This window comes from Crocuta crocuta, unplaced genomic scaffold (assembly GCF_008692635.1).
Source record: "Crocuta crocuta isolate KB4526 unplaced genomic scaffold, BGI_CrCroc_1.0 scaffold92, whole genome shotgun sequence".
In the NCBI taxonomy this organism is placed as follows: domain Eukaryota; kingdom Metazoa; phylum Chordata; class Mammalia; order Carnivora; family Hyaenidae; genus Crocuta; species Crocuta crocuta.
Genome location: NW_027528804.1, coordinates 2,869,045 through 2,941,133, shown reverse-complemented (window position 1 = coordinate 2,941,133; position 72,089 = coordinate 2,869,045). Strand labels below are relative to the sequence as shown.

General features: G+C 34.1%; 1 protein-coding gene and 1 long non-coding RNA gene across 3 annotated transcripts in view; both read left to right on the top strand.

Annotated features, from left to right (window-relative positions):
• The window catches only part of LOC144224669 (uncharacterized), a 20,064-nt gene extending 1,721 nt beyond the window's left edge, over window positions 1-18,343 (top strand). Inside the window, exons 2-4 of the long non-coding RNA XR_013333104.1 lie at window positions 6,508-6,601; window positions 7,568-7,696; window positions 18,292-18,343. This is a non-coding gene — a long non-coding RNA (uncharacterized LOC144224669). The remainder of the gene's footprint in view (window positions 1-6,507; window positions 6,602-7,567; window positions 7,697-18,291) is intronic.
• An 18,612-nt stretch (window positions 18,344-36,955) lies between these two features.
• SLC9B1 (solute carrier family 9 member B1) lies at window positions 36,956-71,680 on the top strand. 2 transcript variants are annotated; one of them, XM_077755757.1, is made up of 9 exons: window positions 36,956-37,093; window positions 38,292-38,434; window positions 40,053-40,180; window positions 59,261-59,436; window positions 64,027-64,133; window positions 64,985-65,134; window positions 69,012-69,120; window positions 69,885-70,021; window positions 71,450-71,680. In XM_077755757.1, exons 1-9 carry the CDS (start codon window positions 37,027-37,029, stop codon window positions 71,660-71,662), a joined length of 1,230 nt encoding a protein of 409 aa, XP_077611883.1. In that variant the 5' UTR covers window positions 36,956-37,026; the 3' UTR covers window positions 71,663-71,680. The 2 variants fall into 2 exon arrangements, with proteins under 2 accessions (XP_077611883.1, XP_077611882.1); XM_077755756.1 differs by having other exon boundaries at window positions 36,968-37,093; window positions 59,249-59,436.
• Window positions 71,681-72,089: the final 409 nt, after the last annotated feature.

Genomic DNA, 72,089 nt, shown 5'->3' with positions numbered 1-72,089 from the left:
GACCTTGAAGAGATAGATAGGGGCCAAAGCATACAGGGCTTTGAATAGGTCATGGGGATATGCCCTTGGAATAAGTTTGGAATTCATTTAAAGCGTGATGATAAACCAACGAAAGTTCTTCTGGAAGGGAGTAATATAATCTGATTTACATTGAAAAAAGATGTGTTCTGCCTGTTATGTGGTTAAAGGATCATAGAGTTGGGGGACAAGATTAGTAGCAGAAGACGATTGTGATCCAGGAAGAAATGACAATAGTTTGGGCTAAAGTATAGAAGTGGATGGATATGAGATATATTTGAGGCAGAACCTACAGATTTGGTGATGTTATGAATGTAGGGATGAGAAAAAAAGAATCTTCTAGGTTTTTGTCTTGAATCTGAGTGGATGGTTGTGCCATTTACCAAGTGAAAAAGACTAAAGAAGAAAATGTGTGTGTGTGTGTGTGTGTGTGTGTGTGTGTGTCTATGTGTGTTGGGAAGAGGTTGTTTTTATTTTGTTTACCTAAAGTTTGATCTATGCTTATTAGAAATCTAAAGTAAATCTGGAGTCTTGAGTTCTGTGTAAGAAACCAAAGATACAAAATTGAGAATCATCAGCACGTAGAAGAAACTACCTGCGTAAAGTGTATTCATAGAGAGGATTGCAATGATTAGAGGTAAAACAGAAAAGAAGCAAGCAAAGGAGACGGATAAGGGCTTGCCACTGAAGTAGGAAGAAAATCCAGAGTGCAGTGACTTAAAAGCCAAGACAACAAAGCATGGCCAGTGCTATTGTAACATGCTGAAAAGTCAAATAAAGTAGAGATCTGATCATTGGATTTTGGCAACATGTAGTAGTTATGTGCCTTGACAAGCACAATGAAGAGAAAATGTAATGTGAAGAAATAGATATAGCACTATAGACATCTCAAGATACTTGAGGAAGAAGAGCTGAGAAATGTAGATAATAGAGGAATATGTGGAGTCAAAGTAGAATTCTCAAAGATAGGGACACTTAAGTACGTTTCTAAGCTAATGGGAATTATCCAGTAGAGAAGAAAAAAATATATAGTATAAGAGAGAATGTGTATATTTTATGAGTGAAGTCTTTGAGAAAATAAGAAGGAATGGGATCCAGGGAATATGTAGAAGTGTTGGCTCAGGAACATGAACATAAAATTTATAATAATAGGAAGAAAGGCAGTGAGTATAGGTAGAAATGCAGATAGATTAATAGATCTACTGATCTCAGGAAAGAGTTTGCCTGATACTGATTCTCTTTTTCTCAATAAAGTAGAAAGTCTGAGGCAAGATCAGTAAGGAGAGAGAAGGAAGAATGTTTGGGTAGGAAGAGAGGGCATAAAATAGTCATTTTAGAGAATGGAAGGAAGTCATCCTTGTCTTAGTCTGCTATAACAAAATAGCATAGACTAGGTGGCTTATATAAACAGTTTTATTTCTCATAGTTCTAGAAGCTGGGCAGTCCGAGATCAAGGTACTGGCAGATTCAGTGTCTGGTGAGAGCCCTATTCCTGGTTCATAGAAAGCGAAAAGGGATTAGAGAGCTCTAAAGAACTCTTATTAAGAGCACTAATCCCATTCCTGAGGGTTCTGTCCTCATGACCTAATCATCTACCAAAGACCACCCCCCCACCTCCTAATGCCATTACATTGGGATATAGGATTTGAACAGATGAATTGTGAGGGGGCACAAATATTCAGTCTAAAGCAATACTAGAGAAGCATACTAGCGTAGCTGGACAGGATCAAGTGCCCATTTGAGATTTGTAGCCTTGTAAGTGGGTAGCTGAGATAGGGCGCAGGAAGATCATAGGAGCCACAGAGGTCAAGGAGCCATAGACCATAAGGGTTGGCTTACCTGGGTATTTGTGGTAAGTTAGTGGCTAAGTGAGATCTTGAACCCAGATATCCTGACTGCCCACTCAGTAGGTTACCATTTTACTGAGAAATAGCTCACAGCATTAACTTTTATGCCACCTACCCTTCCAGTTGACATAAAAAAATTTTTTTTAATTGTGACCTGATTTATTTTTTGATCCATATTTCCAGATTCTAGGTAGGCTGCTGCTTTTGTCTCTCTTGTCCCTTTAATATTTAATTCTTTTAGCTGTTTTTTTGTGAGGTTTTTTTTTTTTAACCACTTCCATCAATATGTGTTTATTAAATTGCAAAAGCCTACCTCTTAAATGGTAAAGATGAAGGATAAAATTTGGAAATCCTGCTGTCTGTAGAGCTGGGATGACCAGTAGTAGGGAAACCTGTCTGTATTCACTTATAATAATAATAATAATAATAATAATAATAATAATAATAAAACACAGCATTGGGGTAGCCTTTTACATATTCTCATATCTCACTTGATTTTATAACTACCTTTCCCAGATGAGAAAACTGAAGCTCAGAGAGGTTAAGGGTCTTGGCCAAGGCCATATACCTAGTAAGTGGCAGAATTATTAACCACAGTATTCTGACAATAAGCCTCATGGTTTGTTGTTGTTGTTGTTGTTGTTTTGTTTGTTTTTGGGTTTGTTTGTTTTTTTTACTGTGGTGGTTTGTTTCTTTGCTTTTTACACTCTATTACATCCAAAGTAGTATCAAAGAAAAACTCTCCTAGGTAGAAAGTAATGGCTGGCTAGAGGCTTTTTACAATTTAAAAACGTTTTGTATGTGTTTAAAATTCAGCAGTTAGCGAAATTAGATAATTACCTACCGTCTACTGTGTTAGGTAATTTAGAGAACTCAGAAATGATTACAAAATCAACACTGATTTAATCCAGTAGGGAAATGGATGGAAATGGAAGTCACTAAGTAGCATTTCTTGGGCCCTTTCCAACATACTATTTGTGCTTCCACAATACCCTGTATCAACTAAATTCTATATACAAAGGAGAATGAATAAAGTACCAGTTATATGGTGGGCTCTTGCTGAATATTTGTCAAATAAAAGAATGATAATAGTTAAACAAGTAATTATAATTGTGGGATACATGCTGTGATAAGGGATGGATGCTATGATAAGGATGCATCCTGAAGGGAACTTCTAAAGGAAGGACTTCTACACTGATAGTTGTGAAAAAAAAATAGTGGTCTATGATTAGAAGACAGCATTCAGAATGTATAGTCTCAGACGTATGAGCTTGGCACGTTTAAAGAACTAAAATAGTATGGCTGAAGTTTTAAAAAATGAGGAGATAGGCAGGGACAAGCTCTGTAAGATGAGTTTAAGAAGCTCGGACTATTTTCTTCTATGGGAAGCCATTGAGGAATATTAGGCAAGAAGTTGCCGTAATCATGCCACATTTTACTTTATGCTGCATTGTGGAGATTATAAGGTGAGGACCAAGACTGGATGCGGGAGGACAGTTGGAAGATCATTACAGAGTCTATGTGAAAAGGTGCTTGTGGCCTGGCCTGGCACAGTGGCAATTTATACGGAGAGAGGCTGGACAAAATTTTCAATTATTTAGGAGCTTATTATTAACATGATTTAGTAACTCACTGGGTGTCAGCAGGAAAAGAGAAGGAATGACTGAAGTTTCTGATTTCAGCAAGTAGGTAGATGATGGCTTCATTCTCTGAGATAGGAAATTCTCCGAAGAAGGAATAGATTTAGTGGGGAAGCTCTTTGGTTCTAGTTGTACCTATAGTGAGCTTAATAAGATGCTTATAAAGACAATGAAGTAGAGATATCCAATAAGTAGTTAAGTACACTTCTTAGAATCTCAACAGAGCTTCTCTATGCCAGACTCATCAGCATATTGGTCATAATTCGAGCCATGAGAGTAAAATAAGCTCCTTAAGAAATGTATATAGAGTGAGAAGAGGACATAGGGAAGAATGCCGAGGAACCCCAACTTTCAAAGGGTGGATAGAAGAAAAGAAGACCAGAGACACAGAAAGGACAACCAGAGAGATAGAATGAAGGCAGAACAAGTGACAAAGTGATGTGAGAATTCAGAAAGGGAAGAAGACTTCTAGTTTTGTGTTGTACCTTGCAGGAAGTTCTATTGGAATGACCTTTAAGCAATAGATATCATTTACAAAGAAGACATGCAGTGGGAAAGTATTCCAAGCAAAGAAATAAAAAATGCATGGGAAAACAATTAACAGTTTAATATGACTGAAATGTAGGGTCAAGAGAACTAGAGCGAAAGCCATGATGGTTTGATGCCATTTTGTGGAAAACCATGGATTCTGGGTAAGTTGTTGGTAACTTCATTATTTGGGGAGAAAAACCATCATGGTTAGACTAACAAAAAGTCAAAGATATAAATCATCCTCTGAACCCTGGAATATCTTACTATTTTATTGTGGAAACAAGATCTAGGCACCTGAATAGAATAAAAATTCAAGATAACTTCTGATTAATGAGAACACTAACTCTTATAGGAATTTTAACACTGGCAAAGTCGTTTGAATTGGAGTAATAGTTTAGCCCAGATTTTTATTGTCCTGATTAAATAATATGCCAGCTAGTCATTATCTTAAAAACAAAAACAAGCAAAAAACCCTGATCTCATTTGAGTGCTCTGTATAAAGAATATTCTCCTTGTGGATATAGTTTTCAGATTCATCTGTTCAAAAAGTTTATACTCTAGTTTTTTACTTAATGATCTTTGATGTACACTAAAAAGACTTCTTTGTATGAAAGACAACAGTAGTTCCAAAGATCCTAAAGCATATAAACAGATATTGATGCATATGCTTTACCTAACATTCATGTCATAAATATACGTTAAATGACCATTATGTGTCAGTAATGCATAGTGGGTCAGAGCATCAACTACACATTGAATCACACATGAATTCAGATCCCAGCTCTGCTTTCAATGGAAGGAAAAAAGTTGCAGTCTTACTTACAATAGTTTATACTTAATTTCGCAAATATTACGATTTTGAAAGAAATGTCAGTTATTATGTAGCCAATTGTTAATGCTACTATCAAACTTGATTGTTATTTCTTAAATCTGTAGTGGAGAGATATGAGAAATGATTTGAAAGTATTTAGCTAAACCACCAAGTGAGTTATCCATATTTAGAAAACTAAGAATTGGCCATAAATTTTATTGAATGGTATTAGAGTCACTAGATGTCGCCATTGCACAGCATTGCTTCAAAATGAATAAACCCAAAGTACAGTGTATAGTAACAAGAACACACACCAGAGAAAGACAAGTAGTTTCTGTTATGTGATACACACACATACATACATGATATTTATATAAGATGTGTAATTCCCAAGCAAGATGTGTTGGTATCCTTGCACATTGTTCTTAGTAGCTCCATAAGAGAATAGAAAGAAGCAAGAAAGAAAACTGATAAAGACCTTAGGTCATCTAACATCGTTCCTCTCTACCTCATTTTATAAATTTGAAATTGAGGTATGGGGGGGGTGGTGCCTGGGTGGTTAGGTGTCTGACTTCGGCTCAGGTCATGATCTCACAGTTTGTGGGTTCGAGCCCCACATCGGGCTCTGTGCTGGCAGCTAGCTCAGAGCCTGGAGACTGCTTCAGATTTTGTGTCTCCCTTGCTCTGACCCTCCCCTGCTCACACTGTTTCTCTCTCTCTCAAAAATAAATAAAACATTTAAAAAAAATTGAGGTACGGGTAGGTAAAGTGACAAGAAATTTACTCAATGCTATGTGGCAGATTAAAAGCAGAAAGCTTAGAATTCCCAATTCTATAATACCACACTGTGTCCATTATTAATATCTACAGTCAAACATTCTAATGAAACTAGAATCTCTAAATCCATCAAAATTTTCAACTACTTTATTTTTTTTTTAATTTGTGTGTTTTTTCACCTTATTTATTTACTTTGAGACAGAAAGAGAAAGAGCAAGTAAGTGGGAAGGGGCAGAAAGAGAAGGAGAGAGGGAATCCCAAGCAGGCTCTGCACTATCAGTGCAGAACCCAGTGCAGGGCTTGAACTCATAAACTGTGAGATCACAACCTGAGCCAAGATCAAGAGTCAGAACTTAACCAACTGAACAACCCAGGCACCCCAAATTTTCTACCACTTGAAAAGCAAAGTTTAGTAATATGACAGCAGTTACTATTTATAATAAAAAGTATTAATTGATTACCATAGCTTTTGCTATGAACTGTACAAGTATCTTACTTTATCCCCATAATAGCAAGATATGTAGCATGTATTTACTTATTTCTGTCTTATTCCAAATGAGATTTTTAACAGGCTTATTGAAACAAATATAGCCTAAAATTTTAGAAAGAAACTGAGGTGATCCATAAATATAAGATACTAAAATATAAACCAGTATGAAGTCGTCTTTTTGTGAGTATACAAAAAACATGCCCTGATGTCTAGTGAAATCAAATTTGGTTGGCTTGTCTCAAATTTTGTTCTGCTTTCTCTAACTGTAAGCACAAAGTAAGAAAAGTAGATAGTACTGTGCTCATTAAAAGATGACAATTTACTGTAATTTCCCAAGATCGTACAACTAATGTATTTCTGATTACAAAGCGCTCATTCTTTCCATTATGCCAGCTATCCAGATGTACAATGAGAGGACTCCTAACAGAATATAGTCACTGTAATCCTTAGACACCTGGATTACCACAATTGCTTCTGATTTATACAGGTAGGCTTTTGCTTATATCAAATTTATTTTAAATAATTGCACAGAGCAGTTGACAAGATTTTTTCTGTCAGGAAATTGACTCCTAAGAATGTTATTAAGAGAAAGATAAATTTTATGAGTTAATCTATATTTTAAATTATAAAATTTGTATTAAGGAAATAGACAGTTGAAAATGTGATTAATAGAGAAAGAGGTCTCCAGGGGAAGCAAGAAGTCCAAAGGAAAATAGAAGGAGACATCTAGAGCAAAGAGAAAAGCAGATAGGCACAGTATTAAAAAAGAGAGAAGGGGCAATAGGGAGAAAGCTAAGGCTCATACACCCTGCCTAGCCTGCTTCTGATCCCTACATTACTCAAGTATCTGGATTTTCTTCTTTACCTCCCTCCATTTTTGTATCAAACAATCTATCCTGGCCAGGGTCCTACCTAGTTCATCGAAACTTCCCCTCTAGTCTTTTTCTATAGGAACAGAACCTTTTATGAAGTTGTCCTGTTGATTTCTTGCCTGTCTTTGCAGCAAAATCATTAGGGATCTTAGTCATTCTATAATTTGCTTCCTTTTTCATAATGTATTTGTAAAGCCTGTTCTTGGTGTTGGACATCTTCCTCTTCTACAAAAGTGGCCTTTTTTTGTTAACATGCAGAAATGTTTTTGGTTTTGTTGCCGCTTTGAGTATCTGGCATTTTCACATTCTCAGTTCACTCAGTGTTTATGCCACACGTATGTATTGAGAGGCTGCCATGTGGTAGGCACTATGTAGATCAAGGGTAAAACCAGATATTATCCCTCTTGTGGAGCACACAGCCTTCCAATTCCATCTACTGCAACCTCTTTTTTCACTGCTCACAGTAAAAAACTCTGGACAAAAGGTGAAGACCAACTACCTGAGGATCGAAAAGTAAACAAAAGCAGGTGGGTTATAAAGGAGAGTCAGAACCACAGGGTGAATTTCTCTTGCTCTTGCAGTTTTGATCTGAAGACAGGCTCCAGTCATAAAACCACGCAAGGACAGCACAAGAGGCTAAAACTACAATAGGAAACCTATTTTTATAGCCTGAAGATCTGGGAAAATGGACTCTATCATTTAAAGAGAATGTGAGGAATCCTTGTTATTGTTGTTTTCCTTTTGTGGCTTTTCCCCAAGGGCAGGCCCTGTTTATGACAGTATGGGCAGCTAAAACTGAGAGGGGAAAAAAACCTCATCTTCTGACCAGAGAAACCAGAAAAAGAGACTTTGAGAGATATAGTGGGGTACAGATTTAGGAGAGGAAAAAGCCGGAGAATGAGGTTCCTTAGTTCTGTATATGAACCCAACAAATGCCTTGGGTCACCCACAGCTCTGCACACAGGAGACAGGCCTAAAGCAGCGTAGCAAGGGCTTTAAGCACTAAAGTAAGATAAAACATTTTTATTTAAAATAAATATGGGGGGAAAAAACACTGCCCAAGTCACAGACTAACCCCTGAGNGGACCAAAGACAACATAGCAAAGGCTTTGAAAACAACTGAGATTGGAACCAGTGCCCACAGAAAGTAAGAGAGAGTTTATGATCTGCACCTAAACAGGTTGATTGCCTACTGAGACAAACAAGTTTAAATATTTTTCAGAGGGTTTTAACAGGACCCCGAGTCTATACAGCAAAATGTCTAGGATATACTCCAAAAATACTTGACATATGAAGAACTAGGAAATGAATGTCTTATGAGAAAAGAAGATCAATAGATGCCAATCCAAAGTGACATAGATATCAGAATTATCAGACAGAGATTAAAGCAGCTATTATAACTGTTTGATGTAGGGTAAAGTATAATTGTAATGAATGGGAAGATACACAGTTACAGCAGAAAAATAGAAACTAAAGAAACAAGTAAAAAATTTCAAGCTAAAAAATAGAGCATCTGAAATAAAAATTCGCTGGATAGACTCAACAGCAGGATGGAGATGAATGAGGAAAGAATCAGTGAACCTGATAGATAAATAGAAATTATCTGATCTGAGGAACAGAATGGGTTAAAGAGATTGAAAAATAAAGTGAGCAGAGTCTCAAAAACCCATGGGACACTAGTCTGGAGTCTATAGCCTAATGAGGCTAACACATTAAACAATCACTCTAATGGATACATAATTAGAAACAGACAAATGTTCTGAAGAAAATGATCAGGATTCTGCAAGAGCATATAATAACTGGGCCTGACTTAGCTAGGGGCAGAGGTGATATCATAAATATTTCTCTAAGGAATGTTCCTTGAGCTGAGGGTTGAAAAGGGGTTAACCAAATGAAAGGGAGATTGGTGGTAGAGAGTGTTTCAAATTAGAGAGAAAAGCAAGTGTTAAGGCCCCACAGAAGGAACTTAGCAATTTCAGGGAACTGAAAGAACACCAGAGTGGCTAAGAGTAGGGGAAAAAATAGATGGGGAATGGTATGAATTAATTAGGCTAGAGAGGGAGCCAGGGACCACATTGTGCAGAATCCTATAGGTCATTGCAATGGACTGAATGTGTCCCTCCCCAAATTCATATATTGAAACTTTTTTTAAAGGTTATTTATTTTTGGAGAAAGAGCACATATGAGCAGGGGAGGGACAGGAAAAGAGGGAGAGTGAGAATCCCAAGCAGGTTCCTTGCTGTCAGCACAGAGCCCTATGTGGGGCTTGACCTTAGAGCCGTGAGATCATGACCTGGGCTAAAATCAAGAATTGGACGCTTAACTGACTGAGCCACCCAGGTGCCCCCATATATTGAAATCTTAACCCTCAGTGTGATAGTATTATGAGGTGGGACCTTTGGACGTTCCATGAGAGTAGATTCCTTATAAAGGGATTAATACCCTTATCAAAGCAAGCCCAGGGAGCTCTCTGCCTCTCGTTTTGCCATGTGAGGATACAACAGAAGTTGGCAGACTGTAACCCGGAAGAAGACTTTCCACCCTTCTTGCTGATTTTGGATAAACAACCTCCAGAATTGTGAGGAATAAATTTCTGTTACTTATACGCCACCCAGTCTGTGGTACTTTGTTGTGGTAATCTGAACGAAGACAATGATGTTAATATTTTTGTCTTTATCCTAAAGCCAGTGGGGATTATTAGGGCACTCAACCAGTGAACTAGTGGAGGACTGAGAGATAGAAACTTCTATCTTTTAACAATTGAGAAGGATGATCCTGTAAAGGAGACGGAGAAGGAGTCTGAGAGAGTGAGTGGTTTAATAAGAACCGAAAAACGTATGTTTCATGTCATATGATCACTTGGAGATTACTTATGATCCTTGCTAGACCTTTTTTTTTTTTTTTTGAGTGGGGAGTGAAAGAAGTAGAATCTTCAACTAGAGGACAATGAGGGGTAAATAGTTCATGGAGAAAAAAAGACTGAGAACTGCCAACTCTCCAAAAAGTTTGTTGGTAAAGGGACAGAGAGATAGGAAGCAACTAAACGGGCAGATGGGTTTCTGGGAAACTTTTATTAAGATGAACTCATTTAAAAGTTATTGCGAAGGATCTGGTTAAAAGGAAGTACGAGGGGAGAGAGAGTTGGTACAGGCAGAGAAGTATCGTTGATAGTATAAAATTCTTGAGAATATAGGAAGGAATATAATAAAATACACATGCTCTGACTGCCTTAGCTAGGAGGAACAACACTTCCTTTAAGACGAGAGGAAGCTAGGTTTGTGTATGGAAATTGGAGGTAAGGTTATCTACCGAGAACGAAGGGGAATACGTGGAGGATCTATGGTTTGAGAAGAGTGGAAAAGGTCTGGAATAGTCGTTGGGGAAAATGAGCTGACAGAGTGTATATGTTGGGTTTGGTACATTTTAAAGGCCCACTAGAGGCTGTTGGTTATGAATTTATAGTAATACCAGGTTACTCTAGGGTAGCTTTCAATGGTAGTATTCAGTTGCTCAGTTAAGTGAATCAAAATATGAGATAATAGGGTTGGTGCAGGATCAAGGTTTCTCTAGAAAGGCACAACAATAATCATATTTCAAGAGCAAAGGATATTGGTAATATTTTGGCGATGATAGATCACACATTGAACGCAAAAGGAAGTAATGAGGGAAAAAGCTAAAGTCTTGAACTAAAAGTATCATTGTACTATACATCCTGATGCAGTTGAAAAATAATTGATAGGAATGAAGCAAATGTAATTAAAGAAGCAAGCTGAAAGAAGATAAGATAATATTTTTAGAGGTAGATGTTTGAATTAGTGACTATTGATTATAGAACATTTCAGATGATGGAAGGGTCTATTATGGCCTTTCTTTATTGGAAAGGAAGTAAAGAACTGGGAACCAAGGTAGTAGCTGAATTATCCAAGTTTATGTTTAAGACTCACAAGCATTACAAATTTGGGGTCAGGTGCTCATGCTTTTGGTGAGTAATGGAAAGGGACCAAGATGAGGTCAGTAAATGACAGAGGTAAGAAGAGAAAGATGGTGGTATTGTCAAATTATACAAGCTTCAAAGCAGCAAATTTTTTAAAAGTAATGCTTAGAAATAGCATTAGGGAGTCAGAAGGAATGCTAGCGAATAAACAGGTATTATGTAAGAGAACTACAGGGGAAGAAGTGTCCTTAAAGGAAGGGCTTGGTTTCAGATAGAACACAGAAGATGAGAGAATGCTCTGAAAATAGATCGAAAATGTAAGAGGCTGAGAGTTTGATAATAGGCTAGCAGAAGTTCCAGCATACTCAGTGAAAGGACTTGGGAGGTGATGGGCATGTAGAGGGTAGGATCACAGGCAATGAAATGATGGCTAGGGATCTTAACACTTTTATAAATTGATTTCCTATGAGCTATTTCTAAATAATGGTAGCCTTCTATTACTTATTATTTTTTATTTTTTAAAATGTTTTAATATTTATTTTTGAGAGAGAGACAGAGACAAAACATGAGTGGGGGAAGGGGCAGAGGGAGGAAGACACAGAATCTGAAGCAGGCTCCAGGCTCTGATCTGTCAGCACAGAGCCCGACACGGGGCTTGAACCCAGAAACCGTGAGATCATAACCTGAGCCAAAGTTGGATGCTTAACCAGCTGAGCCACCCAGATGCCCCATATATATTTTTTTAAATATTTATTTACCTTGAGAGAAAGAGAGAGAATCCCAAGCACTGTCAGCACGGTGCCCCACACAGGATCCAATCTCATGAACTGTGAGATCATGACCTGAGCCAAAATCAAGAATCGGAAACTTAACTGACTGAGCCACCTAGGCGCCCCTGAAACATACTCATTATGCTCTATTTTGAAGTTTTTTCTAGGGCCCTTATTTTTCATATTTTCTTTTCTAAAATGTAAAGGCCAAATAGTTAGATATTTGATAGATTTTTTTCTCTCTTTTTGAAAATGGATTTATTGTAGCCACTTCCTAAACATTAGCATCTAAACCTTCGTGAAAACTTTTGTCTATGTCTGGCACAGTGTCTGGTATATTATAGGAACTTTAGTTTTAAGAGTGTAGGCTCTGGAACCGACTGCCTGATTCTGGCCCCACCCAACTCCTTTATTTATAGCTATGTTACAATAGAGAAGTTTATTCAGCTATTCTAGGATAGTAAAGCATGAACAAAAGGAGTAAACCAAGGAGGAATGTGGTAAGGTATCCTGATCTGTGGAAACTAAGTGAGGCTACCATAATTTGGGGAGTACATCATCTAAGGCAAAATTCTTAGAGAACTATTTCCCATAAATTAGGACAAATTGAAGTAAAAACTGAGAGTTGCAAAGCTGTCTCACTCAAGTTCAGTCTCTGATCTGCTTAGTGATTAACACTTCCCCCACTCCCCATATTTCCGTCTGGAGGAAGATATTATCTGGAGACTATAAATTTTTATACACGATGTCAAGCTTTCGATAAAAATTATTAGCCATGCTAGCTATTAGACAATACTATATGACTACCAGCCAAGATGGAAAATTGAAAATAGGAACAGACTCAAAGGTGACCCAGAATTTTTAGTTAGCAGTTAGCAGACGAAGATGTTGAAATGACTATGATTGTAAGAACTAGAACTATAAAATTCTTAAAAGAAAATATGGGGGTAAACTCCATGATATTGGATTTGGCAATGATTTCTTGCATAAGATAGCCAAAGCACAGACAATAAAAGAAAGAGAGAAATTGGACTACATCAAAATTTAAAACTTTTGTATATTGAAAAACACCATTAACAGAGAAAAGGCAACCCACAGTGACAAAATGTTTGCAAATAATATGTCAGATAAGTGATTAATACCCAGAATGTATAAAGAACCCTTAAAACTTGAAAACAAAAAATAAATAACCCAATTAAAAACTGGGCAAAGACTAGAATAGATATTTTCTAAAGAAGATATACAGATGGCCAATAAGCACATGAAAGATGCTAGGGGCGCCTGGGTGGCTTAGGGTTAAGTGTCCGACTTTCGCTTAGGTCATGGTCTGGCAGTTCGTGGATTCGAGCCCCGCGTCGGGCTCTGTGCTGACTGCCAGCTCAGAGCCTGGAGCCTATTTCGGTCTGTGTCTCCCTCTCTCTCTGACCCCTGCTCACGCTGTCTCTCTCTCTCCTAGAAATAAATAAAACATTTAAAAAAGAGAGAGAAAGATGCTCAATAATCATTAGGAAAATAGAAATGAAAACCACAATGAAATACTATTTCAAACCAACTAGAATAGCTGTTATCAAAAAACAAAATAACAGGTGCTGACAAGTATAGAAATTGGAACCCTTGTGCCTTATTAGGTATGAATATAAGATGATATAGCTATAGTCACTGTGGAAAACAGTATGGCAGTGCCTCGAAAAATGGAACAATTACCATATGATCTAGCAGCTTTCCTTATATATATATATAAACCTAAAATAATTGAAAGCAGAGACTTGAACAGATATTTATACACTCATGTTCTTGGCATTATTCACAATAGTCAAAGGGTGTAAAGAACCCAAATATCCATAAGTGAATGAATGGATAAACAAAATGTGGTGTGTACATCCAATGGGATGTTATTCATCTGTAAAGGGGAAGGAAATTCTGATACATGATACAACATGGATGAATTTTAAAGAATTTCACCTTATACTAAGTGAAATAAACCAAATGCAAAAGGAAAAATATTGTGAATCCACTTATCTGAGGTACTTAAGGTAGTCTAATTCATAGAGATGGAAAGTAGAATCTGGTTGCCAGGGGATTAGGAGGAAAGAGAATGGGGAGTTGTTTAATGGGGAATTGGATACAGGATTTCAGTTCAGGATGATGAAAAGTTCTGGAGATGCATCCTGGTGATGATTGCTTAATAATGTGAATGTATTTAATGCCAGTGAACTGTGTACTTTAAAATGGTAAAGGTTTGTTATTTTACCTTTGATTAATATCAGACAAAGATATATTATCATCAAAGGATACATAGTAAGAATGATAGTTAAATTCTCAACAGAAGTTATGGGAGCCAGAATACAGTAACACATCTTTAAAATTCTTAAAGAAAATAACTTCTAATATGGAATTCTGTATTCAGTGAGAATCCCTTTCAGAAGTGAAGGTGAAATACATTTAAGGCAAACAAATAATGAAGAGATTTATTACCAACAGTTATATTTTAAAACAAGTAGAGACAATACCAAGGCTAGCAAGGATATAAAACAACTGTAAAGACAGGTTGCAACCAATGCAATAAAGAAAGAAAAAAACAAAATATATAAAATTTAGGGAGCACCTGAGTGGCTCAGCTGGTTAAGCATCCGACTCTTGATTTTAGTTCAGGTAATGATCTCATGGCTCATGAGATCAAGCCCCGCATCAGCCCCAGTGCTGACAGTTCAGAGCCTGCTTAGAATTCTCTCTCTCCTTCTCTCTCTGTCCCTCCACTGCTCATGCTCTCTCTCTCTCTCATAATAAATAAACTTTTAAAAAATGTATAAAATTTAGAAAGGAAGAAATTAAAAAATATTTGCTGACTACATGCTTGTATAGTTAGAAAATCCAAGAGAATCTACAAACTATTAGAATGAATTTATTAAGGCCTAGTTCAAGAAAAATAAATAAAAATTATTTGTATTTCTATATACCAGCAAAAAAACAAGTAACAAAATTTTTTAATGGTACTGTTTTTGGTACATCCCAAAAAACATCATTACCTAGAAATAAGCCTATGTTGAAATAAGTCTAATGAAAGATGTGTAAGACCTCCACACTGAAAACTATAAACATTAAGATAAACTAAAGAAAATCTAAATATATGGAGAGATGTATACAATGTTTAAGGATTACAAGACTCAATATTGTTAAGATGTCAGTTCTCCCCAAATTGATCTACAGATTCAATGCAATTTCTGTCAAAATTCTACCAGATATAGAAAGAGAGAGGGAGAGAGAGTGTATAAGTATGAATGGACAACTTTATTCTAAAATTTATGTGGAGAGGCACCTAGGTGACTCAGTAGATTGAGCATCAAATTCTTGATTTCAGCTCAGGTCATGATCCCAAGGTGGTGGGCTCCCCACTGAGCATGCTTAAGTTTCTCTCTCTCTCTCTCTCTCTCTCTCTCTCTCTCCCTCCCTCCCTCTCCCCCCTCCCCACTCCTCTCCCACTCGTTCTCTCTCTCTCAGATACATACATAAATATATACATTAATTAGTTTTTTAAAAATTAAAATTTATGTGGAAATACAAAGAGACAAAGAGTCAATCCTACTCTGAAGGAGAACAAAGCTGGAGAGTTTACAACACCAGATAACAATTCCTATTATGCAAGTATTAGTGTGGTGTTGGCATAAGGATAGAGAAATAGACTGGTGGAAGAGAATCAAAAAGTAAATTCACATATATGTGGTCACCTGATTTACAACAAAGGTGACACTGGAATGCAATGGGTAAAGGATCTTTTTAATAAACAATGGTGAGTCAATTTGATATTGATATGGGAAAAATTGAATTTTTATCTCTTCTCACACCATACATAAAAATCAATTCCAGATGGATCATAGACCTAAATTGAAAAGCAAAACATTAATGCTCCTAGAAGAATATATATGTGAATACCTTTATGATTTCGGGGTTCGCAAAGATTTATAAAATAATAAAAGCTCTAATTATAAAGAAAATAAGATAAATTGGACTAAATTAAAATAAAAATTTCCAGAGGCACTTGGTGGCTCAGTGAGTTGAACATCAACTCTTGACTTTGGCTCAGGTAATGATCCCAGGGTCTTGGGATTGAGCCCCACGCTAGGCTCTGTGCTGAGCATGGAGCCTGCTTAAGGTTCTCCCTCTGCCCCTTTTCCCTGCTCACATATTCTGTTTGCAATAAATACATAAATAAATTTAAAACAATAATAATAAATAAAATAAAAACTTATGTTCATTCAAAGACATCATCAGCATGAAAAGGAAAGCCACAGAGTAGGAGACAAATATTGGCTATTTATATATCTAATAAAAGATTTGATTCTGTAATACATACTCAAAAAGTCAGTAAAAGAGAGCCCATACATTTTTTCCAATGGGCAAGAGATTTTAACAGATAATTTACTAAAGAAAATATTCAAACGACCAATAAATATGTGAAAATGTTAGTCACCATGAAAATACAACTTAAACCCACCATGCAACATCACTGGAAAAACTAAAAGGAAAGACGTGAGGTGTCTGGGTGGCTCAGTCAGTTAAGCATCCTACTTTTGATCTCAGCTCAGGTCATGATCTCAGGATCATGAGTTCAAGCCCTGAATTGGGCTCCATGCTAGGTGTAGAGCCTACTCAGATAGAGAGAGAGAGAGAGAGAGAGGAGAGAGAGAGAGAGGGAGAGAGGGAGAGAGTAAAAAGGCAATACTGAGGTTACCGAGGTTAACAAGGATTTGAATAGTATGAAAGAGTATTTGGTTCAAATTCCAGCTATGCCACTTGCTAGCTTTGTGAGTTTGGGAAAACTACTTAATCTTCCCGGGCTTCAGTTTCAACATCTATAAAATGAGAATAACGAATGTGGGAATCAAATGAAAGGATTCATGTTAATTACTTAACATAATCCAACTTATATCAGTTATTATTTAATCCTCACAATAACCAATACATTTAGCATATTATATCATTACTTTACAGATAAGGAAATTGAGGCCTAGGGAAATAAATCACTTCTCACAGTTATCTTTTAAGATAAAGGGAAGAGCGAAATACATTTCAATCTCAGCTCCAAAGTCCTTATTTTTAGTGACCATGCATACCACCTACCAATTGCTCTCTTGGCAGATATGTAATGGGAGTACGGAGTAGTTCACCAGGCAAATATTACTTGACACAGTATCAAACTTCTCTTACAGCTGCTAACATGTACATGTGTTCAGACTCCAGTTATCTAGGTTTTGATGCTCTAGTGCATGGTCTGCTTGCCTGGATTCCAAGTCCTGCTGCTCTAACCATAGCATAGCCGTAGATTTTAAAATATGCTCCCTGGTTTCTTATGTAATTCTTGGTGTTAGTTTGCGTGCTCCTGTCCATCTGCCTAGTCGTGACTCACAGCTTCTCATTAGTTAGATCACAGTTCAGATGTCACCTTGATCACTGTAACATCATCCAGGTTTATTTTCTCTGGTACTTAATCACGATCTGAAATATTTCTTATTGTCTTCCCCTTCCTCCCAACAAAAATATATACTCCATGAGAGCAGAAACCTACATGTTTTGTTTTGCTGCTTTATCTTCAAAGCCCATTCATGTCTACTCTATTGTTTTATAAATCTTTGTGAACCCCGAAATCATAAAGGTATTCACATATATATTCTTCTAGAAGCATTAATGTTTTGCTTTTCAATTTAGGTCTATGATCCATAGAGTAGACATGCAGTAATTATTGTGGGAGTGGACTTTGTGTCCTGACCTCACAACTCTTGTGCACATCAGCTCAAATTTTTTAACAGTACTGTCCCTCAGCCTACCCTTTCAGAACTTGACACAGCTTAGATGATTTCACCTGAGGTTGATTTCACCACCCTTATGTCCATAGGGCTTACTAACATTTATCTTCTGGTCTAACAGTTAATGACAGGTTGTTGTTTTAGTGACTGGGTAGTAATTTTTATCTTCCCTTTCATTAAAGTGGAATTTTACTTTAAAAGGACTTTTAAAAGTCCTTACTTTAAAGACTTTACTTTAAAGTAAAAGACTTTACTTTTAAAGATCTTACTTTAAAAGTAAGATCTGGGTTTTTTTCATCATATCTTAAAAATAAATGTTATTTTCTGTTTTAAAGTCATATTAGTTATGAACCCTTATAAGATTTTACACACTAATATTTTACTTCATTAAAATGAGGCAATATATGTAAAACACCTAGCATATGGTAGGTGCTCAAAGATTAATGATCCTTTTCATTAAAAATTTTCACTATTAAAATTGCTTGCCTTTTTAAATAAGTATAGATACTTGAAATATTTTGGAGTTTGGTCTTATCAAGTACCTAAATATTAAAATTTAAAGGGTTTAAACTCAACAGTAACTCAAGAATTGAAAGATATTTTTAAGAAAGATACTCTTCCTACACTCAGAGGCAGCAAAATCATCGAGATGGTATAAACAACAGGTATTTTAAAATAAGTTTCCAGACCTAATTCCTCTCTTGGTGTGGTCCTATTTCATTCTTCTTTTTTTTTTTTCTAAAAATAAATTCATTCTTATTAAAATAAAATTTATTTTATTTTAAATGTTGGACCTACAGGTCTTTCAAATGGGCCACATATAAAGACAGTATGTATCAGTAACTTCCAGATGTAAGTATTAATGTAGTTGATCGTATTTAATTTAAAAAATTTTTGAACTCTCTTCTGACAGGAATGTGACTGAAAATAAAGTAAATCAATGTTGGAAATTATTTCAGTACATAAAATAAAGAACTGAGTTTTCTGATGTATGTTTTAAGATATGACCCAACATTATGACCTACTGAGAAGTATTACATTTCTGTGTGATAATGGTTCTTAAAACTTACGCACATGATTTTGCTTAATAACTTTACAATGAATATTTGGAGCTGTCTTAACTATAAAGATATTTGACTTGACTATGATACAACTTTATGACAAAAAATCATTAAAAACACCTAGCCATGTTTGTTTCAGATGGCTTTATAATACTTTTTCCAAATTATTTTTCTTTCAAGTATTAGCATGTACACCACAGAATCACAAAATGAACATTTGGAGGATGAAAACACCCCATCATCTACAAATCCTCAGGTAAAAACCTAAATATACTTTGTAATATAAGACATAAAAATAAATCTGATCTTAAAATTTATTTTTAAAGTTCACTTATTAGGTTTCTGTTATATATCTGGTTAAAAAATGAGAAGTGGTCATTTAAAAATAACTTAATAAGTCCTAAGAAATGAGCAAAAGGAATGAAAAGATGGAAAGGGGTGACTAAAGATTATTTTGGAGCTAAAGAAGGCAGGTTTTAGGAATAATGGAAATATGGTTTATTATTTCTTGTCACATCTAGGAAAAAAATCAGTAATTTAGACTACAAGACGTAAAGACAAATCTAAATTAACTAAAACGTTGTACTGTATATTTGAAGAGAACCAAGTTTTTATTTTTTCAAGTGTATAGAGTAAGTCATAGACCTTTTGTTGGTCTAGTTTTACTACATAATAATTGCTCATAATTAGAATTATAAATTGTTTACTTTTAAAAATTGTTTACTTTTTAAAATAGAAAGAGGTTTCTATAGTTCTTAAAGGCTCAAAAATTCTTTTAAATATATAAAATATTTGTCGTTGATTCTAATTATTTTATTTATCTGTAAAGACTTCATTCTAGTCTATATCAATTTATTATACATTCTGAAATAATAAAACTTAATACGGTCTGACTCTGTATGAACTTTCACCCACATGAATCAAAATTCACCTTTGTGTCTCTAGTTGGCCCTTTTGTACAGTGACAGACTTTCCACAAAATGTCTATACCAAAACTCCAACAGATTAATTATGATTAGTTTTAAAGAACTTTGATTTTAAAGAGCTGCATAATTCATTTACATCAGCTGCCGTGGTGCATCTGTCTCCCTTGTCATTAAATGTTTCCTCTTCCCTACCTTAATTTGTCCATGCCTCTAGCCTTCGTTACCATTTCTTGTGACAATGCACTCTCTTCATTGAGAGAGAGAAAGGTCTCTCTCCACTGCACTCAAAGTATTATCAATACACTCACAGTGTTGGCCTGTGTGTCCACATGAGAATACATGCATACACACAGACACACACCATAACAATAGTAAGGCAGATTTGAAGATCTTTATTTTAGGGTTCGCCCTATTCTGTTTTGTTTTGTTTTGTTTACTTTGGGAGAAACCTCTCCATATTCTCACAAACGAAGATGTCCTTTTTTTTTTTTTCCTAAATCGGCAGTTTCATAATTAGACTAACTACCATTTAAAGCCTGGAAGATATAACTAAACTGATGAACTACCTAAGGATGTTACCTATAATTAGTAGTGGAAGCATGAGCCTTGAATTTCTGAAAGCATGACCTGTTTTTCTCATTTTTTTCCAGTTATATAACTTTTCAAATGAAATGAGTCCAAATAGAATTATGTTTCACTGTCATTCCAACTCAGTTGTATTTTCATTCTACAAAAGTTTTATGGAATAATCTTTGGATGTAAGACTGAAGGGGGGCACTTTTAATTATTCTGCTTACACTATAGGTTCACTTATTCAGTATGCATAAGCCACAAAGTGGTGAGGACTCAAGTCTGTAAAATATAAATCAAGGTGCTCAACAAAGTACATGCCTATGACATCCCCAAATACCTAATGATATAATGCATGAATTTTCTTTTATGTGTGTAACTGTCCATGGTAATAGTGATTGAACTTAATTATGAGATTTGGTGGTTTTGTACATTCATAAAATCGTATGGAAAGTGTATTTCTTAAAAGACTTCCTTGTTTTACTTCAGATCCTCAAAGATAGTAGTATTAGTAAGCATGAAGAAACTAAGGAAACTGTCTTGTCACAAACAGAGGAAACAAAACCACAGATGGAAAAGAAGAGTTCTTGTCCTCCACAAGGAAATTTGAATAAAGTTATTACAAACGGTATGTGAAATAAGAAATTTAAGTGGAAAGAAAATGAGAGGTATATTTGATAAATATTAAAACACAAACCAACAAAGCCACTGCTTAATCTATATAAACCAGATCAAATCAGCTGTATACTTCAGCTCTATTATAAGCAATGTGTGGACAAAGAGAAAATATTTCTTTAACTCTGTCAAAAAAAACNAAAACCACAGATGGAAAAGAAGAGTTCTTGTCCTCCACAAGGAAATTTGAATAAAGTTATTACAAACGGTATGTGAAATAAGAAATTTAAGTGGAAAGAAAATGAGAGGTATATTTGATAAATATTAAAACACAAACCAACAAAGCCACTGCTTAATCTATATAAACCAGATCAAATCAGCTGTATACTTCAGCTCTATTATAAGCAATGTGTGGACAAAGAAAAAATATTTCTTTAACACTGTCAAAAAAAAATAGTAATTGTTTAACAGATATAAATTTTAAATGTTTTTCNAGCCACTGACTTTTAAAGAAGTGTATAAAACTTTCTTTCCCTCCAAATTTTAAAGCATCTCATTATCATATAATTTTTATATGATATAAAAATTATTTAAATATTATATAACATAGCAATGTTGAGCATCTTTTCATATGTCTGTTAGTCATCTGGATGTCTAATTTAGAGAAGTGTCTATTCATATCTTCTGCCAATTTCTTAACTGGATTATTTGTTTTTCGGGTGTTGAGTTTAGTAAGTTCTTTATAAATTTTGGATACTAACCCTTTATCCAATGTAATTTGGAAGTGTCTTCTCCTGTTCCGTGGGCTCTTAGTTTTATTGATTTTTTTCCTTTGCTGTTCAAAAGCTTTTTATCGTGATGAGTCCCAATAGTTTATTGTTGCTTTTATACCCCTTGCCTTTGGAGACGTGTCAGGTAAGTTGCTGCACCTGAAGTCAAAGAGGTTGTTGCCTGTTTTCTCTTCTGGGATTTTGATGATTTCCTGTTTCATATTTAGATCTTTCATCCATTTTGAGTTTATTTTTGTGTATGGTGTAAGAAAGTGGTCCAGTTTCAGTTTTCTGCATGTTGCTGTCCAGTTCTCCCAGCACCATTTGCTAAAAAGACTGCCTTTATTCCATTGGCTATTCTTTCCAGCTTCGTCAAAGATTAGTTGTCCATACATCAGAGGGTTCAATTCTGGGTTGTCTCTTCTGTTTCATTGTGGTGTATGTGTCTGTTTTTGTGCCAATACCATACTGTCTTGATGATTACAGCTTTGTAGCACAAGTTAAATTTTGGAATTAACATCAATATTTTTAAGGTTCTGAATCTAAATTTGAACATCTGACAGTATAAGTGATTGGACTCCTATGTAAATATAATTTCTGTACATAGATCTTACATGCACATTCCCATGGCCTTATACATTATATAGTGAACAGTGTCTATACAGCGATTATTAGGAGTAGAGTCAGGGCCTATGAAGAGATGAAAATGTATTGGTCACCAAAGATTATCCATTGAAACTGAGGACTGCAGTTTGCTCAGGAATAATTTAGGAGTTTTATAAACACCAGTATTGAGACTACACACATACTTAGATCTATGACCAGTTTCCCCCTTTGTTTAATTTTTGAGTTTTCAAATTTAGATAAATTTATACGAAGAAAAGGATCTTCCTCCATGTTTCTATATTAGGGTATGTATATTCTTATATTCTCTTTTCCTGTCTCTCTCCATGTCTATCTGTCTGTGTCTTATGTCTGTCTGTCTCTTTCTCTCACACCCTACATTCACTAAAGAAACTCTTAAAACACATATTCTAGATAATATTTTAAGTAATAGCATATATTCTAGATAATAGAGATGGAGCTGCAGTTTCTCTATATAAATCATATTTAATTCACCAATTCCATAGTGTATATGTTAAATTAAATAAGAAATCTAAACTCTTAACCACATGCAAAAATCAGTCTCATCACTTTTAATCAAGTTTATGTCTTTTACTCAGGTGGTAGCTTGCCTAGTTCCAGAGAAATGGATATTGTAGGGAAATAGTTTAGGTTTTAGGTTATTACTCCATTTTTGTTTCTTTTAGGTTTACTTTCAGTAAAGATACTTTACTTTCAATAAAAGATACTTTATAACTATTTTTATGATGTTGTTTTTCCTTTAAATAAATGAAAGAAAAGCTTGATTATACATCCAGCTATGATTTTCAAGTAATCTTAGGACCAGAATTTTTCCATTAAAATCTTATCATCAGTTTTTTGAAGTAAGCAGTCTTGAAAATTTAGCACTCAAAAATAATACCCCAGACACTTCCAGTTTCTGGTCCAGCATCATCACTCTATCTTAATAGCATATAAAAAGTGATATAAAAAGTGAGACAAATTTAAAAATTGGCAACTCTCCTTCGTTCTACCAAAGAAGTAAGGTCACTTCTTGTTATTTAGGGGCAAATAACAGCCCCTAAAATTGGAGACAGGAATGTGGATACAGAGAATCATAACTTATCAGAGTAGAAACCTCTGCAGGAACCAGTACTAGGGTAGAATAACTTAAATTGTTATTGACAAATTGGCTAGAAATTTAGTATGGAGAATTCTGAGGGAGGCCAGCCATGGTGTGAGAGACACACTTTCATGAGTTTTTACCTCCAGGAACCATTTGGCAGAGGGAGGGGGAAAGTAATCATGTGAAGTATACCAGAGTTTTCTGTTCTTAACGGTATTGTCCCTCAAAAGAAACTGTTTTATCAGAACCTAACTTATGGGGGTGGGGAGGGTGCCTGAGTGGCTCAGTTGGTTAAACATCCGACTTTGGCTCAGGTCATGATCTCATGGTTCGTGGGTTCGAGCCCTGCTTCAGGCTCTGTGCTGACAGGTAGCTCAGAGCCGGAAGCCTGTTTCAGATTCCGTGTCTCCCTTTTTCTTTGACCCTCCCCTGCTCACGCTCGCTCTCTCTCTCTCGCTGTCTCTCTCGCTCTCTCTTTCAGAATAAGTAAAACATTTAAAAGAATTTTTTTGAAAAAAAGAACCTAACTTATGGGGATTTTATCAGAGCCAAGCTGACCTGAGAAAAGAGAAATAACCAACACCTGCCCCGTGTAATATAACCTCCACTAGGGGTAGGAATAAAAACCTGAGAGGCACTTGTGAGGTTCACAGCACAGAAGCAAAGGCTCACTAAAGACTGGTTAAGAATTCTATAGAACTCGGGGCGCCTGGGTGGCTTAGTCGGTTAAGTGTCCGACTTTCGCTTAGGTCATGATCTCGCAGTTCCTGGGTTCGAGCCCTGAATCGGGCTCTGTGCTGACTGCCAGCTCAGAGCCTGGAGCCTGTTTCAGTCTGTGACTCCCTCTCTCTCTCTCTCTCTCTCTCTCTCTCTCTCCCCTAGAAATAAATAAAAAATATTTTTTAAAAAAAGAATTTTATAGAACTCTTCTCCTCCCCTCACAACTTACCACTATATTACTAAAAGTCTTTTTACCTAGGAAATCATATTCACTTTTAAGCAAAAATGGACCAAAAAAACACACCTTAAAGAGACAAAACATCAGAACTAGACCCAGATATTATAGGTATGTTGGAATTATCAGACTATGATTTTAAAACAACTGTGACTAATATACTCAGGGCTCCAATGGAAAGGGAAACACTTAAGAATGGACAGGTAATGTAAACAGAGTGATAGAAGCTCTAAAAACCAAAAAGAAATGCTAGAAATTAAAAACTCTAATGGCAACAAATGGCTTTGATGGATTCATTACTAGACTGTACACAGCTGAAGAAAGAATCTCTGAGCTTGTGGATATATCAATAGGAATTTCAAAAACTGAAAAGTTAAGAGGATGAAAAGATTGAAAAAAAAATACAATAACTGTGGGACAACTACAAAAAGTAATGGAATAGCAGAAGAGAAGGAAGCAGCAGAAGAAATATTTGAAGCAATAGTGACTGAAAATTTCCCCCAAATTAATGTCAGATAGAAAACCACAAATCCAGAAAGCTCAGAGAATTCCAAGCAGAATCAATACCATACACACACACACACACACACACAGTACACCTACCTATTTCATATTCAAACTACAGAAAATCAAAGATTAAAAAAATCTTGAAAGAAGCCAAAGGGGAAGATAACACCTTACTTATTGAGGACCAAAAATAAAAATTATGTCTGACTTACCCTCAGAAGCAGTGCAAGCAAAGAGAGTGAAATGAAGTATTTAAAGTGTTGATACAAAAAGCAGTAGCAACACAACAGACTTGAATTCTGTATCCTACAAAATCATCATTAAAAAGTGAAGGAGAAATAAAGACTTTCTTAGACTAGCAAAAATTGAGTCAGTAAACCTCCTTGCAAAATGTTAAAAGAAATTCAGGGAGAAGAAAATGATATTGGTCAGAAACCCAGATCTACATAAAGAAAGAAGAGCATCAGAGAAGGAATAAGTGAAGGTAAAACAAAAATGTTTTTTAATATTCCTAAATAATTGAATAGATACCACTTCATAAAAATAGCAAAAATATATTCACTGATGATAGCTAATGTATAAATGAAATGAATGACAGCAATGATACAAGAAACAGGAGGAAAGAATTAGGAATATTTCGTTTTTATAAGGTACTTGCACTACCCATGATGTGGTACAATATTATTTGAAACTGCAGTTGGATTAGTTGCAAACTCTAGGGCAACCACTAAAAAGAAAATGTAAAAAAAAAAAAATAAGTATAACATATACTAAAAAAGTAGAGAAATGGAAGTATATAATAAAATGGTTAGTTAATGCCACAGAAGGCAAAAAAGTATGGAAGAAAAAATAGAAACAAAGAACAGGGCAATAAATAGCAAACAGTAACAAGCATGGTGGATATTAATCTAAGTATATTAATAATAGCTTTAAATGTCAGTGGTCTAAATACACCAGTAAAAGACCGATTGTCAGAGTGTATCAAAAGACCAAGATCTATAAGAAGCCACCTCTAAATATAAAGATACACATCGATTAGACATAAAGGGATGGAGAAAGATATACCATGTAAACACAAATCAAAATAAAGACGAAATAATAATTTCAGACAGCAGACTTAAGAGTAAGTAATATTACCAGAGATAAGGAGGGGTATTACATAATGATAAAGGGGTCAATTCCCAAGAAGACATGATAATCCTTAATATATATGTCTGACAACAGACGTGTTGCCATGTGTAATGGAGTTCACATGAAGCAAAAACTGAAAGAACTGCAAAAAGTATATGAATCCACAAATATGGTCAGAAACTTAAACAATCTCTCAGAAATGGACAGATCCAGCAGGCAGAAAATTAGTAAGGACATCAAATCAGTATCATCAATCAATAGGATATAATGAACAATTATAGACTACTTCACCTAACAATAGCATAACACACATTATTCTCAAGATCACATGGAGCATTCACTAAGGTAGACCACAATCTATCACACACATACAAAAATACTTCAATAAACCTACAAGAATAAAAATCACACAATGGATGCCCTCAGACCACAAATGATTTAAACTACAATTCAAAAGAAAGGCAGCTGAAAAATCCTAAAATACTTGGAGATTAAACAAGATACTTCTAAATAACACATGGGCCAAAGAAGGAACCTCAAGTAATATTTTTAAATATTTGGAACAAAATAAAAATGGAAATACAGATTATCAAAATTTGTGAGATGCAGTGAAAGTAGTGAGATTAGAGGATAATTTATAACATTGAATGAACATTTTAGAAAAGAATAAAGATCTTAAATCAATCTTCTAAGCTTCCACATTAGGAAACCTGAAAAAGGAGCAAATTAAACCCAAAGTAAGCAGAAGAAAAGAAATAACAAAAATCAGAACAGATATCACTGAAATTGAAAACAACAGAGAAAAATCAATGAAATCAAAAGTTGGTTCTTTGATAAGATCAGTAAAATCAATAAGCCTCTAGCTAGGCTAAGAAAAAAACAAAGACACAAATCAGAAATGAAAGAGGGTGAAACATCACTACAGATCCCATTATAAAGATAATAAAGGAATACTGTGAACAGGTTTTTGCCCACAAATTTGATAGCCAGGAAGAAATTCCTTGAAAAACACAATATGCCAAAATACAAGAAGAAACAGACAGTCTGAATCAGCATATTAAATAAACTGAGTCAATAAATAATAGCCTTCCAAAACAAAAAACACCAGACCTAGATGGCTTCACTGGTCTTATCAAACATTTAAGGAAGAAATTATACCAATTCTCTATAATTTCTTCCCAAAGACTGAAGCAAAGGGATAGTTCCCAACTCATTCTACGAGGTCAGCATTAGCCTCATACCAAAAACAAAGACATCACAAGGAAAGAAAACTACAGACCAATATCTCTGATAAACACAGAAGCAAAAATTCACAACAAAATATTAGTAAATCAAACTTAACAACGTGTAAAAAGAATTACACATCACAACCATGTGGGATTTATTCTAGATACGCAAATTTGACTTCTATTTGAAAATGAATTATTGTAATCCATAACATCAATGGGCTAAAGAAGAAATAATCGCACGATCATAACAATGATGTAGCAAAAACATTTGATAAAATCCAACATCCATCATAATAAAAACTCTCAGCAATTTACGAATTGAGGAAAACTTCCTCAACTTGACAAAGAACATCAACTAAAAATCTACAACTACCATCATACTAAATGGTGAGAAACAAAAAGCTTTCCCATGAAGATCAGGAATAAAACAAGAATGCCCTCTCTTACTATTCCTTTTCAATATTGTAGTGGAAGTCCTAGCTAATATGATAAGAAAGGCAAGTACAAAGTATACAGATTGGGAAGGAAGAAGTAAAACTGCCTTTGTTCACAGATTACATGATTATGTAGAGAATTCAAAGAATCAAGAAGAAACTCCAGGGACAACTAATAAGCAGTAGAACAAGATTGCAGGATAAAAGGTGAATATACAAAAGTCAATTATTTTCTTATGTACCAACAATGAACAAATGAAGTTTAAAATTAAAAATACATCGGGGCGCCTGGATGGCTTAGTCGGTTAAGCATCTGACTTTCGCTTAAGTCATGATCTCGTGGTTCGTGGGTTCGAGCCCCGCGTCAGGCTCTGTGCTGACTGCCAGCTCAGAGCCTGGAGCCTGTTTCGGAGTCTGTGTCTCCCTCTCTCTCTGACCCTCCCCTGCTCACGCTGTCTCTCTCTCTCTCTCCTAGAAATAAATAAAAATATTTAAAAAAATAAAATTAAATTAAAAATACATCATGATTTACATGAGTATCCCTAAAAATAAAATACCTAGATATAAATCTAACAAAATATATACAGTATCTATCTGAATAAAACTACAAAACTCTGGTGAAAGAAATCAAAAAAGAGCTAAATCGATGTACAGATTTTCCTTGTTCATGGAAGACTCAATAATGTCACCATGTCAGTTTTTCCAACTTGATCCATAGATTCAACACAACTCCAATCAAAATCCCGGCAAGTTACTTTGTGGATGCCAACAAACTCATTCTGAAGTTTATATAGAGAGGCATATAACCAACGTAGTATCAAAGGAGAAAAATTAAAAGTTGGAGTACTAATACTACCCAACTACAAGATTTACTATAAACCTACAATCAACAAGAGTGTGGTGTTGGGGCAAGACCAGACAAATATATTAATGGAACAGAATAGTGGGCCCAGAAATAGACCCACATAAATACAGTCAATTGATCTTTGATAAGGGAGAAAAGACCATACAAAGAAAGTCTGATTTTAAAATGGACAAAAGACTTTAACAGACACCTCACCAAAGAAGATGACAAATATATGAAAATATTCTCAACATCATATGTCTTTAGAAAATTGCAAATTAAGGCAGCGATAAGAATCCATTATGCACCTGTCAGAATGCCAAATTCCAAAATACTGACACCAAACACTGGTGAGGATGTAAAGCAACAGGAACTCTCATTTATTGCTAATAAGAATGCCAATGGTACAGCCACTTTGGAAAACCGTTCCATAGTTTCTAAACATACTGTTGCCATATGCTCCAGCAACCATGCTCTTTGGTACTGTTTACCAAAATGAGGTGAAAATTTATACCGACAAAAACATACACATAGGTGTTTATAGCAGTTTTGTTCATAATCGCCAATTTTTGTGTGTGTTAACCATTGCCCTGTTTTTTTCCAAAACTCTCCATCGTCTCACAAACTTTTTTTGTTATTGACAGTGCCTTATTGAATTATAATATAGTTAACATACCACAGAGACTTAAATGTGCAGCTCACTGAATTTTGACAAATGTATACAGCTCTGTAGCCATCACTCACATCAAGATAAAATAGAAGAGTCTTGCAGCAGTACGACTTTATTTATTCCTCCTCTGCCCTCTGTACTAGATTTATATATGTTTTTGCTTCTACATTCTTATTTTACATATATATATATGTAAACTTCTATATTTGCTTTTAAAAAACCCAAAAAGTCTTTTTGTTTTCATTAAGAAAACTCATATATATCCACATATTTACCTTCTCTGGTTCTCTCCATTTCTTTTTGGTAATCTGGGTTCCCATGTAGAATTCTTTCCCCTCTAAAAAACTTCTTGTAGTTTTTGTTGTTGTTTTGTTTTGTTTTTGTTGTAGTATAAGTCTTCTAGCATTCTTTTAGCTTTTATTTGTCTGAAATTTGCTTTTTAAAAAAATTTTAATTGAGGTATAATAGACATATGACCTTTTATTAGTTTCAGGTGCACAATATAATGATTCTATATTTGTGTATATTGCAAAATGATCAACACAATAAGTCTAGTAAACATCCATCATCATATATAAAAACCTTTTTTTTTCTTGTAATGAAAAATTTAAGTTCTACTTTCTTAGCAACTTTTAAACATATAACACAGTATCCTTAACTATAGTCACCATGCTGTACATTATATCCAATAACTTATTTATTTTATAACTGGGAGCTTGTAACTTTTGACCCCCTTTTCCCCTTTATGCCAGTCCCCCCTTCTGGCCACACCAGTTTGTTCTCTGTATCTGTAAGCTTGGATTTATGATTTGTTTGATTTTTAGATGCTGTATATAAGTGAGCATGTGGCGTTTGTCTTACTTTGTCTGACTTATTTCACTTAACATAATACCTTTAAAGTCCATCCACATCATCTCAAATGTCAAGAGTTTTTCTTTCTTATTTTAAGAGTTTATTTTTAAGTAATCTCTACAACCAACATGGGGCTCAGAGTCACAACCCCAAAATCAGGAGTCACATGCTTCACTGACTGAACCAGCTAGGCACCCTGAGTTTTTTCCTTTTTATGACTGAAAACTACTCCATTTTTATGTTATATTATATATGGCTATTGAAAATAATGCTACAGTAAACATGAGAATGCATGTATCATTTGAATTACTGTTTTCATTTTCTTTGGATCAATACTCAGAAGTGGAATTATTGGACCATATGGTATTTCTATTTTCCTTTCTTCTTGAATAAATTTTGGTAATTTGTATCTTTCTAGGAATTTGTCTATTTTATTTAGTTATCTAATTTTTTAGCTTGAAATTNAACTGGGAGCTTGTAACTTTTGACCCCCTTTTCCCCTTTATGCCAGTCCCCCCTTCTGGCCACCACCAGTTTGTTCTCTGTATCTGTAAGCTTGGTTTTATGATTTGTTTGATTTTTAGATGCTGTATATAAGTGAGCATGTGGCGTTTGTCTTACTTTGTCTGACTTATTTCACTTAACATAATACCTTTAAAGTCCATCCACATCATCTCAAATGTCAGGAGTTTTTCTTTCTTATTTTAAGAGTTTATTTTTAAGTAATCTCTACAACCAACATGGGGCTCAGAGTCACAACCCCAAAATCAGGAGTCACATGCTTCACTGACTGAACCAGCTAGGCACCCTGAGTTTTTTCCTTTTTATGACTGAAAACTACTCCATTTTTATGTTATATTATATATGGCTATTGAAAATAATGCTACAGTAAACATGAGAATGCATGTATCATTTGAATTACTGTTTTCATTTTCTTTGGATCAATACTCAGAAGTGGAATTATTGGACCATATGGTATTTCTATTTTCCTTTCTTCTTGAATAAATTTTGGTAATTTGTATCTTTCTAGGAATTTGTCTATTTTATTTAGTTATCTAATTTTTTAGCTTGAAATTATTTATAATATTTCCTTAGCATCATTTTAATTTTGTAAGGTCTAAAGTAATGTTTCCTCTTTAATTCCTGATTTTGGTAATTTGTATCTTCTCTGTTTTTCCTTTGTCAGTCCAGCTAAAGACACCTCTTTTATTGACCTTCTCAAATAATCAATTTTTTATTTCATTGATTTTCTCTAATGTTTTTCTCTTTTCTGTTTAATTGTTTTCCACTTACATATTTTTTATTTCATACATCTTACTTTTGGCTTGATTTATTTATCTTTTTTCCTAATTTGTTAAGGTGGAAGTTTTTATTGTCAATTTTAGATAATTCTCTCTAATATTTTTTAAAGCTGTACATTTCCATCTGTGCACATCACATCCCATTAATATTGATATACTTTGTTTTCATTTTTATTTACTTTAAGATATATTATATTTTCTCTTATTACTTCCTTGACTCATGATTACTATTTGCATGATATCTTTTTCATCTTTTTATATTCAGTTTATCTTTTTTATCCAAAGTATGTTTCTTACAGAAATGATATAGTTGGATCTTGCTTTTAAAAAAAAAAAACCAGTTTGACAATCTTTGCCTTTTCAATGTAAACCATTCAAGTTTAACATAAATATTGATATGGTTGTATTTATGTCTACTATTTTGTTCCTTGTGTTCTACAAGGATCGTGTCTTCTGTTTTTCTGTTCATTCTTTACTGCTTCTTTTGTGCTAACCAAGTATTGTTAGGGCACTATTTAAATTTCCCTGTTGACTTTTTAGCTACATTTTAGAGGTTTTAGTTTTAGTGGTTTCTCTGGGGATTCTAATAATCATCTTCAACTTTTCACAATCTACTTCAGTTTAATATTGACTAATTCCTGTGTTATAAAGCAGCTTTGAGCCAATAGACCTCTATATGATATAAATTCAATAATATTTTGTTACTCTTATTGCTCTTAATAATCTTAGGATTTTTAATGAAGAGTTGAAATGAGAATATATATTTAAAATCTTTTGTACTTAGGTATTTATTTACCATATCCAGTTCACTTTATGGCTTCTTATTGGTCCACATTACCATCTTGTGTCATTTCCTTTCAACTTAAAACATTGTCTTTAGTATTTCATTAATAAGGGGTGAATTTTTCTATTTTCCTTGTTTATTTTTAGAGAGGAGAGCACACACACACAAGCTGGAGGTGATGGGAATAGAGAGAGAGAGAGGGAGGGAGAAAGAGAGAGAGAAAGAGAGGATCTTAAGCAGGTTCCACACCCAATGCAGAGCCCAACACAGGGCTCAATCTCACAGCTATGAGATCATGACCTGAACTGAAATCAAGAGTTAGACACCCAACCAATTGAGACATGCAGGTGCCCCTGAAGAATTGTTTTACTAGATATTGAATTCTTAATTGATAGGTTTTTTCCTACATCTTTGAAATGTCACCTACTGTCTTTCGGCCTTTATTTTTTCTGATGAAAATGCTGCTGTTAATTGAATTATTGTTCCCCGGAGTCATTTTCTTGCTACTTCCAAGATTTTCCTTTTGTATTTTATTGTCAGAAATTTGATGATGATGATGTCTCTAGGTGTGGATCTCTTGTGCTTATTCTACTTGGAATTTGTTGGCTTCTTAATCTATAAGTTAATGTTTTTTAGTAACTTTGAGAGGTTTATAGACATTATATTTTCAAGTATTTTTCTGGCCCTTTCTATCTTTCTCTTCTACTCCTGGGACTTCCTTTATGCATATGTTAGTACTCTTGATGGTATCCTATAGGTGTCTGAGGCTCTATTCATTTTTCTTTTTTCCTTTTTTCCTTTTGTTTGTCAGATTGATTAATCTTTATTGACATATAGTCAAGTTCACTGATATTTTCTTTCACAAGATCAAATATGCTGTTGAGCCTCTCTAGTCAACTTTTCATTTCAATTCTTATACATTTCAATTCCAGATTTCCATTTTTAAATAAATTTTATCTCTTTATTGATATTCTCTTTTAATTGATATTGTCCCATTTTCATTATTTGAACATATTTATAATATCTGTTTTGAAAACTTGGGAAATCCAGCACCTGGACTTATTCACTCAGTATCTATTGACTGACTGTTTTTTCATCCTGAATGTGGGTTGTATTTTCCCATTTCTTTGCATATCTAGTAAGTTTGGGCTGAAAATTAAACATTTTACTTACACATATGGCAACTTTGAATTCAATTTATATTTTTAAGGTTTTCGTTGTTGTTTGTGTAATTTGCATGTAATTAAACTGTGAAATCATTCTGTGCCATGGTTTTACAGTAGCTGATGTCTTACTTTTTACTTATTTGTTTTTAGCCTATCTTCCTAGGGATTTCTCTTTTGTCTGCATAGCTTAATAGTTGCCTAATGATTTGAGGGAGACATTGTGTTCAAGCCAGTTAGGCTTCCACACTCTGCCAAGTGATCCTGTAGGTGGATTGAAGTCTCACATAATTTTTTACTTTTTGCCATACTCTCGGGAATCTTCTCTGTACTTGCATGCACATACATCCAATCAGCCATGCGTATGTGGAGAACTCACCTCAACCTTCTGTGATTCTGTCATATCCAAGATCTCCCAGTTAAATTTTTACTGTCTCTGCCACTCATCTAAACTTGAACTGCAACCTCAAACTAGCACCATGGCATATTTTCTCTGTCTATTATGAAACCAATCTGCAACTTCTACCCAGCAAAGTTATGGATTTTCTCCCTCCACTCCATATCAAATCTATCCCACCTCCTCTCACAACAAGGAGAGCTTGCTAGCGCTATGGTGGTAAAACTACAGTTTTTCCCAAATGAAGTAAGTTGGGGAAATGAGGGTAGGAATAATAGCAATCCCAGGCAGGAAAGTCTCAGACTTTAACCAGCCCTTCCCAAAATGCTAGCTTTTTTTTTTTTTTTTTTTAAAGAATAAATGCTTCTCAATTTGGTAACTGTCAGTGGTCAATTTTCAGGGTCCTAATATGATTGCTTTGTTGTTGTTGTTGTTGTTGTTGTTTACAGTTTTATATGGAGGGATATTTTTGTTGAGATAAATTGCCTATCTCTTCAGGTCATCATTATTGACAACCACCTCCCCACTTATTTTCATATACCCTGATTAGCCATTTTGATTAACAATGTGTTCAAAAAGTGGTTAGACTACCCTACATGTTTACAGATTTCTTTGTACATCTTTCTTTTTGTTCTTATGTCCTTATTCCTAAAACATATCTTTAATAGTTTTTGTTTTCAGTGAAAATGGAATATGTTCTTAGATATATTAACTTGACAATATCTTTAATTTGTTTTTTGCTTGAATGATAGCTGGCTGCAGAATTCAACATTGGATATTTTATCTCTGCACTTTGAAGACTTTATTGTCCACCTTCCATTGTTGCTATTGAGATTTGATAATCTGCTCCGGTGTTTATTTTTTTTTTATGATTATCTTTTTCTCTCTGGATTCTTTAAGACCTCATTTTTGTCTTTGGTGGTCTGTGGTTTCTCAACATTACGTCTAAGTATCTATTTTAATTTAGTCCTGAGTGAGAACTCATTTTGTTTCCTGTGTCCAAATCAATACAGAAATGGTTAAAAGCATAATTTTTAAGCATAAAATTTTAAGCCTATTATTTTCTTAAATATTCTCTCTTCTTTACTACTTCTCTTCTGTTTCTGGAACTAGAATTAGATGCATTTTATACCTTTTCCAAAATTGAAACATCTCATACTTTCCATCTCATTTTTTCTTTTTATGCAAAATTCTAAGTAATTTCCTCATATCTTCCAGTTTGCAAAATTTCTCTCTTCAGGGGTGCCTGGGTGGCTCAGTCGGTTAAGCGCCTGACTTCAGCTCAGGTCATGATCTTGCAGTTGGTGAGTTCAAGCCCCACACTGGGTTCTCTGCTGTCAGCCTATCAAGCACAGAGCCCACTTTGGATCCTCTGCCCCCCTCTCTCTACCCCTCTTCTGCTTGCACTTTCCCAAATATAAATTAAAAAATTTTTTAAAAGAACGAAAAGGAGGTACCTTGGTGGCTCAATCGGTTAGGCTTCTGACTTTGGCTCAGGTCATAATCTCAGGTTCGTGCATTTGGGCCCCAGATTGGAATCTGTGCTGACAGCTCAGAGCCTGGAGCCTGCTTCAGATTCTGTGTCTCCGTCTCTCTCTCTCTCTCTCTGCCCTTCCCCTGTGCACACTCTGTCTCTTTCTCAAAAAGAAAGAAATACTTTTTTAAAAAAATTTTAGAGGCGCCTGGGTGGCTCGGTTGGTTGGGCAGCTGACTTGGGCTCAGGTCATGATCTCGCGGTCCCTGGGTTCGAGCCCCGCGTCGGGCTCTGTGCTGTCGGCTCAGAGCCTGGAGCCTTCTTAGGATTCCGTGATTCCCTCTCTATCTGCCCTTCCCGTATTCAAGTTCTGTCTCTCTCTGTCTCAAAAATAAAATAAACATGAAAAAAAATGTTTTTAATTTTTTTCAAAGAAAGAAAAGAAAATGCATACTTTATAGGGTCTGTCTAATAGTTCTATTAGCTGAAGTTTTTAGGTACTTAATCCTATTCTTTGTTGTATCTTTCAACTTTCACTCATTGGAAATTACTTCTTACTTTATAAGTTTTTATCTTAAATTCAGATTCAGTGGGGTTTATACAGTTTGGAATCAGGAGTGTCTATTGGGGATATTTTGAACTAGAATCTATTAATTGCTCAAGGCATAGTTCCATGGGAAGATACTTTTTATGCTGTGTTTAGGATTTGGGGATTCCCAAACCAAACAAATCATATAAATTTGAGACCTAACCTTAAGTTAGTTGAGGCCTAATATTATATATGAATTCCCAGAGGTGATTTTGCCACCTAGAGACCAGCTAAGACAAACTGCCTAGTCTTTTCCCTTTGTCAGTAGAATAGTATCTTCTGGTCCATTTAGTAAGAGTGCAGTCCTTCAAGTGTTCCATTTTTGTGGGTAGCAATAGTCAGAGCAGAGGAACAAGAATCTTAGTTCTAACTTTTTGCCTTGAGTTTGTCAAAATCCTCCTCTTCTATCCTGCCAGTTATATGCAGCCAAAAAAGAATCACAGCTAAAAAATACACTTAAGCTATTCTGAGAACCTGAAAAAGAATTAGAAATTATGATTTATAGTAAAAGACAGTAGTTATTTAATTTGCAGATGGCAATTTACAGTGTAACCACTTGTCCTTTGCAGAAACGTATGGATTTCCTAGTGAGTAGGGCTTTCCTGAGTGTCTAGTTGCCAGTCAAAATATGTCTACTAACATATCCTTACTCACACTATCTACCTATACTTCCTACATATAACCTAAGATACTTTATATTCTCCCAACGACCACGTTCACTTTTTTCCTAGTAATTAACTCCCTCTAATAATTTATGCCAAATATCAACTGAATTATTCTTTCAGCACAAGGGTTTAGTCTGCTTCTGTTTTAAAAAGTTGGTACACTGCCACTGTCATCTACTATAAACTTGAGAATTCTTATCACAACCAATTATCTTTTTATTCATGATGCAAAGGCTACTCTAAAATATAAAATGAAGTAAAGTTCATCATATTGCCGTGGAATTTTTTAAATGTCATATATTATGAGAAATGTTTAGCACTGTAAAGGATTCACATATACTTCTATTTTTTTTTTAATTTTTATTTTTAGAGAGAGAGACTGAGCATGTATAAGCAGGAGAAGACCAGAGAAGGAGAGAGAGAGAGAGAGATTCTTAAAGCAAGCTCCATGTTCAGTGTTGAGCCTGATGCACGGCTTGATCCTATGACCCTGGGATAATGGCCTGAGCCAAAATCAAGAGTCAGAGTCAGATGCTCAGCCACCCAGGCAGCCCTTAAAATATTTTTAAAAATAGTAATTCTTTGTTAAAAACTTGTATCATAAATTGACAGGGACTTTGGAATATATGTTAAACAGATATTTCTTCAACCATACTAGCAAAGCAACATTAGTCTATGCTATATATCATTATATGGGACTGGCTATTAATATGATATTTGATAAAACAGAATCATCTTTTGTATGTATATATCTATATACATATATATCTATGTAGATATATAGATATATGNTAGCCTGGTCATTCTCAGCCACTGAAGTTCTCCCTGGTGGAAATTTATTTGGACTATTAATTATTTTTTATAGTGCCATGATTGGGGGGAAAGTTTTGCAACTCATTAAAATACCGTCAGTGCCTCAACTTCCACCTCTCCTTGGTAAGTGTACAGTTCGCTCTTATTTCTTTGTTATTGACTATATGCAAATAATGAACATACTCTAGTCAGAATACATGTAATTTAGAAATATTTTAATGTAATATGATCTTTATAACTTCTTTATATATTTACTATATATGTGTGGATATAGCTCATTTATAGAAGTATTTATTCTCTCTGTATACAAGCACACAGATTTTTTTTCTGAAATATTTTTGAAACAATTTAAGTATAGTATATATGATTCCTGTTGCTTTATTGCTTAATAGGACATTTTAAAATTAATTTAAATATATTATAGAAAATGAAACATTTGGAAAAGACTGAATTTTTCTGTAAATAACCTAACTCAAATACAATTACAAGATTTAAATACTATAATGACTAGGGCACCAGAAAGTTTATGGTTTCTGAGTAAGCTGTTTGGGCACTTCCACTATGTATATTCATGGCTGCATCATTTTCCAAACCATTTTTATATCCTCTTTCTTCATTACTATTGTTATATAACTCTTCATCTAGACAGAGGAAAATTAGTGGAAGAACTTCTATCAGTGGTGTCTCATATCTTCTAAGTATTCAATACACCCAAATATTCCGTACACTGTGAGTAGAGATAATTGCTCCATCCTATTGCTAATACCATTTCTATGTCCACAGCACCCTTTTAGCACCTGCTAAGTATTCATTGAATCTTTTTTTTTCTCTCCAAAACTTCTACTCTTACCCTAGCTTAGGCCATTTGTTTTCCAACTCTTCCATGGACTATGGCAGAGCCTTCTAATTGTTCTCTCCTCCAGTTTTATGTCTGTCTAACTCATCAAAATCATCACATAGAAAATACAAGACTCATTATATCCCTCCCTCCTAAAACTTTTGTGGTACATTACTCTGCAAAAGCAGTGGGAACGGAGGCTGCAGGGGGGTTAGCTTTATATTTTCTGGCCCCTCCTGCCCATTTTCCCACTCAATCCTTGCCCATTTTTGTTTAACAACACTGAATCACTTGTTTTAGCCCTTTGAGATATGTCATTTCTTATCTCCATTCCTTTACTTACGCTGCCTTCTCTACTTGTATATAATCTGCCCTTCACCAAAGTAATGATGTAGTGTGTTTGGAGAAGGGAAATTAAACATTTCTTTTTTTTATTTAGAAAAATGAACTGAATCAGACATGTTTTATTTTCTTTTTTTTAAGGGATGTTACTGGCAGGTTTTGCCATCAGGAATGTTCCATTCCTTGGTGATTACATCCATATTAGTAACACATGGTCTTCAACTTTAAGAAACACTGCCCTTACCATTATTCTAATACGAGCTGGGCTTGGACTCGATCCACAGGTAGGTTTTCAACTATATCTTAAGGATATTTTAAATATTAGAGGCTGGTAGAAAAGAAAAAGAGGCAGAATTTTTGTTATAGCTGTTCCAAGTGAAGTCTGTAAGCAAAAGTAAGATAAAGAACAAATATTTTGCAGAAATGTTGGCATCTTGTAATTTTTACTTCTGGTCATCATCATTACTGATATGAAGAGAAATAACTGTGATGTAAGATCTTTATTAGAAATCATCTTTAATTATTTGCATAGAGATAAATGTCCTTTGCACAGCATTGGTTTTGTTTGGGAGCTGTGGCTTTTCTATGGAGATCTATTTACTTTTCAGTTAATAGTAAACTGCGGTGCCTGGGTGGCTCAGTCAGTTAAGTGTCCGACTCTTGATTTCGGCTCAGGTCATGATCTTATGGTTCGTGAGATTCAGCCCCACATCAGCACAGAGCCTGCCTGGGAGTCTCTCTCTCTCTCTCTTCCTCTCTCCCTGCCCCTCCCGTGTTCTCTCTCAAAAATAAATAAATACACTTTAAAAAATAAATTAAGGGTAAGATCCATTCCTAAAACTTTTACTTTTGTTTTTCAATGAGATTAAGAATTTTGGTAATATTTNGAGTAAACTGTGGTGCCTGGGTGGCTCAGTCAGTTAAGTGTCCGACGCTTGATTTCGGCTCAGGTCATGATCTTATGGTTCGTGAGATTCAGCCCCACATCAGCACAGAGCCTGCCTGGGAGTCTCTCTCTCTCTCTCTCTCTCTCTCTCTCTCTCTTCCTCTCTCCCTGCCCCTACCGTGCTCTCTCTCAAAAATAAATAAACTTTAAAAAATAAATTAAGGGTAAGATCCATTCCTAAAAATTTTTACTTTTGTTTTTCAATGAGATTAAGAATTTTGGTAATATTTTTGTTTAATGACTGTTTTCCCCCCACAGATGTATGTTCCTGATTATCTTTACATTATTGTAGAAGCTAATCTTTTAAAATACTTCTTTAAAAAACACAATCTAGGAGAATCATAAATTTATTTGGGTTTTAAAAAGGTGACTATTCATGAATAAATATAACAGCTAATCAGACAGCAAATGTATGAGTTTAGTGGAAATATCTCAAGAGCATAAATGAAGACAGTGACAATTTTATTATATTCTCCAGTAGAAAATGTGAACCACTGAGAAAATTTTAAAGTTCTCCTTTTTAGTGAATTATGCTGTTTTTAAATGATCTTTCTCTTTTGGCACATTGATATTTTCTATTATAATTATTAAACTAATCAAATAGGTCATTTCTAAAGGTTAACTGATAGAAATAAACTATAGGTTATACTTTCATTATACTCTTTATAAGAAAGATTAAGGAAGGCAGAAATAGTTATTTAATTACAGAGAAATGGATGTTTTGAAATAATTTAGATACAACAGTGTTTTATAAAATATGAAATAGTTTGTAACCCAATCTGTGATGACATATAAAATGAGCTATATTCACATTTCAAACCCAATGAGACAATCTGGAAGATTTAGCTTAATAAAAGCTAATTACTTAAAAAAACACCTGTATCTCAAATTTTACTTAAATAATTTTCTTGTTCACCATTATAAGTTGTCTAAATGTGACTATTTTTATATTTCAGGCTTTGAAGCATTTGAAGACAGTTTGTTTAAGATTGGCTGTAGGTCCGTGCCTCATGGAGGCATGTTCAACTGCTGTTATTTCCCACTTCCTTATGAATTTTCCCTGGCAATGGGGATTTCTTTTGGGGTAACTTCTTCTAATTTTCTCTGTGAAATATTGAGTTAAGAATGCTTGGTTTAATTATCAAATTAATGCTTGCTTTGATTTAATTATCAAAATATTCAGAATATTATATAGATAAGCTTCTCATTAAAATTCTTTTCACAGTGGGGGCACCTGGGTAGCTCAGTCAGTTTAGCATCCAACTTTTGATTTTAGCTCAGGTCATGATCTCACGGTTTGTGAATTCAAGCCTCATGTTGGGCTCCTTGCTGACAGTGTAGTCTGCTTGGGATTCTCTCTCTCTGCTCTTTCTTACCTCACGTTCTCTCTCTCTCAAAATAAGTGAATAAATAAACTTTTTAAAAAAGCTATTTGGAGCACCTCAATGGCTCAGTTTGTTAAGTGTTTGACTCTTGATTTTGGCTCAGGTCATGATCTCATGGTTTGTAAGTTGGAGCCCCACATCAGGCTCTCTGCTATTAGTACAGAGCCCACTTGGGATCCTCTGCTACTCCCTCTTTGCCCCCCCAACTGCTCATGTGCTGTCTCTCTCAAATATTGATAAACATTAAAAAGAATTCTTTTCACACTGATAGAAAACCTTGGAAAGTTGTTGGTCAGAAGCAGAGCCATATCCTTAGCAAACATGCATAGTTCCTAAAGGTTTAGTGCAAGATGATTCACTTCATCAAGTCATTCCTTCTCTCTTATATGGTTATCCATTTCTATATTTTAACCCATCCAGAGGCCTCTTCCTTATAAATTGTATGTATATATTATAGACATATATATGAGATTTTGTATATAGATATTAACAAAAACACTCTTTCCCTATAGCCAATGTCCCATCTATTTTTACCCACTATCCATTTTCTCTTCATGTCCAAATTCCTCAAAACAATAGTCTATAATAACTCTCTCTAGATCCTGAACCCCTTTTCATTTTTCAATATATTAACCTTTTGCCTCCACAATACATTAACCTTTTGCCTCCACTTATCCACTTGAATGTATAGTAAAGTTCACCCATTGCATACTTACTGCCAAATCCAGTGGATTTTTTAAAATTAGTTTTTTATTATAAAATGCCTAAATGCATTTTACTTTTGAAAAATTAGAACTTTACAGATAAAAATAAGAAGTCTTTTAACCGTGCCTTCAAATCCTAGTCCCCATACCCTTACCTAAAGTAACAACTTTTATGAGTTTTATGTTATCATACTAGACCTTTAAAAATAACATTCCAGGCTTGTAAAGAATATATATATTCATATATATATATATATTCATGTATATATACATATTCATGTATATATATACATGGAAGAATATATATTCATTATATATATGAAAGATTGTATATTTTCATATATACATTTTAAAATACATAAAATAATACTCTGTTTTTCCACGGATTTATCTACTATATATGTATATAATATATAAATCATATCAAAGAGTGTATCATTTTGCTTGCAATTTTCTCTTTTCTACTCAACAGTATTCTTGAGATTTATACACTTAGAAAAATGTAGTTCATTTGTTTAATTGTTGTATACTGTTACATTGTATGATAATGCCAGATTTTATTTACAGTGTTCCAACAAATAGCATTTTATTTGTCTCATTTTGCATAAATGTGAGTTTTTCTAGGATAGTTACCTAAGTTCTATGCAGTTTCAGTTTTGATGAATACTATCAAAGTGCCTTCAACACATACCAATTTGCCCTATCATCAGCAGGGTATGAAAATAGCTGTTATTCTTTCAAATCTTTGCAAATTCTTGATATTATCAAACTTTATGATATCTTCCAATTTGGTGAACAAAAATTGATTATTTCTTGTTTTAATATGCATTTATGTGATTATTAGTGAGTTTGAGTATTTTTATACGAGGCTGTTCATACCTTTTTCTATTTTTTTGTTGAGTTATTCTTTTCTTTCTTATTGATTATATCAATGCTTTGGTACAAATATTGCAAATATCTTGTCCTAGCATATCGCTAGATATTTAACTTCAGTTATGTTGACTTTTTTTTTATCTAAAAAGGGTATTTTATTATTTCTAACACATAGAAGAGCAAATACATAAAACCATTCCTTGACCTTGAAAATCAAAAAGAAAAATGAGGGCATGGGGAGGCAGAGTATAGCTGCTTTTGGTATACCAGAGGGTTTTTTTTATGTAATTATCAAATTGATCAAAACTTCTGTTTCTGTTTAATGCCTTTCTATGTGTCATTCAAAAGGTCCTTTTTACCCTATGGTCATAAATATATTCTTCTATATATTATTCTTATTACTTTTAAGTGCATTTATAAAAATTCTTTTAAAACAGCCAGAGTTTATTGTGTGGGGATCTAGCTACATTCTTTTTCCACATCAATAGGTAGTTGCCTCAGCACCTTTTATGGAAAAGTTCTTTCTTTTCCCCATTGATTTGAAATACTGATTTTGTCATGTAACTAATCCCAAAGATTTGTTTCTTTTAATAATTTTTTAATGTTTATTTTTTGAGAGAGAGAGGACAAGAGTGTGAGCTGGGGAGGGGCAGAGAGAAAGACACAGAATCTGAGGCAGTCTCCAGGCTCTGAGTTGACAGCACAGAGCCTGATGTGGGTCTCGAACCCATAACTGTGAGATCATAACCTGAGCCATTGTCAGACACTTAACAGACTTAGCCACGCAGGCGCCCCAGAGATTTGTTTTTATGCTTGTGTTCTTGTTTTCTTCCAATCCATTTTGTCTATTTCTATGTCATTATTACATAGTTTTAACTATCTTGCCTTTACTAAAACAGTATCTTCATTTTTACATTGACTGTAAAATTTACATTGACTGTAAAAATGAAGATACTGTAATGTAAAAAAATTCATTTACATTTTTCATTCTAAGCTCATATTCTCCCAAATGAATTTTAGAATCAGCTAGTCAAGTTCAATTAAGAATCCGGAGAATATTTTAATTGGTATAGCAGCAAGTTAACAAATTAATTTGGAAGAGAGGTGACACCTTTATAATATTGAGAGCTTTTAATACATAAATATGAGACACCTCTCCAATTATTTAGGTGTCATGTTAAGTTCTACAATGTTTATAAGTTTTAGAGAGATCTAGACCTATCTTCATAGTTTTGTTCTTAGGTGTTTTATGTTTTTTATTGATATTATTAATAGATTTTTCATAACATTTTCTAATTAGTTTTTGCAGATGTATAAGAAGACTACTGATTTTATTGAGGTGTAGTTCACATATAATAGAATGAGCACTCATTTTTGGTGAACATCTCATTGAGTTTTGACAAATTTATATACCCATGTAACCACCAACACAACTGAGATGCCAAACACTTTCATTTACCCCTCCAAAAATTCTCTTGACCCCCCAGCCAATTTCACATGTGTCCCAGGCAACCCATAATCTATTTTCTGTCACAATAGATTAGATCCACATAATCTCCAATACTTTATAGTGTCTGTCTACTTAATTTTAACATTTTTTAGTGGATGTATAGTGATACAAAGTTGTGGTTTTAGGTAAGGGAAACAGAAGCAAAAATAAACTATTGGGACCTCATCAAGATAAAAAAGCCTCTGCACAGCAAAGGAAACAATCAAGAGAGCAAATGATATATCTGATAAAGAGTTAGTATCCAAAACATATAAAGAACATATAAAACTCAACACCCAAAAAACAAATAATCCAGTTAAAATATGTGCAGAAGACATGAATAGACATATTTCCAAAAATGACTAAAAGACACATGAAAAAAATGCTTAATATCACTCATCAGGGAAATACAAATCAAAACTACAGTGAGTTATCACCTCACACCCATCAGAATGGCTAAAATCAATAACACAAGAAACAATAGGTGTTGACAAGGATGCAGAGAAAAAGAACCCTTGTGCATTGTTGGTGGGAATGAAAACTGGTGCAGTTACTGTGGAAAACAGTATGGGGCTTCCTCATGAAGTTAAAAATAGAACTACTCTACAATCCAGCAATCTCACTACTGGATATTTACCCAAAGACTATATGAACACTAATTCAAAGAGATACTTGCACCCCAATGTTTATAGCAGCATTATCAACAATAGCCAAATTATGGAAAGAGCCCACGTGTTTATCGACTGATGAATGGATAAAGAAGATGTGGTATATATCTGTATGTACATATATATACATATATATGTACAATGGACTATCACTCAGCCATAAAAAAAAAAAGAATGAAATCTTCCCATTTGGAATGATGTGGATGGAGCTAGAGAGTATTAATGCTAAATGAAATAAGTCAGTCAGAGAACAACAAATATCATATGATTTCACTCATGTGGAATTTAAGAAACAAAACACATGAACATGTGGGTAAAAAAAAAGGGGGGGGAGACAAACCGTAAAATAGACTCTTAACTATAGAGAACAAACTGAGGATTGACGAAGGGGGAGTGGGCAAGGGGATGGGTTAAGGAGGGCACTGGTAGTGCTAAGCACAGAGTGCTCTATGTAAGTCATGAACCATTAAATTCTACACTTGAAACTAATATTCACTATATGTTAACCAACTGAAATTTTAATAAAAACTTGAGAAAAACAATAAAGTTGTGGTTCTATAGTTTTTCATCAAATTTAATATTTTTCAGCCATTATTTCTTAAATATTTTGCCCCTCTTTCTTATTCTAGAACTACAATTACACATGTGTTAGACTGCTTGATATTATTATGTAGGTCCCTGATACTCTATTAGCTTTTTTTAGTCATGTTACTCTCTGTACTTCATTTTGGGTCTTTTTCCTCAGAATACTACTTTATTAGCATTTTATTTATAGACCTAAGTATATTGGACTCTATAAAAATGTGAATTTCTTTATTCTTTACCTAGGCAGATGTGTAATTACATAAGGTAACAGTATCTGATTTTATACCCATTTTATATAAACAGAGCACTATTTGTTCAAGAGAAGTTGGCTTTTAATAGGTTACTTCTGTTAGGAAGTATATTTTGAGCATTCTATTTTGTGCCTAATGGGTTTTCAGTGAGATGATTTGCTTTTATATATATATAACTTTGGGTTTCAAATGCTGAAGCATCCAAAAGCATGAAAAATTACCATTATAAATCATCCTTCCACCACCACCACCCCAAAAAAATGAAGAGCATTACCTTGGACCTTCCTTACTCATGTTTTGCTCCGTGTCTATTGTTTCCATATTTGCCCTTTTTCTGTTTGTTTTTGTTGTTTTGTTTTCATCATGGTAAGTGTATTCTTTAATCCCTATCACCTATTTCACCCATCCCACCTTCCCACCTCCCCTCTGCTAATCATCAGTTTGTTTTCTTTAGACTCTGTTTCTTGGTTTGTCTTTCTCTCTTCTTTGCTCATTTTTTGTTTGTTTGTTTCTTAAATTCCACATATAAGTGAAGTCATATGGTATTGTCTTTCACTGACTGAGTTATTTTGCTTAGCACTATACTCTCTAGCTCTATCCATGTTGTTGCAAATGGCAAGATTTCATTCTTTTTTTATGGCTGAACAATATTCCATTGTGTGTGATATATATATATACATATTGTGATATATATATATACACATATTGTGATATATATATATACATATTGTGTGTGTATATATATATATATATATATATATATATATATATATCACATCTTTATCCATTCATCTACTGATGGACATTTGGACTACTTGTACTTCATTTTGTATATATTCTATTGCTATGTCTTCAAGTTCATTGATCTTTTCTTCTACAGTGTTTAAACTTCATCAATCCTAATCAATGAATTTTTTTATAATTCAGATACTGCATTTCTTTGGTCATAAGCCAACTTACATTTCTTTCCAGTTTTATTGAGAAAATGATTCACATATAACATTTTGTAAGTTTAAGGTGTACAATGTGTTGACTTGATACACTAGTATATTGCAAAACAACTACCAACATAGCATTAGTCAACACTTCCATCTTGTCACATACTTACTGTTTTTTGTGTGTGTGATGAGAACTTTTAAGATCATCTCCCGTAGCAACTTTCAAGTATATAATACAGTGTTATTAATTATAATCACCATGCTGTACATCAGATCCCCAAGACTTATTTATCTTATAATTGCAAGTATATATTCTGTTAACCAATATTTCTCCATTTCTCCCATGCACCAGACCCTAGTAACTACCATTTTACTCTATTTCTATGAATTCAGCTTTTTTAGATTCCACCGTGAGATCATGCAGGTTTTGTCTTTCTCTCTCTGACTTATTTCACTTAGTATAATGTCCTTAAGGTCCATCCATGTTGTAAATGGCAGGATTTCTTTCTTTCTCATGACTGAATAATAGTCCACTGCATATATATTGCACACATATATACATATCATATCTTTATCCATGCATCCATTGACAGAAACCTAGGTTGTTTCCATCTGATACTGCATTTTTATTTCCAAAAATTCCATTTGGTTCTTTATTCTGTCTGCCACTTTCCCCCCATTATGTTCATGTTTTCCTTTAAATTCTTAAGGAACATATTTATACATTCCATATGTAACATATTTATAACTACTGTGTTAATATATTAATCTACTATTTCCCTCATTGCTGTCATTTGTGGATCTATATGTATTAACTGATTTTTTTCCCCTGTTGTAGGTTACATTCCTTCCTCTTCATGTGTCTAGTGAACAGATTCTAGATTTTGTAGGTTTTACATTGCTGAAATCTGGGTTTTGTAATTTTTATTTGGAGTGTTAGATTTTGTCCCAGAAGGCAGCTAAAATTATTTATTCATTAGTTGATCCTTTCAAGTCTTGTTTTAAGATCTTTTAGGGGTTATCTAGAGTAGCCTTACTGTAGGGCTTCTAAGGTGTGCCCCTTCTGAATCTCTACTGAATGCCCTATGTGTTTGATGAGGTATCTCCACTCCAGTTGGTGGGAACCCAAAGGTTTTCCCAGTCTTCTGTGAGCTCTAGAAATTATTCATCTTACTGATCATTAGTAATCTTTCTTTATGAGCTGTACATGTCTAAATTTATGGGGTTTTACTCCATGTTTGCACTCACTAGTATTCAACCAAAGACACAGGGAGCCCTTCATGCCAATTTCTGGACATTTCTTTTTGTCTTTCCCTCCCTCAAGTACTCTGCTCTGAAAATTTTAGCTGCCTTGGCTTCCCTAGACTCTTTTCTCCTCAACTCAGCAAATTTGTTGGGCTTTGTTTGGTTTCTCTCCACCACAGCCTTGGAATTGCTCCCAAGCAGAAAACCTGGGCAATCGTGAAGTTTAATTCCTTTGTTTCCCTTTTCTCATTTGTAACAGGCCTGTACTGACTGTTGTCCAATGTCTGAAAATAGTTGTTTGTTATTTTTCGTCTGAGTTTCCAGGTGCTTTCAGTAGGATGGTAATTACAGAACCTATATTCTTTTACAGCAGTAAACAGATGTCTTACTTCTGATTTTTAAAGGTTGATTTTATATATGACTATCCTGATGAATGTTCATATCAGTACTTTTAGTTCTTATATGAACATCCTGTCTTTAAATAAACTTCTGTTATTTCCTTTACCAGTGTTTATACTGTTATCTCTATTTTATTGTGCTCAATTGAATATCCCATCAATGTGAATATTAGTAATGGAAAAAAAAGAGATGTTTCTATTTTTAATATAATTTTAATGAGAATTCTAATGCTTTGTCATTAATATGATGTTTACAGTAGGGTGATAGTAAATGCTTTTTATTAGGTTAAGGAAAGTTTCCTGAACCTTGTCAAAAGGTTGCCTCTTAATAAAAAAAGTAGTATCATTTTTTCCCTTCAATCTGATGTTATGAATTATACTGGCAGAGTTTCCTAATGCAGAGCCATCCATACACTTACCTACTTGGTCATTTTTATTTTCTTAATCAACTAATATATTCAGTTTGCTCCTATTTAGGATCATAAATGAAAGTGAACTGTGGTTTATTTTCTTATGCTATCTTTGCCTTATTTTTATTTTTTCTACTCCTAACCCCTTCCTATCTTTGCTCTATTTATGATCATGTTATTATTTTGCTAAGACTGCCTCAAACCCCTTCATGTCAATATCTAGCAATTTAATGCAAGTTAAATAGTCAATATAAATTTTCTTTCATCTTATTTTTTTCCTTTTTAAAATAAAGATAAGTATAGAAGTTACTAAGCTATTTGAATATCCTTAATTTGTATTTCTTTTGCAGCAACGTCTGGATTCATTTTTCCTCCCGTTTGAGTACTTTAACCAAAAGTATTGTTAACGTGGGTCTTTGTGTGACAAATCTTTTGAAACTTTGTATGCTTGTGAATATTTTCACAGTATTATAAAAACTTCATATTTGAATGGCTATTAGGCTGATTTTAAAATGTCCAAAATGGGGGCCCCTGGCTGGCTTAGTTGGTAGAGCATGCAACTCTTGATCTTGGTATCATGAGTTCAGGCACCATATTCAGCATAGAGATTACTTTAAAAAAAAGTCTTAAAAATAAATAAATAAATGAATAAATAAGTAAATATTCAAAATTATTTTCCTTGAACTTTTAAAAACTGTTCTGTTTTTTCCTTGTATCTAACCTTGCTATTGAAAAGTCTGGTGTCAATCTAATTCTTATTCTTTTGTAAATATACTTTCTCTCTGGAAGTTTTAAGAATATTCTGTTTTTTATTTTCTTAAATATTACCATAAATTATTTAGATATGGGCTATTCTGTTTCCTGTGAACCTTTTATTTAGATTTAAGGTCATTTACCTTTAATTAAGGGAAATTTATTTTCCTTATTATTTTGAGTATGCCATCTTCTCTAACTTCATATATTGATCATTTAGATAATGGTACATCTACTACTATTCTTTTTTTTTAAGATTTTATTTTTAAGTAATCTCTACACTCAACATATCCTTCTCACTAATTGTAATTCTTATCTATCTTGAATTCTAGTTTGTCAGATATTAATATTTCTCTTCCTGCTTTGTTGTGGGCACCCTATTTGAAATGAATTTCTCCATTCTTAAATTTTAAACTTTTTATTGAAGTCTAACTCACATACAGAAAAGTGTAAAGTACATGAATGTACAGTTCCTTGAATAATTAAAAAGTGAATATTCATGTAACCATCACGCAGGTAAAGAAGTATAGCACTGCGAATATGCCACAAGTGTCCTTATGCTCTCTGCTAATCACTTCTCTCCATCCTCTCCACAGATAACCACTATACTAACTTCTGACACTATAATTTAGTTTGCATGTACTTTATATAAATAACACCATATAGTATATATTCTTTTGTGTCTGCTCTTTAATTCAACATTATATTTGAGATTCGTCCATGTTATTGCATGTGAACATAGTTCACTTTCTTTTTTGTATAGTATATCATTGTATGAATATACTAGTATATTTGTGCATTCTATTTTCAGTGGGAATTTGCACTATTCCTAGTTGGGGTTGTTATTAGTAATGCTCTTACATTCTTGTAAATAACTCTTGGTACACAGTTTTCTAAAGGTACTTAACTATGAGTTGAATCATTGGGTCATGGAGTAACTACATGTTTAAAACTTTGGATTATGACAAAATATTTTTTCAGAATTCCTAATTTACATTTCTACCAGTAGTAAATAAGAGTTGCTGTTATTTCAAACGCTGCCAACACTTGGAATCATCAGTCTTTTTAATTTGAACTATTCATATGGGTGTGTTGTGATAGCTCATTGGGATTTTCTTTCTATTATCCTGNCCACAAACCGCGAGATCATGACCTAAGCGAAAGTCGGACGCTTAACCGACTAAGCCACCCAGGCGCCCCTATTATCCTGATTTCTAATAAGGCTGAAGAGTTCCTGTTAAGTTATTTCCGATATTTCTGATGGGTTTTTGATTGTTATTTTTTCTGATTTATTGGTAGGAGTTCTTAACATATTCTGATACTAGTCCTGTGTTAAGTATGTTACAAATACTTTTTTTCATTCACAAACTACCCTTTTCTCTCTCTTAATGGTAGAAATTCTTGATTTTAATGTAGCCCAATCTGTCATTCTTTTTCTTCATTCTTAGTATTTTTTGTTTAAGAAGTCATTCCATATTCAAAGTCATAAAGATATTCTCTATATTGTTTTCTAGTAATTTTACTATTTTACCTTTTACATATAAATCCATAATCTACCTTAATCTGATTTTATGTTTAGTAGGAGATAAGGTCAAGTTTCTTCTTTCTCCCCACTTCTCTGCAGTAGATTTAGGAATATACAAATGACCCTGCACTATTGATTTAAAAAAAACACTTCTTCCAGTCCCACTGCTTTATAGTGCAACCTTTGTCATAAATAATGTATCCAGATAAATATGGGTCTGTTTCTGGACTCTCTATTCTTAGCCAATGGTCTATTTGTCTATCTTCTGTGTTAATTACAACAGTTTTAGAATAAGTCTTTATATCTTGCAGAACAAAACTCTCACTTTTATGATGTCCAAAAGTGTCTTCACTATTCATAGTGAATTCATTGTATTTCCATACAAATTTATAACCAGTTTGGCAATTTTTACCAAAAAATTTTGATTGAAATTATATTGTTCTATCAAGAGATGACCGATACATTTATAATATTGAATTATTCAATCCACGCTCATGGTCTTCCCCTCCATTTATTTAGGTATTCTCTATTTTTTCTTAATCAGGTGTTTTTATTTCCTACATAGAGGTCCTATGTAGATTTATTAGATTAGATTTATTCCTAGGCATTGATAGTTTTTGATGAAATTATAAATAGTACTACTACATTTTTAATATTATTTGTTATTGGTAGTTAGAAATATTATTTATTTTACATATTGCTTTTGTCTCCAGCAACCTTGCTGTGCTCATCAATTCAAATTTATCGATAGGTTGCCTTGTTTTTTCTACATGTACAGCTATGTCATCTGTGGTAATGACAGTTGTACTTCTTTCTTTCCAATAAGTATACCGTTTATTTTTCTTTCTTTATGGTATTTATTAGGCTGTTCAATATAATGGTGATTATAAGAGGTGATAGTAGGTATCTTTGTCTTGATTCTATATTTGTCATAAGTTTTTTGTAACTACCCTTAATTACATTAATGAAGCTTCCCTCCATTCTTGGTTTCCTAAATTTTTATTGTAAATGGGTGTTAAATTTTATCAAATAAATTGTTTTGCTTCATTGAAATAATATGAATTGTTTCTTCCTTCTATACTGGTGAATTATGTTGATTAATTTTCTAATGTAAACCAAATTTTCATCTATGAAATGGAATTCAACTTATTCATCATACTTATAATTTTCAACTTTTATATACCATTTGTGTTAGGTGTATTTCTTACTAACAAATCAGAACTAAATTTTTAAAATTCATTCAAAAAGTGTATGTCTTAACAGGTCCATCCAACTAATTCCTTGTAGGTCAATTTTGCCTTAACCTTGCTTTTATTTCACTTTTAAAATATTACACATTCCTGTGAGTTTTATTCCTTTTATACTTTTCCTACTTTTTGTTGGATTACTAGTACTTTCTTTGTTACACTTTTGTATATTCCTTTAATATTTAGAAATTACAAACTCATTCTCCTAGTGATTACCTATAATTTTGGAAAAGTATACTTAAAACTATGGCATGTTTTCATTTTCTTCCACTTCCTCATATATTTCCTCACCAGTTGATAGAATCTAGAATTTTCATCTAAGGTTATTTTTAAGTTTTCTTTACAATAAATACTTCTATAGATTTAGCAATGAATTTCGATGCTCATTATTATTTCTCGAGATGATAATTATAGTAGTAGCAAACATTTATATAGTGCTTGTCATGTGTCAGGCACTTTGTGTAGTACTTAATAATTAATAATTTATTTAATCTTCACAAAGTCCTGTGAAATAGGTATTATTCTTATTCCCCCTTTTTTTTTTCATACAAACTGAGATGACTAAATAGATAGTTCTGGAACTTTGGCTATTCCTAGAGAATTTATTTTTTTAAGTGATTTCTCTAAATGTTTATTTGTATTTATTTTGAGAGACCACAAGCAGAGGAAGGGCAGAGAGAAAGAAGGGAGAGAGAGAATCTCAAGCAGGCTCCATACTACCAGGCCAGGCTATATCCCATGAACCATAAGATCATGACATGAGCCAAAATTAAGAGTCGGACATTCAACCGACTGAGCCACCTTAGGTGTACCCCCCTTTTTTACTGAGTCTTTTTTTTTTTTTGAGCCTTTATTCTTAATGTCTACACTATGCTGCTGCTACTCTTTTATTTTTTTTAATTCCTTTATTTTGTACACAATATTTTTCCTAATGAGTTGGTCTTCTAGTTCTTTTAAAAATGACCAGTGGATGATAAACTGAATCCTGGCATGTCTGAAAATAACTTCTGTATGACTCAATATTGAAATTTAGATTCAAAATTATTTTCCCTCAGTACTTTAAGGATATCAGTGTTATCTCTGTAATAATTTTGCCTGTGAGGAATTTCTTATCAAGCTAATTATTCCTTTTCTAGGTAATCTAATCCAATCTTTCTTTTTTTTTTTCCTTTGGAAGCCTGGTTTTCTGAATTTTTCCAATTAAAAACTTCTTGCCATACAAAGTACATTCCTTGGACAGCAACATTAGTATCACCTAAAAGCTTGTTAGAAATGCAGAATCCTGGGCCTCATCCCAGGCCTTTTGAAGTAGAATATGCATGTTCTTGAGATTCTCATGTTATTTGTTTTCATATTAAAATTTGAAAAGAACAGTCTCAGATAGATCTTTTTCTTTAGTGAATTTTTTCAAGCATGTACAAGAGTAGCAAACACCCAAATATCCTTAATTAAAACTTAACAGCCCCTAAGGAATCCTAAGGTAAATTACAGGCATGATGATATTTCACCCCTATATCCTATAGAATGCATTTCTAATAGTTAACAGCATTTTTCTAAGTAAATTAACAACAATTCCTTAATATAATCATATGAATCTTTTTAAAATGTTCAATATTTGATGTGATGTTTCAATCAGAGGATTTTATATCTATCAGGTCTTGATTATATCTTTTATCTTTTGTCAGTTCTTTTTTATTATATCCTTTTGTAACTCCCTCCTCTATACCTATTAAGTTTTCTTTATACTTTTTATGTACTTACCTTTTTGCAGTACACATGGGAAAATTTTTCTCTGCACGGTTCTCTAGCTTATTAAGTCACTCTTTAGCTATGTTTATAACATCTCTGTTTTTTTAATTTGGAGAATTTATTGTTAATTTCTAGGAACTATCATTAAAATTTTATGGATAGATTCAGTATACTTTCATGATTCAGAGGATATTTATAGTTATTCTGACATCATGTTTTCTTTGCTTCCTTGCTACAGGTATAAATTTTTTTCCACTTAATGAACATGGTTCCTCAATTCAAAGTGATAGATATCCCTAATATTTTGTAATACTTTAATGGGGGCTCATTTTTGTATTTTAAACTTCCTATTAGCTTATTATTGCTTTATCTTTATCTATGGTTTTTGCCTTCTTGCAGGGAATAGCCCAATCATGTTGCCAAGCAAGGTGTCTAGAAGCTCAGGCTGAGATTAAGACTCTTATATGGTAATGTATTAAGAGATGTCTCAGCTGAAAATTCTGAGTGAAGGAAGCCACATAGACTATGGGGTAAATCAGTGGTTTCCAAGCTTTGCTATACATTAAAATTTCCTTGGGAGATTTTGAAAATCCCAACAATCAGTAAGGTAATGTCAGCAAGATTGGCAGAATAGGAAGCCTCAGGCTGTCCTTCTCCCACAATACTGACTTAAAAACATAATAACCAAATTGTGTTTGTGAGAACTCCAGAAACCACTTGAGAGGTTACAGCATCCTATCCAAGTTCAAGGTCAAGAAGAGACACACTGGAGCAGTTAAGACATTTCCTTGTATTTACCCACCATACCTCATCCCCTCCCTGCTTAGCAAAGGCAATCAAGAAAACTCTCAACCCCTGGCTTATCTGTCAGGAAGGAAAGAAAAAAGCTGGAGCATGTGTCTCTGTTTTGGCATTTTGAGCCAAGGGACTGGTTTCTGTCTCATCCAACTCAGATTGCTGGCAGAAAAAAGAGTGGCACACTTTGGATACCTGAGGTACATTGAAAACAAAGGTGAGTCCTATAGTTTCTATAGCTCCAGAGATGTTGCAATGGTGCAGCAGACATTAGGGGTGCTCTGGAGTAGAAAAAGACAAAACTTTTCAGCTGGAAAAGTTACCCAACCCTGAGAAGGTGCATCCCAGAAATGTTTGAAAGACCTCCAGAATCTCTAGCTGAGCTGATTAGTGAAGAACTTTCTCTATTGAAAAACAGTTCATAAAGACAGGAAGAAGTGGCTGTTTTTTCAAATATCCAAATCGTGGCTCCATCAAAGGAATAAAATAGAACTACAGACATCAACCCTAAACAAATGGGAATGTATGAATTACCCACCAAATAATTCAAAATAACCATCATAAAGATGCTTAATGAGTTAAAAGAGAACACAGAAAATCTAAAATAAATCAGGTAAATAATGTATAAACAAAATGAGAATACCAACAAAGATGTAGAATCTGTACAAAGCAAAAAAATAAATTCTGGAGCTGTAGAATACAATAACTAAGTTGAAAATTTTACTAGAGAGGATCAAAATCATACTGTATCAAGCATAAGAAAGAACCTGTGAACTTAAAGACTGGTCACTTGAAATTATCAAGTCAGAGAAGCAAAAAAGCAAAGAGAAGTAAAGAGATCCTAAGAGACTTAAGGGATACGATTAAATCCCTTAATGGACTAATCTCCACATTATGAGACCTCCAGGAGAAGAGAGAGAGAAATGTTGAGAAAAACCTATTTAAAGAAATAACTGCCAAAACTTCCAAATTTGAGGAAGGAAATAGATATATAAATTCAAGAAGCTCAAAGAATTTCCACTAGAATAAGATTAAAGAAACCCACATTGAGACATATACTCAAGCTGTCAAAAAATACAGAAAGAGGGAGAAGAAAAGAGTATCTTAAAACATCAAGAGAAAAGCGAGATCACCCATAAAATAGGATTTCTCAGCAGAAACCTTTTATACCAGAAGAGAATGAGATGATATATTCAAAATGCTGAAAGAAAAAACCTGCCAACCAAGAACACTATATCCAACAAACCACATGTAAAACTTTTATGACCTTAAATTTGGCAATCATTTCTTGAATATGAAACTAAAAGCACAGGCAAAAAATATGAAAATAGATGAGGCAGGGTGAAACTTAAAAATTTCAGCACAGCAAAGAAAACAAAGTGTAAAGAGTACACAGAATGGGAGAAAATAATTGCAAACTATATGTGAAAAGATCAATATTCAGAATATATAAACAACTCCTACAACTCAACAATTTAAAAAAATGGACTTAATAATGGGCAATGGATACTCTGGTTTCTCTTCAGATCGTATAAATCTTTTGCCTTTAATAATGGGTAATGGACTTGAATAGAAATTTCTCCAAAGAAAATATACAAATAGCCAACAAGCATATGAAAGTATTCAATATCTGTAATCATTAGAGAAATGCAAGTCAAAACCACAATGAGAGATAAAAGCTCACACCTATTAGGATGGTCATTATCAAAAAAAAAAAAAAACAAAATATGGGCACCTGACTGGCTCACTCAGAAGATCATGCAACTCTTGATCTTGGTGATATAAATTCAAACCCCATGATGGGTGTAGAGATTACTTAAAATCTTAAAAAAAAAAAAAGAGAGAGGGAGAGAGAGAAAATAACACAAAAAGATTGACACAGATGTGGAAAAATGAGAACCATTGTGCTTTGTTGTTGGAAATATAAAACAAGCAGTTGCTATGGAAAACAGGTTGGAAGTTCCTTAAAAAAACAAAAATAGAATTACCATGTAATCCAGTAATCCCACTTTTGGGTATATATACAAAAGAATTGAAAGCAAGATCTTAAAGAGATATTTGCACATCCATGTTTATTGGAACATTATTCACAATAGCCAAGAAGTGGAAGCACCCCACATTGACAGATGAATGGATGAAGAAAATGTGGCATATACCTAAAATGGAATATTATTTACCTGTAAATTATAGATAGAATCCTGTCACATTCTACAACATAGATGAACCTTGAGGACATTATGCTGAGATAAATCAGCCAGGAAAAATGCTGTATGATTCCATTGATATATCTAGAGTAGTCAAAATCCTGGTAACAGATAGTAGACTGATGGTTTTCAGGGGCTTAGGTGATGGACAATGGAAAGGGAGTTGTTTGATGGATATGGAGTTTTAGTTTTGGAAGACAAAAAAGTTCTGGAGATCCTTATACAACAATGTGAATTATAGTTAACAGTACTGAACTATGCCTTAAAAATAGTTAAGAGGGTAAATTTTATATGTTTCTTGCCACAATTAAAAAAATTTTTTTTAATCCTAATTCTCAGGTCAAAGACTGGTCTTAGATCAGTATGTCTTAGAATGGGATCCAGGCAGGCGCACCTGGGTGGCTCAGTCAGTTAATTGTTCGCCTTTTGATGTTGACTCAGGTCATGATCTCATGCTTCGTGGGATTGAGCCCCACATCAAGCACCTCATCAGGCTTGTGCTGACAGCACGAAATCTCTCTCTCCTCTTTCTCTGCCCCTCACGCAGCTCACCTGTGTACACTCTCTCTTTTCCTCTCTCAAAATAAAGAAAAAAAAGAATGAGAGCTAGGCATCAGTGTTTTTAAAAATACCCAAGTACATGGTAGTCAACCTCTAAGATCATTCCCAGTGATCCCTGCTATCTAGTATTTTACACTTTTGTGTAATACCCTCTTCTTTTTTTAAAAAAAATTTTATTTTAGAGATAGAGTGTGAGCAGGGGAGGGGCAGAGAGAGAGGGAGACACAGATCTGAAGCAGGCTCCAGGCTCTGAAAGTGTCAGCACAGATCCTGACATGGGGCTCAAACTCTGAATGGCAAGATCATGACCTGAGCCAAAGTCCCTTACTTAACCAACTGAGCCATCCAAATACCCTGTAATACCCTCTTCTTGAATATGGGCTGGACTTACCTGACTTGCTTCTAATGGACAAAATATAATGGAAGTGGTAGGATGTCAATTCTAAAATTAGGTCATGAGAAGAATATGGCTTCTATTTTGCGTGTTCTCTCTTCCATTCTTTTTGATTGCTTCTCTTGGGGGAAGCCAGCTGCCATATTGTGAGTAGCCTGTTGAGAAGCCCCCATAACAAAAGATTGAAAGCCTGCCAATAGCCATGTGAGTGAAATTGGAAGTAGATCTTCTCCTACACACTTCATGAGGACCTTGTTGCAGAGGCATCCAACTAAGCCACACCCAGATTCCTGACCCACAGAAGGTGTGTGTGATAATAAGTGTTTGTTATTTTAAGCTATGAAATTTGGGGATAATTTGTTAAGCAGCTACAGATAAATCATATACCAGGTGATTCAAATGTGCAGTAAAGTTCAGAAACAACTGAACTAGACAAATAAGTGTTTTCAGAGAATTCTAGGCTCTCTCAATCAGAAAGACTGTACAGTCAGAGGCAAAGGCACTAAACTGTCAGACCCTCACATCAGTTAGTAATTGACAGGAGCTGTCTGGAAGAAGGAGTTGGAGGAGAACCTCCTTAGCATCCCCAAGTAAGCTCTTCTAAGGAGGGTAATGCTGCTAGAAACCTGCAGGTGTTGTGGGTTAGCAGCCAACAGTAGCAGCTGGGGGCTGTGTGCACGGGCCTGGTAAATGGGTTCTACTGGGGCACCAATAACATCTCTACACAAGGTATATACTTTGGTCTTTATAAAGTGAACGTGGAAGAGATGAGGTAAAGTACTGAATGGGATATACCAACAAAGACGTTCTGAGCAGGAGTTTCCCCTTTCCTCATGCATGTTATCATACCCCCAGGAATTTTCTCATTTGCCTTTGTAATTTAGGTGCCCACATTCATTGTTCCTTCTTTGGGGCAGACATCTCTGTTCTTTATCAACTTTTTCAAGAGTTAGAAGTAGGATGGAGAGTACATTTGTCTGGCCGTTCTTACAGTGGTATTCCAAATAATCACCCATTGGATTTCTTCAGAGATCCCTGCTGCTCCTAACATCTGCCATTTCTGGGCTTGAAGCATTTTTAGAAGTATACCATATGGAGGCACCTGGGAGGATCAGTCGGTTAAGCATCCAACTTCAGCTCAGGCCATGATCCAACAGTTTGTGAGTTTGAGCCCTGTGTCGGGCTCTGTGCTGACAACTCAGAGCCTGGAGCCAGCTTCAGATTCTGTGTCTCCCTCTCTCTGCCCCTCCCCTGCTCGTGCTCGGTCTCTCTCTGTCTCTCAAAAATAAATAAATATTAAAAGAAAATTTAGAAGTATACCGAATCTTTTGCAGCAATGTTTAGTCACACACACTTGGCTTATGATTTCCTTCTTCAGTATTAAACTCTCTTTTATCTTCGTGGCCTATACTTGTTTCCTTGTCACTGATGATTCTCCTCCTTTTTATTCCCTCTCTAGTTAGGTTATGAGTTTTCCTATTATTTTTATGTCTTCATCTCAAAAGATTTAGAGATGAAGGTAGAGGCAATTTGTGTCCAAACCAACATCTTGAATGAAATCTCTATAAACTTTTAGCCAACACTAAAAAATTTTACCACTATTGGGGCGCCTGGGTGGCTCAGTCAGTTAAGCGTCCGACTTCGGCTCAGGTCATGATCTCACAGTTCATGGGTTCGAACCCCGCATCAGGCTCTGTGCTGACGGTTAGCGCAGATCCTGGAGACTGCTTCAGATTCTGTGTCTCCCTCTCTCTCTGACCCTCCCCTGCTCACGCTGTCTCTCTCTCTTTCTCAGAAATAAAATAAAACATTAAAATTTTTTTAAGAAATGTTTTACCACTATTAAATGACATTAACTCAAAGGCAGAGTTTTTACTTTTGAAGTTATTGTAAATTTGTAAAGGCTAATATATTTGTTGTAAAATTTAATATAAAGCACTATTTCGTTAAAATGATGTTTTAAAATTGGTTTTCAAAGTCTTTCTATTAGTTTTGTAGTAGGCGCTGTCTCTCCTGCTGTTGTTGTCCCTTCCATGCTACTTTTGCAAGAAAATGGATACGGTATTAAGAAAGGCATTCCAACCTTACTAATAGCTGCTAGCAGTATGGATGACATCATAGCAATCACTGGATTCAGTACGTGCATGAGCATAGCCTTCTCCTCAGGTAAACAAAATACAACTGCCACATTCTTTCTGGTTCTTTTAAAGAAGATTTATAGCTTTATGTCCTTATTAGCATTTATTTATTTATACATGCATCATCTTTTTGTTCTTCATAGAAATCTCATCCTAGAGCAGGAAAGAAACTTCAATGGACTGAGAAATCACTATTTAACACAAATGATTTTGTTTTAATAACCATAGATTTAAATTAATCTGATAACCTCTATTATTATCATTTTTCTGTTCATGTTGCTTTGGAATTTTATCAGTTTTCAATAGAAATTTTGAAGCAGCAATATTATGAGTCCTGCTAATGTATTTAATATATATTTCTCAAATGTGCCGTTTGGGCCATCGTTATAAATAACCGGTTGGTCTATTATTAAGACATCTTAAATATGTAGAGTATGGACAGCTGTGTGGCTTTTTGGTAGTGGTGGGACAAGATCTGCAACAATTCTGAATCCCAAGGTAATATTTGATCTTGAATGTCACTCTGCAGAAATTGTGAAAGTAAATGTTTCCGCATTTAGTAATGCTTTAGTTATTTGCCATGTTTGAAATTCAGTCTTCTGTTTTATTGAAGCACCAAAATATTTTTTAAGTTGAAAAGTAATATATATAGTTTATCTTAAACTCAAGACATAAATAAATAAGAAAGAAAAAAAAGAAAAGATAAAAATAAACTCTGCAACATACCCTCAGGAATAATAACTCTTTTAAAATTAATTTATTTAAATTCAAGTTAGTTAACATACAGTGTAGTATTGGTTTCAGGAGGAGAACCCAGTGATTCATCACTTACATAAAACACCCGGTGCTCTTTCCAGCAAGTGCCCTCCTTACTGCCTGTCACCCATTTAGTCCATCCCCCCCCCACCCCCTTTCCCTCCAACAACCCTGTTTGTTCTCTGTATTTAAGAGTCGCTTATGGTTTGCCCCCCTCTCTGTTTTCCTCTTATTTTTCCTTCCTTTCCCCTTTGTTCATCTGTTGTGTTTCTTAAATTCCACAAAAGAGTGAAATCATATATTTGTCTTTCTCTGATTTATAATAACTGACTCTTTTGATATAAATCCACTTTGACTTCTCTTTCTCCCTTTCTCTATCTCTTTCTCTCACTGTCTTCCCTCCCAATATTCTTACAAAATTATGAGAATTGGCCATACTTTCTTGTAACCTGAGTTGTTTTACACTTCACTGTATTTCACTGACATGTTTCTTTTCAATAAATATATTTCCATGACATTTTTAATGGTTGTATAGTTTTCTTTTGGCTGTATCATACTTATCCTGTTGAAAGTTGAAGTTGACTCCAATATTTACTGTTAAAATAATGCATGGTTGAATGTCCATAGCTAGATAGTTGTACCTAATCTTAATATTTTCATAATCTCAAAAGTGGAATTGTTGACATAAAAGTATATATAGTTATAAACTTTTTGAGATATATTACCACAATGTCATGTCCCCCCAGGGTATAAAACCTTGCCACTTTCTCTTCACTGTTCTTCAAAACTAGGTGTTACTAGTCTTTTATACCTTTGTTAACTTGATAGGTGAAAAACAAGGCTTCCTTAAATGAAGTACTTCGAATACTGGTGATATTTAAATATATTCAACTTTATGGGGCACCTCGGTGGCTCAGTTGGTTAAGCATCCAACTTTGGCTCAGGTCATGATCTCACGGTTCGTGGGTTCAAGCCCCGCATAGGGCTCTGTGCTGACAGCTCAGAGCCTGGAGCCTGTTTCGGATTCTGTGTCTCCCTCTCTCTGACCCTCCCCTGCTCACTCTCTCTGTCTGTCTGTCTGTCTGTCTCTCTCAGAAGTAAATAAAACATTAAAAAAATATTCAACTCTATGGGCCATTGGCATTTTGGAATGTTTTATAAATTGCTTTTCTTGAAATCCTTTGCTTTCATCTTACAGGTATGTGTATCTTTTGTTCTTTTTGATTTGTCAAGATTATGCATCAAATTAGGAATGATAACTTTTTGCTTTATATTCTATAGTTATCCACATTTGTAATTTTCCTTTTAACATTTATCCTTTTATTCGGCAATTCAGAATTTTAAAATTTTTATTGTCAAATCTGGCAATCTTTTCCTTCATGACTAGTAAATTCAGTAATTCCTTCAAAAACTATTTTTTGTGCTCCTCGTCCATTGTGCCAACAACTGTGTCAAACACTGAGGTTAAACAGTGAACGGCAGTATTAGCTTTTGTTGAGTAATTGCCTGATACTTGCTTCAAGTTCCATAGATATTTTCACTCATTAAATAGTCACAATGGTACTGTGTCATTTTACAGAATGGGAAACCAAGGAACAGAGGTGAAGTAACTTGCTCAAAGTCACAGACCCGAAACTGGGAAACCAAGATGCAACCCCAGACCCACACTTTTAAGTGCTATTCTATACTGTTTGACACAGCAGAGAAACCCACATGGCTCATGTTCTCAAGGAGTTTGTGTTAAACAAATAATTACAAAATGTGATAAATATACATAGTATGGGGTACTATGCAACATGCTACAGGAGATCACACCTAATCTGAGGAGGACAGAAAAAGTGAAAAACCAAGCAGTTGGAAAATCTTCTTTTGACTCATGACAGTATAAACTGTTATTTAAAATGTTAAGGACTGTTAGAGTTTTATTTTTTAACAGATCTTCAATACATTTATATTTTGGAATATGGTAGATATGGAGACCTCATCTTCTTAGGTCTGGGTCAATTGGCCTTTTTATCATTATATAATGTTCTTCTTTATCTCTTGTGACTTATTCGTATTTGACTTAAAAATTCTATTTTTTGTCTGATAGAAATATAACCACCCTGCTGTCTTTTGGTTACAGTTTGCATGGAATATCTTTTTCCATCCTTATAGTTATAAAAACACAAAGTGATAATTTCAATCACATATGAAAATTCTAATCCATTACATCTCACCCTCTTCACTTTGTTATCCATGTCACAAATTAAATCTTCTTATGTTGTATATCCATTAACAGTCTTATAGTTATACTTATGTCTTTATCTTAAATTCTGTAACAGAACTGAAAGTGATTTATTCACCATCATCACAGTATTACAGGATTCTGAATTCATCTATGGTATTTACCTTTACCAAAGATTTATATTTGTGTGCTTTTGTGTTGATAATATCCTTTTACTTCCACTTGATGGATTCCCTTTAACATTTCTTGTAAGGCAGGTATAGTGGTGATGAACTCCTTTGGCCCTTGTTTACCTAAGTCTTAATTTTTTATTCATTTTGAAAGATAATTTTCTAGAATAATATTCTTGATTGGCATCTTTTTTTTCCTTTCAGCACATTGAATTTATCATCCCACTTCCTTCTGGTCTCTTTAAGGTTTCTACTCTGAAATCGTCTGATAATCTTCCAGGAGCTTCCTTGTACATAATAAGCCATTTTTCTCTTACTGCGTCTTCTTAATTGATTTGTAGAGTTCCATAAGGCTTTTGGACTGTATATTGTTGTTAAGTTGATGCCTCTGTGAGGGATCAAGGTTTTGGGGCTTCCCAATCTACCATCTTGCTGTTGGCACCCTGTATTTCTATTATTTTTAATAAAAAAATATTTCTAAAATATATATACACACATATATGTATATGTATGCATTCTAATAATACATATTTTATTAGAATTTTATCATTAGAATTTATTTATATATTTAAATATATATGCATAAAATCATAATACCTTTTTTACATACCTTATTGAGCTAAGAACACCTAGCATAGCAACTTTTTTTGTGACTCAGATCTTTTTTTAAAACTTATTACTCTAAACTACAGATATGAGTACATAAAATACTTTAGAAACTCAAGTGACTCCTGACTCAAATATTCCTAGGAATGACCCTGTAATAAATCTTTTTTCTTCTGTTGTTATTAAATTTTTCTTTGCATTTTTAAGTCATTTTTTTGTCATAATAGTATATCAGAGAAGGGGCACCTGGGTGGCTCAGTCGGTTGGGCGGCTGGCTTTGGCTCAGGACATGATCTTGTTGTTTGTGGGTTCGAGCCCCGTGTAGGGCTCTGTGCTAACAGCTAACTCAGAGCCTGGAGCCTGTTTCAGATTCTCTGTCTCCCTCTCTCTCTGACCCTCCCCTGCTCAAGCTGTGTGTGTGTCTCTCTCTCAACAAAATAAATAAAACATTAAAAAAATGTTAAATCGTATATCAGAGAAGAAACATTACCAGACATGTGCTAGGTGCCAGAGGTGTTCCTTTGTCCATCTCTGTCCATTCTTCCACTTTACCTGGTCTTTCAGGTTGTATGTAAAGGTGAGCCACATTATGGCTTATTACTTCTTTGTTTTCTGGCCTATATTTTCAATGTGCATTTCTGAATTTGCGTATTTATTAAATTATTTTTCGAATACATACTTAATTTATCAAATAGATCATATATTTTCAAGTATGTGAATATTAAAGGTCCATTTTTACATATTTTTCTAGAAAATATGTTCGTTTCTTTATGAAACCACCTATATTTGATCCTCTGGTATGTTAAGTATGTGAAAATATTTCTCTATGAAATGTTTCCTTTATTGTGTGCCCTTACAGGTGGTATACTTAAAACTGTCCTATCCTCTTTCCGGGACATAATTATTGGTGTGCTGGCAGGAGCTATTTTGGGAACTTTTGTTCGATATTTTCCAAGTGAAGATCAGGTAAATAAAAAGTTTATTTTTTTAGAAGTATACTATTAGGCATTTTTAAAAAAACTTAGAACTTTTGGAAGAGCCATAAACTATTAAATTGTAATATTTAATTTTCCTTCCCCCAAAATAGCCTCCAGTGCCTACTCTCCACTTAAAATGGAGCACAGCTGTGATTGGTACAGATCAAGGATCTTGACTACAGTCTCTGCATCCTAATCTGACAAATAAGAATATCAGAAAAGTGTACTTAACCCAGGGTACCTTTTCCATTCCACCCCACCCCTTTATTAATTGAATTGCCTGTTGACCCTTGACAATTTTCCCTAATCATTTTTCCCTCCAATTTTCCATTGAACATTTTCGGGGAAATAGATTGACATTTATCTCTGCATATTTTATGACTTAAATTTACTCCTACTTCCTTTGGCTAAGGCAACACTATTAACTCAACCCTTTCCTCCCCCAAAGAATATGCCATTACTCTTGTATTTCTGTAACTTCCATCTCAATTTCCCCTTAACAATTGTCTTAGCTAAAGAGATATTTAAAAATATAGAACTACATAAGAGTCTCTTTCCTTTCTTTTTCACTTTCAGCTAAAAGTGTATTATGGCCATTTTACTGACATTAGTGTCAGAGATGCGGCAGAAGATAAAACCTAATAATTACAAATTTTTTCACTTGGTACCAAATCTGCTAAAATATCTGGTGGTGAAGAATATAAAAATTTTAGATATTATTTAATACAACATATAGAGACATGCTATCAAAAGGTCAATAATAAATTATAGAATAGAAGATTTAAATATTGTATTATGTATTAAGTGTAAATTAATTTCTAAATATCTATCTAATTCTAGACAAAACTTACACTGAAGAGAGCATTCTTTCTTTTGAGTATGTGTGTTTGTGCTGTCTTGGGCAGCCATCATATTGGTATACATGCAGCTGGAGGATTATGCACACTAGCGTTGTCTTTTGTTGCAGGGGTAAATTGGTCCACAGAAAAGGTGAATATTTTTAACACATTGTTTAAGATAAATAACTGTATATTTTACATCATAATAGACACTTAGAAAATCTCTTTGTTCTAGTTGGAAGATGTTCCAGAAGTTTGTGCCTTTAAGGATGTGTATAAACCAATCAAGGAAATAAAATATTTAGGCAAGGGACCTGGAAATACAGTAAAATGAAACATATGTGAGCTATNATTATATAACTTATATTTATTTAATTTATTTTATTTAATTAAATTTAAATTATTTAATGTTATTATTCATGTATTTAACTTAATTTTATTATTTACTTTAGTTATACAGTTAATGCATGAAAAATGCTTATAAAAGATTAAAACAATACAGAAGGCCTACATATATAATAAAATATAAGACTTCTCTCCCCCTACTGCTCCCAATATCATACCCCCATCCCAGATTTAATCATTTCCTAATCTGTTCTCTATTTGTAGACATTTAGATCATTTCCATTTTGTTATTATAAACAGTGCTGCCATGAACAAGCCTGTTCATGTGTCCTTTTGCAAATATGCAAGCACTTCTATAAAAATAGATTCCTAGAAACATAATTGCAGAATTTAGAAATGGAACATTTCTATTTTGATGGGTACTGCCAAATATTCCTTCAAAGAATTTAAACAATATGATGGGTAAGAAATGATACAACATTCTTATTCTTTGTTTATATTTCTGATTAGTAGTTCAGTAAACCTCTCTTTATATATTCTTTTTTAACTACCTATTCATCTTCTTTGTCCATTTTTAATTGATTTTATTTGCCTTTTGTTCCTAACTTAAAGTTTCTTTATATCTTAATGCCTCTAATCCTTTGTTATGTACATACTGCATATAATTTTTGCTTAGTTTCAACTTTGTTTATTATGTCTTTTGTATAGTCAGACCTGTCCATTTTTGTTTTTTGTTTTAGATGCTATATCTTGTTTAAGACATATATTTTCACCCAAGATTATAAGATTGTATACACAATACCTTCATATTATCATCTAATATTTTGTTAGTTTTTGTTTTATTTTTGCATTTCATTCTTTAATTCATCTGGAATTTATTTTTGTAATGCTGTGAGATAAGGATATATGTGTGTGTTTATAATTATTATACACATACATATACTTATATATCTACATACACATAAATATGCACATAAACTGGGTAGTCATTTTTTGCTAAATTATGTACTGACTGATCCAATAATTGTTCAATGATTTTTAAGTGCCTCTTTCAACGTGAGTTCAACTCTCATACACGCACACACACACATACACACGGAAGTTCATTTCTGGATTCTATTTAATCCTACCTATCTAGTCCTCTGCCAGTACCACTCTATTTTAAATCACTATAGATTTGGGGCGCCTGGATGGCTCAGTGGGTTAAGCGTCCGACTTCAGCTCAGGTCATGATCTCAGGGTTCGTGGGTTCGAGCCCCGCATCGGGTTCTGTGCTGACAGCTCAGAGCCTGGAGCCTATTTCAGATTCTGTGTCTCCCTCTCTTGCTACCCTTCCCCAACTCATGTGCTGTCTCTCTGTGTCCCAAAAATAAATAAACTACAAAAAAAAAATTAAGTCACTATAGTTTTATGTCTCAAACTCTAATATGGAAGATTCCCTCTCACTATACTTATTTTTTAAAATATTTTTTAAAGTTTATTTGCTTTTGAGAGAGAGACAGAGCACAAGTAGGGGAGGGAAAGACAGAGAGGGAGACACAGAATCGGAAGCAGGCTCCCTGCTCTGAGCTGTCAGTACAGAGCCTGAAACGGGGCTCAAACCCACTAACAGTGAGATCATGACCTGAGCCAAGATGGATACTTAACCGATTGAGCCACCCAGACGCCCCCTCATTATACTTGTTTTTAAAGTATTTCTTGACTGCTCTTACACAAATTATTTCTTAGATTTTAGAATCAGCTTGAGAAGCTCCTGACCCCAAAATTATATTAGCATTTCATTTAGTATTGCAATAAAATCATAACTGTAAAAGAAATTAAATGGTTAATAATAAGTTACAATTAAATAAATAAAATGAAAACTACTAAAATTATTTTTATATGATAAAAGAAATCAAATAGTTAAGAATATATTTTAAAAATTAAAAGTAATAACTAGTATAATATGCCACTAAGAAGAAAGAGTAATATTGTTTTTTCTTTTTTTCCTTTTTTAAACTTTACTTTTATGTCAGAAAACCCAGTCATAAGGGAAATAGACAGGAACATAGTTTATAACCCACATGAAGGATATGAAAGTTTTATGTGTCTTCTTTAAAAAAAGATAAGCCCAGACTGAAACTAAAATCTCTTCATCCAGACCCCTTTAGAAGAGCCAGGATACTGTTATATCAGTAGGGGACTTTGTTGTAACATATAACTGGAGAAGTAGCCCTGGGAAGGGTTCATTCTCAGAAAGGAAAGCCAGGCAGGCAACCAAATAGGAGTCTATATTATATGGTTTTGGTTTGGTTTTCAGGAAAAAATAACTTTGAAGTTTTCAACATGTGTCCTTTGGAAGCAGGCCTGACAGATTATTGACATTCTTTGCCTAGTAGCTTAGGACATATCATGATTCATTTTCATGGGCTTGGGTCCCAAGATAATTGTTACTGGAGGACTTCTAAACTCCCTTTTGAGAGCTGAAATGTTTGCATAATCTTGAGTATGTTCTTGTCATGCATGAGGTAGTGCTAATTCTGTCTTCGTTCAGTTACCTTACAAACAAAAGCTAGGGTTCTTACTGAACCATCAGAACATGTCTGGAACTCCAAAAACCTTATTTGTTTCATGACAAAATTACCAAATACTTTTATTGAGTGGCTTTGTAGATTTTTTTTTCTGGCTTCAAGGAGCATTTATTTCTATTTCAATTCTTTTTTTTTTAGTTTTCATTTTAATTCCAGTTAGTTAACATACAATTGTTATATTAGTTTCAGGTGTACAATATATTGTTTCAACAACTCCATATATCTCTCATTGCTCATCGCCAGTATACTCCTCAATTCCCATCACCTATTTCACCCATCCCCCACTCCCCTTCCCTCTGATAACCATCAGTTTGTTCTCTATAATTCAGAGTCTGTTTCTTGGGGTTTCTCTCTTTCTCTCTCTTTTTTTCCCTTTGCTCATTTGTTTTGTTTCTTAAATTCCACACATGAGTGGAATCATATGGTATTTATCTTTCTCTGACTGACTTATTTCACTTATCATCATACTCTAGCCTCATCCATGTCATGGCAAATGGCAAGATTTCATTCTTTTTTATGGCTGAATACTATTCCTGTGTGTGTGTGTGTGTGTGTGTGTGTGTACATATCGCATCTTCTCTTTTTTTTGTCTGTATTTTTTACAGTTTATTGTCAAGTTGGTTTCCATATAAGACCCAGTGCTCATCCCAACAAGTGCCCTCCCCCATGCCCATCACCCCCTTCCCCTCTCCATCAGCCCTCAGTTTGTTCTCAGTATTCAAGAGTCTCATGGTTTGCCTCCCTCCTCTCCCCAACTATTTTTTCCCCTTTCCCTCCCTCATGGTCCTCTGTTAAGTATCTCCTGTTCCACTTATGAGTGAAAACATACATACCGCATCTTCTATCTATATCCATTCATCAATCAATGGTACACTTGGTCTGCTTCCATGCCTTGGCTATTGTAAATAATATTGCTATCAGCTTTGCAGATTTTTTAACCAAATTCTACCTAAGTGTTTGAGTAAAAGAATTCACTTACTCAATTTTCCTTAAACTTTAACATTTCTTCTACAAATAAAATATCTTAAGTTCATTAAATATTAAGACTTTAATTTCTAAAATACAATCATTTTCATGTTATAATAACTAAAAATATATTATTCTTTTCTACAGATTAGAGTCCAAAGAGTTATTAAAACTGCATGGTATATTTTTCAACCCCTTCTTTTTGGTTTGGTTGGATCAGAGGTATCTGTTGCATCTCTTAAATCAAATGCTATTGGTAAGAATAATTAGAGGCACAAAAAATATAAGATTTGAAAATATTTAAGAAAGTTATTAATGATTTTTATTTTTGTTTATGATATGTCTTTGAATACTATAAGAACATTCTTTAGAAATTCATGTTGACACAGATAATAACATAGACTTGCTCTTACGTTACCCTGTGTGCTCTTTGCTACCAGAGACAGCCCTGAATATCTTCCCTGAGTGATCTGAGGAAATGCAGATTGGAATTCTTTTCAGACAAAAAACTATTACATACCATCAGCACCTTTTGAATACTTTCTTTTATAGTGAAAGCTCTAAGTCTATTAACTCAAATAAATGTAGTCTATCTTATTTTTCCTTGTACCTCTACAACCAGATAATCTCTTGCACTTTACATAGAAGCTTCAATCATATTTGTATTTTTTATGATTATTATTATTTTAGGGGGCACCTGGGTGGCTCAGTCGGTTAAGTGGCCGACTTCTGCTCAGGTAATGATCTCAGAGTTAGTGGGTTCAAGCCCCACGTCAGGCTCTGTGCTGACAGGCAGAGCCTGGAGCCTGTTTCTGATTCTGTGTGTGTCTCTCTCTGCACCTCCCTTGCTCACCCTCTGTCTGTCTCTCAAAAATAAAAAAATGTTTTAAAAAAAATGAAGACATAAAGAGGCAGTAGTCTTAAAATTCTTTCAGCACTTTTAAAAATCATATTTCTAGGTATAAGGAACTACTTCTTCCCAAATATTTTGTTGTTTATGTTTGTTTTTATTTGTTGTAGGCATTTGTGTTGTTACCATGAGTTTGGCATTATTGATTCGAATTTTTTGTACTTTTTTATTGATGTGTTTTGCTGGTTTTAGTTTTAAGGAGAAAATATTTATTGCTTTATCGTGGATGCCCAAAGCTACAGTCCAGGTAAGAACATATTAAGTCATTTTAATAATTTTTAATGTTGATGATTTATAAATCCCAAGTAAATAACATTACTTTAATAATAAAATGTGGGCTCTTAGCCTTACTTTTAAAATGCTTGATTGATCATAACTACTTGTTGAAAATAATGTAACCTTTTAAAATATGTTTTAAAAGCAATTCTTCTGACGTTAAAAAGTGTACTTTTAATAACAAATACTTCCTAAACTTCTGAAACATTTTCTTTCTATAAACTAAGAATATATCTAAAAACTGGAATGTTTACATTTTGCTGAATATTATAGAGCTAAATGTTACAATTTTAAAGTAGAAACACATTAATTCTTTTAAAAATATATATCTTTCCTACCCCTGCCACCCACTCCACCATACATGAATGCACATATATTATTTTTAATTATGCATTTAATTTGTATGATTTTAATTAATGACTAAACCTCCCCACCAGACTATCTGGGAAAGACAAGGAACAGTGTCTGGTTTCTTTCATTATTTTTTCCCTAGCACTTAACACAGTGCTTGACATGCAGGAGGTATACAGTAAGTAAGCATTGCTTACCTACAAAAATGAATGATGAGTGAATGAATGAAGAGGTGAATGAATGAATGAATTAAAAGGAAAACCTTGTAGTTTTGCCCCCTGATTCAATGATATTCTGTTCCTATGAAAAGGTATTGCTACTTATGGTTAGATTTTTTAACCTGACAGCATAATGTCTGGATTACCAGAGATTCTTTTTTCCATTGTTACTCCACCACAGAAGGTTGTGAGTTTTCATACAACAAAATTCTGTGTGTCATGATTAGAAGAGCAGGTCCATGGGGACAGACCGGCTGTTTTGAATACCATGTTATTTGCTTATAAGATTAGGCAACTTACTTCATAGTCTCCTAGTACCCACTTTGTAGATTCCATACCTCTTGTCAGTCTTACTCTACACACTGCCTCCCAAGCAGGAAGAACAAGAAGATAAGCAACAAAATCCTAGAAAACCATAAGAAACTTTAGTATTCTCTGCTGCCTTGTTACAGCCAAGAACCTAATTGTCCATGATAAAGGCAAATAAGTAAAACCCTGCTTCATTTAAAACTACTGAGGTTCTGAGAGTAATGTGAGCACTCAAAAAAGACACTTAAACAGGGGAAAGTATTTTGATAAGAATACAAAACAGCCCCCAAATGTCTGCATGCTGACTTGTCACTATTTCACTTTTCATCCAGATATATTTACTAGGGAGAATATAGAACTGATGAGTAATTCGTGAAAATTCCTCAGCACTTTAAGGCTTGTCTCTTTTCTGATAGCCTACTACTAGGTTTTGTTTGTTTTAACAGAGCCATTAACTTTTATCGTATATTACTAATTTAACATTTTTCTTTATGCCTCATCTTTTTACCCTCTAAATGCAGGCTGTATTAGGTCCCTTGGCTCTAGAAACAGCAAGAGTCAGCGCACCCCACTTGGAACCATATTCGAGGGACGTGATGACAATAGCATTTTTAGCCATCTTGATCACAGCTCCAAATGGAGCTCTAATTATTGGCTTCCTGGGTCCCAAAGTACTTGCACGCCATGATCCAAGCAAAATCGATGTGAAATTGACAACATTAGAACTTCATTAAAAAGTTTATTTGCCATCACCTGCCTGCTTCTTTTAATAAATTATCTTATGTGACAGAAAAATTAAAACATACAAATATGTGGAGATTGTACATAGAACCAAGAATTTAATAAATATGTAATTTCATTACAGAACTTTCCTATGAGTGTTTATTCCAAGGTTAATTTAATTCAAACAATATAAATAGAATGCCCTCTTAGTATTTATATATTTCAAGAACAAAGTAAATCTATAAGTACACTAGGAAAGTTTAAAGTAATCCATCAGGCTAAATCTACTGTCATATTGCAAACTAGATGCAATAAAAATTTAAATGAACTTAATGACAGAAAAGTAAGACAATCTAAGCCTCCAAACAGAAGAAGTAGAACTTATCATCAGCTTAGTAATCCATTTAAAACAATCATCAGCAAAAGAAAAAAATGCCA

Bases quoted from the DNA above. Each gene is read 5' to 3' on its own strand.
- SLC9B1 (XM_077755756.1), top strand. From the start codon at position 37,027: ATGATTGGGGGGAAAGTTTTGCAACTCATTAAAATACCGTCAGTGCCT. The intron at 59,437-64,026 runs GTAAACAAAATA...GTGCCCTTACAG, and splicing joins GAGCATAGCCTTCTCCTCAG to GTGGTATACTTAAAACTGTC. The intron at 64,134-64,984 runs GTAAATAAAAAG...ATCTAATTCTAG, and splicing joins ATTTTCCAAGTGAAGATCAG to ACAAAACTTACACTGAAGAG.